The sequence below is a fragment of the Malania oleifera genome, chromosome 4 (genome assembly GCF_029873635.1).
Source record: "Malania oleifera isolate guangnan ecotype guangnan chromosome 4, ASM2987363v1, whole genome shotgun sequence".
NCBI classification, from domain to species: domain Eukaryota; kingdom Viridiplantae; phylum Streptophyta; class Magnoliopsida; order Santalales; family Ximeniaceae; genus Malania; species Malania oleifera.
The window spans coordinates 24,494,365-24,566,453 of record NC_080420.1 but is presented as its reverse complement, the minus strand read 5'-3'; the positions used below and the strand labels follow the sequence as shown (position 1 = coordinate 24,566,453).

The following is a 72,089-nucleotide window of genomic DNA, read 5'->3' as shown; positions in this document are numbered from 1 at the left end:
TCGCTCGGTACAATACACACCGTAATCCCTCCTTATAGGTGGAGATACCTCTCCAAGTAATGTACCCTCACTTGACATGGTTCAAAACCCGAACCGCAAATAAATGAATGAGAAATAAACATTTGCATACAATGAATACTCCTTGAATAGCTTATTTGTACTGTAACGTCCCTCTATTTCTTAACATAGAATATTACATAATAAATAAAATGGTCAACCCAAACCCGTAGGTAGCGGGGATACCTGTCAAACACAGTGAAAAACCTAGCAGCAGTAAACATAAAATCTCAAACATCCAATCATAAAACATAATACCAGAGCATTCTATACATCCTCACATACGTCAAAATATCTTTAGGGTCAAACACAAAATAACTCTGACACTATTACAAAATCTTACCCTTCTCACAGGGTAATCTCACTAGCTCAACGGCGGCCCTGACTCGCAGGTCTCTCAGGGGCTCCTGAAAAATTAATTAAGTTTGGGGGTGATACACTTCTCAGTAAGGGAAAATAAACTAAATACAGTTGTGTGGCAACATGAATATTTAATGCATTTGTACGTATACAGTTCATTTCATAATTCTATAAACATCATCATATCGTACTGGGTAAACATATATTTTCACATCTATTAATAAATCATAACATACATAAAATCATCTTTTATAACTGTAGTACTGAAAACAAACCTAAGATGAATAGCTAACTGGTGTCATGTATTACCCCCCATGACGGGTTGTGCAGCCCGAAGGCGGGACCCGACAATGGCTGGCTGACCACTACCAAATCAAATATGTCTGTAAGTACGATGAGCCCGCCACACCCTGGTCCGGACTACCAGGTGGACGTCCACACTTTACTGAAAGTCACATCGACTATCCATCTCCCATCCCCTCGTGGGATGGTTAGCACTAATCTGACGTAGATATCTGATCTACACATATAGCTACGGTACCGAGCCCCTGAACTAAACTAAACTAACATTCTGGTGGTGATAACATATAATACATGATCATACATAAAACATCATTACGGCCTCGTGCTAAAAATATAGTAATTACGGCCTCGTGCCGAAAACATAAATACGTGGCCTCGCGCCAATAACATAAATACGGCCTCGTGCCGATAATATAAATACATAGCCTCGTGCCAATAACATAAATACGGCCTCGTGCCGATAACATAAATACGGCCTCGTGCCGATAACATAAATACATGGCCTCGCGCCCATAACATAAATACAGCCTCGTGCCGATAACATAAATATATGGCCTCGCGCCAAAATTGTTTCAGGTATATATATTCTAAAAATACATCATTTATCACATAATCGTCAAAACCATCACAACAAAACTCATATTTTCATAATACCTGAAATCATGCTTTGTTCGTAAAATCTTTCACATCATAATACATTCACATAAAATAATATTCATGCCACACATATGCTGTTAAAAGTCATACTTCATATTCTAAAATCGTGAATTCCTTACATCTCATACATACATATATATTTTAGTCATCATAGCAGTATTTTCCCAATCGTACATTTCATTTGTAATACACAATATAACATATACTTTTCTGAAAATAAATTTACTCATAATCAATAATAATTTGTATGGAAAATTACTGTTTTAGTTTATTCCCTTACCAGAATACTGAGAAATTTGTTAGGACCCAAAATTTCATGCCCTTGGCGCCCAAAATTTAACTCCTGCAATTTACATTTTCCTCAGATTAATTAATTTATTTCTCCAAAATAATACTCATCTAACCTTCCCTAGGCTCCATATACCTCAAATTAATATTTAAACTATTATTTAACATCCCCACTTAATTTTCCAAATTTTGCCTGCAGGTCCTAAAATTACACCCGCGGCGCTCACCTGGGCCCTAAATTCCAAAAATCCTACTTCAGTCCTAGATGCTTAATATTTTAGCATTTTTAAATTAATGCTAATTAATTAAAAATAAGCCTCTTAATAATCGCCGCACCCCAAATTTGAGATTTTGGCTCGACACCCTCATGAGAATTCCGTCCTACTAGACTTGTAGAAAATCATCCCTAGATTCTCGTGGTGGTGTTCGTTCATCAATTGGGCTTATATTTTGTAAGAAATTAAAGAAAAAGGAAAAAATGGCTTACCCTAGGAAATACGCTTACGCCACTCCTACCACCGATCCGCTTTGGTAGAAATGACGGCAGCGACGAATGGAGTCCAGTGGTATCTTCAGATTTTCAATTGGGCGAAAATCCGTCACGAAATCGAGGAGAGAGGGAGAGAGAACGTGAGTTCAGTGCCGCGCAGGAAAGTGAAAGAAAAGAAAAGAAAAGAAAAGAAGATAAAGAAGAAGAAGAAAGGTGGTGGGGGGGGGGGGCGTGAAATCAAATTTCAGAATCCAAACAAGCTTCAGTTGGTTAACATATATAATAATAATAATAATAATAATAATAATAATAATAATAATAATAATAATAATAATAAATTTAATTAATATTAATAATAATATATTTTATAAATAAAATAAAAATAAATTTTAATTAATTAAATTTTTTTCTTTTTCTTTTTAAATTCATTTAATTAATTAATTAATTAATATTTTTTTAATTAATTTTTTTAAATTTTTATTTTTATTTTTATTTTTTATTTGATTATTTTTTTTGGAATCATTCTATTAATCTTTTATATCTCTTTTTGGGGTTTTTACATGTACAATGAAAAATATTTCTAAAATACACTCCCAAATGATTTGAAATATGAAACTCAATAGAGTTTGGTGGAAATGATTTTCTCAAAATGACATTGAAATATTAAATGTAAGAAGCCTTTGATGCAATGGATGTGAGTGTAAAAATATGTTCAAAGCTTTCAAGAATATCTCAAAATATTTTCTCCAAAAAAATTTTCAAAAGAAGAGTAAGGAGAAATTTGGATTTGATGCTCAAAATGAGTTTAAAAATGAACAAGAATCAATGAATATACAAGTAGGCTCTCAATATGTTTTTCTAACCTTCTCCAAGTGTTTAAGCTTGGTATATATAGGCAAAACCAAGATATATCCGTTGGGGCTTTAATGATGTGAGACAAAAACACTATAGTCGTTTAAAGCTCGTTTGTGTCAGTTTGCCCGCTATTAATCGTTGACGAATGGCTTCCAATCGTCAACGAGTTGCCTCCATTCGTCGACGAATCACCCTTTTTCGTCAACGAGTCACTTGGGCTGAAAACCATATTTAGCTACTAGAAAAATTTGACGACGACTCAAATTTGATTCATCGATGAGTCAGCCCCATTCGTCAACGATTCACCCTTATTCGTCGAAGCTTGGTCTGGGCAGAATATCAATAAGGCTACTGGTTTTATTAGAAGATGAATACACCCCAATAGTTGACTAATCCCCTATTTTTCATACTAATAAGTCTTCTAATGAGTTAACCCATGTTTAGACAAGTGTATATGAAATATATTGAGTCTAATGGTGATTAAAACTCGTCCTAGTGATTTTCCAAAATACCATAAGATATCTTGTTTATTAAAGTGCCTTTAAAACTCATTTTGATATTTTATGCACTAGTATGAGTTTTACTTTTTAAGTAAAAGGTTTTCCATGAAAAGTTTGAGTTCCTAGGGTCAATCTATAGTTGTTATTTAGATTTCCATCAAATCAAGTAAGACATGCACATACAATTTAATCTAAATGTATTAGAACTGAAACAATATATGTCTTCACTCTTTGCTTTTCAATTTTCCATGGAATAGGCCAGGTGACATGTGCTTTAAGTGCCTCATGGCTTCCATTTTGCATCGGTTATCTGTGCTTTCTAAAATTTAAACATGTTCATTTACTTAGCACACAAATGAGATGTTATGATTTTTCATTATCAAAACGCGATAGGACTCAAAAAGTCAACAAATTACAAGCACAAAGTTGTTTCATAACATTCGTACCCTAAACATGCACATTCATAGTACAAACAAAATTAAAAAAAATTAGTCTCCTCTGAAAATCCGATATGCCCAATTCTGTTTGAAACTATTAAAAAAGACAAAATTTATATTAGAACAAACACAAAACTATTTCAAAGCATTCATGCCCAGAACATGCACATTCATAGTACAAACAAATTCTATTAAAAAAAAAAAAAATCCAGCAGTCTCCTTTGAAAATTGGATATGCTCATTTCTGTTGCACATGTTAAAAGATAAAAAATTCATAGCAAAACAAGCACAAAGTTGTTTCAAAACATTCATACCCAAACATATGCACATTCATAGTACTTAGAAATTCTGTTCGAAAAATTCGGCAAAGTCTCCTCTGAAAATCAGATATGCCCATTTCTATTCACACTAATTAAAAGAGACAAAATTCATAGTAGAACAAGCACAAAGTTGTTTCGAAAGTTGCATACCCACATAGAAATACAAAATCAACTAGATTTATACTGCACAATGTCCACTTATTCACACATGTTCAACTGTATGACATTGTTCCAAACAAATCAACTAGAAATGCAATAGTAAAAAGAGTACTCCCATCAAAAGGAGTACTTCACAATCATAACATTCATAATATTAACAAAGTTATTTATAGTTCAACAATTGCATGTACATATCAGTAAACAAAAAATAAGCAAGACAATTATAAGAGTAATACAAGGAGATAGAAAGGTAATATATAAAAATAATATGATAGGTACAAGTACAAAAAATAAATATAACTATGGATACTCAAGTGTCGCATGGTGGTCGGTTCCTCTATCATGTTGGTAGATGTTTGTGTCCCCCCTCTCCACCAATTTCCATCACACCTTTTTTATGGTCATCCTATCGGCTCTCCTGCCTCGTCGTTGCTTTGTACCCCTATAGCGTCCAAGTTAAAATACTGTATCATTAGACATATGAAAGGGATAGGGAGATGGCTGAGGAAATTATGTAGCTCAGGACGTGTAGGAATAACCGGCATCCACATCCTCAAAATCTAAACTCAGATCAATAGTGAGAAAATGGGTGGTAGGAGACTCGTATGGGCTACTGGTGAAGGGGTCAATAGTGTGAAAAGGGGCATACAAGGTACTACTTGAGGGCTTACTATACTCTGGTTGTGAGGATGAAGGCATATGAAGAACATACCGTGTAGTGGTAGAAGGCTCACCCGAGTCAGGTATAATTGAAAAGGCGTAAGGTGCTGAAGGGTCAAAGAGGTCCTAACTCTCTACAAATGGAGGCTCCTCCATATTGGGCTAGTTGGGATGTGTCTACCACCATTCATATTCCAAGCACGCCCTCCACAAACTAGAACTCCTCTCCCTCCTCCTAGTTGTCATGTAGATGGAGGAGGTAGAGGAACATTTCCTCATCATCCATCCTCATGGATGACCATCAACTCATCACTCACCAAGCTAGCTCTGAACATATTTATTTGGAGAGACCAGCTCGACCTCATGTAATATGTTAGAAAGAAAAAATAGTTTGACATTTCAAAGAGAAATTTATACCAATACTAGAATTTGTGTTTTGATGCATTTTTACTAGGCTAATATATACAGTTGTTGTCTTGCCCATGAAGCATCAAATAATGGACTTATACCAAATGAAACATAAGTTATCTGAAGGTATAGAACCGCCCTCCAGCTCTATATCGATTTTATACTCCCTCTAATATTCCCATAAGTCTACATATTGACTGTGGAAGGATCTCCAATCTGTGACCCCTTAATTGTGATTGTTAATTTGATGCAAGTCACAACGCTGAACCTATATCCATGATGTGTCAAAATGGATACAAAATGCTCTATTGATAGTTGTATTTGATGCAAGATTGGATTAGGAAAGTGCCACTTTACTATGCGAAAATAGATTAGTGGCACCATAGCCATCCATAAGTTGGTCCCATTGGGACAATGGACAAGTAAGTCCTATACAATGTCATGGCCTCCGAAGGAAGTACACATAAGTTTGAAAAATGTTAGTTGACTATATAGCCTAACCAAAAAAAAAAAAATAAAGAATAAAAGGAAAAGAAGGATTATGTGTTACATAGTTAAACTTTGATTTAACATAATAATACCTCATGCTCGCAGCACATGTCTAGTTCAAACTTGAACCATGACAATGTATGCTAAGAGACAGAGGGAACCTTATATCATCCCTCCACCTATATAAGAAATGTGTACACTAATATTATAATGTGTGCGACATTAAGTAGCAACTAATATTATAAACAAAGTTGAATCTAAATGCAATTAAAACTAACTTGTACGCAAGCGGTAATCGATACACAGGATGATCATCTGCGTCCCTCTCAATATGGAGCACATCCAAGTGTGAGGGAGCAAGAGATGGGCATCTCTCCCATGCACAGATTTGAAGGAGACATAGAGGACTTCCAATCTCCTTCCTCGATGGATGTGCCATGTTACACATCTCTCTATTCAAACACACAAGAATGGTTGAACCCAATTGCATGAACACACCTGCATTAGATCCTCCAGTAGTGGTAGGAACATAAGATATATATAGCTTCCTGAGATTTCGTAAAAGAGAGTGCCATATCTCAATAGAAAAATGTGTGCACATGCGTAGAATATGATAGTATGGTCATTTGTAGAGTTAGGTAACTAACGAAAACGATCCTACAAGAACCTCATCCTGATGCATGAGTCATATATCTCACTATTAAGTGGGGTAACCCCTAATAGTTGTTGGCATATACAATGCAATGTTTGTTTGTCCCTTCTAATCTTGGTCCCCTTATGCTAATCCAAATGTATGGCTAGTGATGGGTCTTTCGTTAATAGGGAGGCTAAATAGAATCTTCACATCCTATAGTGTGATCGTGGCCTCGTCGTAGGGGAGATACAATATGTGTTTCTCCAGCATCCATCACTCCACGAATGCGATGGAAAGATGTCAATCCAACTTGATATGACCAATATGGTACAATTCGTGGAACCTAGAGATACGTATCCAATCAAGGATGCACTCATATACATCAAACAATTTCTTAATAAATTGTTTGTTGTTGTGACAATATAGTGCATCTGCATAGCCCTATACCCATGCTTGAGTAGAGCGATGTTAATCACCCAAAGTTAGCACTAAACAATCACTTGATCCCATATTGATGTTATAGAGAAGAAAAAATTAATATATATGACAAATTAATAAAGCAGTGAAACGTAAAAAAATAAGTTTAGTTACCAGGTTATTGATGTCAGTTATCGTCATCCTTGTCAGTAACATAACTGTCTAAGTGCCAAGTTAGATCGTTTAGTGGCATGCAATTCTTGAAAGCTCAAACTTCAGAAATCTCTTCTTGTTCATTTCTTCTCTTCTTTACTACTCATCCTCCTCACCTTAAGATCCCTAACACCTTTTGAGAGGTTTACAATCTCCTTCCCACTTCCCACTTGCTCCATAGCAACGTTACCAATTCCATATTACTAATTTTGAAGACTTAAGTCTCAAATGTAACAAGGATTCTAACCTCTCGGATCATATCTCTTGGATCTTAAGTTTGGGATCTTGGCCCTAAATAGCTTAGCAAATCACACATTTGGTTAAGAGTATTGGATAGAAAAGATGTTGTTTGGGACAAAAATATAAATTTGGGAAAAAAATTTACCATGCTGCTATCATGAAGGGTGGTATTGGGAAATCAAGATGTTTGATTTATGAGTTTATGTATTCTTTTCTAAATCTTAATTAGTGAGCCTTTTTCTTAATCCCACAATCTATAATAAAGATGACTTAAAACAATTGAAGTTGGCTGTCATGGGTTTTCCTAGAAATCTCTAGTTATGCCCCACAAAAGTAAAAGGATGTTTCTTAAGTGATAATTGATTGTGTTGACTCTATGAGTCCAATCCGGTTTTGATAATGAAAAATCACTTGGTATATGATCTATGCATTGAGATTGTGAACAGGAACAATATAAAGCATGCACAGAAGGATAACAAGCCATGGAAGCCGTACAGAACAAAGCATACATATCTTGGCAAGATCCATGGAACTAACAGAGTTGAAGAATGAAGATGCAAGCACCAAGTTTAAGATCGTCATAGGAATATGTACTTAGAACCAATGTATTTACATTGTCATATGATTTAATTTGATGCTCAACATATACACTAGAATGACCTTAGGACTCATGCATTTCATGAACATCATTAGAGGACATTCATGGACTTAGAAATATTTTTAAAAACCCCGAAAAATATTTTTATAAAAGAGCCAAGAAAGATAGCAAAGCAGTTTTTCAAAGTATAAAGAAAAAATTCAGGATTTGGGAACTTCAGTAGACCGAACTCAACGGTCAGGCGCCTGGAGTTGCCACACTTCAGAAGACCGAAGTTAACCTCAGTTGTCAAAAGAATTTCTTCAGAAGACCAAAGATTAAGTTCAATTGCCTGAAGAATTTATGGTGAAACACAAAACCTAGCAGAAGCACCTCAGACGACTGAACTCAGACTTCCGTCGTCTGAACTCGACACTTTAGTCGTCTGAACCCCAAACTTCAATCATATGACTCTGTGTCCAGATTATTTTTTTGAAACTCTGAGGAACTTCAGTCGTCTGGGTTTTTGACTTTAGTCACCTGAACTTGTGGGAAAACTTAAAAATCTAATTTTTAATAAGAGAACTCGCGATATATTTTTTTATCCAACGGTTAGGATTGATTCTGATGGCAAGGCACCTATATATTGAATATCTAAACCCTAATGCTAGATCAAAGATCAACAAGAACAAGAACAACGATAATACTTAACTACAAGAAGAAGAAAATCAAATCTTGGCAATACGATTAAGCATATTAGCATAGCTTGGGAAACCACACTACTAAGGTTGTGATTGAGATTTCAAATCTTACACTACACATTTGAGCTAAGGCCATGTTCATCCTCAAAAGGTTCTCTTGTGATTTTGGCAATACGATTAAGCATATTAGCACAGCTTGGGAAATCACACTACTGAGGTTGTGATTGGGATTTCAAATCTTACACTACACATCTGAGCTAAGGCCACGTTCATCCTCAAAAGGTTCTCTTGTGATTATTGTACAAGCTTTTTGATATTGAGGTTTGGTAAATCACACTACTTGTTAAGAGTTTGTTTCATAGAGTTCTTCATATATAAACTAATCTATTTGTTGATATTCATTTTTCAAAGAGCTTGACATTCCAAAATCCATTTTTGAATATTTGATAAGAGGTTGATCTTGAGTGTGCATATATATTAAATCATTTTGATAAGATTATCACTTGAGAAAAGCTTTCGTTATTGATTAAATACTTTTGATTCAAGTTAGTTTTCATTCAAAGACTTGATATTTTTAATATTACAAAACTACTTGTTTGAATATCCTTAGTGTTCATAAAGACACATTATTGAGAGATATTTTATGAAAATATTACATTAGGTTTTTGATCTTTGGAATACATATCGTATATATATTTACATATTACAAAGATCGCATTGTAGTTGAATATTTGGAAGTAAACTTCTTGATTTTGATCGTTATAATATTCAAGATAAAGCTTTTGATAAGTTCACATTAGATATTCATGCATTTTCGAAAAGTGAACTAGAACCCAAATTTTCTCCAAAGCTTTTAATTATATCATTACTTGGGAGTTTTGGTAAAAAGGGAAATTGTGTATTGAAGCATATTCTTTCATAAATGATTGTATCGTTTCATACATTCTGAGCTTCAAGTTTCATCATATGATTATGTATTAGGAATTTCAATTGTACTCACTAGCTTTGTTGGAAGCAACTTTGAGTGTTTTACAGATTTGATTGTAATCACGGTTCGGGTTGTGAACCGGGTTTGAGGAGAGAGTTGTATCTCTTGTAAGCAGCAGATTAGGAGGAAGTTGTACTTCTTGTAAGAAGCGGATTGTAAGGGAAGCTCTGTCCCAATTTAAGGAGTAGGGATTATAATGGAATCCTTGGGTGGGTTGCTCAAGGTGAGGACGTAGGCTGGGTTGGCTGAACTTCGTAAAATCGCGTTTGCCTTCTCTCTTCCCGTATCTTTTTAATTTTTGCAATGCACTTCATTACTTACATTGCATATATGTTTGTTGAATAGTCTCACACGAATTTGATAAGTAATTGGTTACATTTAGACAAAGGGACTAAGTGGTGAATAAGTTTCAAAGAATTTTTAAAATACCCAATTCACCCTCCCCCCCCCCCCCTCTTGGGATTACACCTAAAGCAAAATTTGGTATCAGAGCGGGTTTACATAGACTTAATAGTTCATTTGTAAAACGATCACGATGGATTGTTGTGGTGTATCCCCATTTGGTGTGGGACAAATCTCTACAAGAGCTCCAATGTTTTATGGTGAAAATTTTACCAAGTGGAAAATAAGAATGACTATTTTTATCAAATCAATGGATTGGAGAGCTTGGAGAGTAATTGCTCAAGGAAACCTAGTTCCTATGAAAACTATTGATAATGTTGAAATCCCTAAATCTGAATATGAGCTAAATGAGAATGACATAAAATTAATGCAAATAAATTTCGGTGCTATGAACATTCTATTGCTTGGTTTAGATACTAATGTTTTTCATGAAATCAAGTCATATCAAAGTACTAAGGAGATATGGGAATAACTTGATAGGAGATTTGGGGAGACCAAAGGAAAGAAGTCCTCTACTTGGGAAGATTCATGCTCAAATGATCAGGTAGTAGAAAAATGTGGTTTAGTTGCATTAGTTGATGAAGAGGTACACTCTACTTGTTCTACATCTTATTCAAATTCTCAAAATGATTCATGCAATGACTGTGATACATCTTGTGATAATTCTAGTAGTGAATATTATGATGAATCTGATAATGATAACATGTCATCTTATGAGGAATTACAAAAGGGATTTGCTAAGGCTTATAAAAGTTTAACAAAGATGTCCAAAAAGAAAATAATGTTGGAAAATGAAAATAAAGACTTAGCAAAACAGTTAGAAAAGTTTCGAGAGTCTCATACTTCTTGGGAAAAAGAAAAGATTGAAAAGGAATTAGAAACTAAGAAATTAGTAACCAAGAATGAGGCATCACTGAAAGATTTGGAATCAAAAATTAGTGTTGAAAAAGAAAAGGATTTGAAAATCATGAAATTAGAAAACAAGAATGATATGATGGCAAAAGAGCTGAAAGAGTTAAGATCCAAAATTTCGAGTGATAATGCAAAATATCTTAAAATTTCTGAACTTGAATGTAAAACAAACAAAATGACCGACGAATTGGTAAAGTTACAAGCTTTTTGCAAAGGCTTAAAGAATTAAAAAATTCAAGATCTAGAAAGAAAGATAGATGATCAAGCTAAGATCATCCACACATTTACTAAGGGAAAATAAAATTTTGATAAACTCTTAGGTTCCCAAAAGATGACCTTAGACAAAGAAGGTATAGGTTACAATTGGAATCAAAAATAGGAGAAGAAAGAACCTATACATGGGGTATTTTGTTAAAGAGTCAAAATTCTATGCTAGTACCTCCTTAGGTCCGTATGCTCACACCACCTGCGTATTATGTAAAAATAAAGGACACATTAAATTTGATTGTCCATTTAAAATGAAAAGTATGAAGCTCAAACAGGTTTGGCGAGTCAAAGAAAAATGAGTACCAAACAAACCCTGAAAACTCCTCTTTAGACTTTAGGATTGAGAAGTTAGTGAAATTAGCCACATAAACAAAAGTGGGTCGTGATGATTAATAGGCTTGGGGAATAGTATATGCTTAAAATGTAAAATCTCAGTATGTGTATTTACTACACTACTATTATACTAAGAATCCTCCAAGAAAGTTAAGTTAATGTCATTCCTTTAAGCAATATGTCCAATCTAACTACCTAATGCTTTTATATAGTAATGATTGGGTAAAATGTTAAAACATTGAATAGCAAGCAAATCTTGATTTATTCAAAGTGAAGGTTGAGAGATTAACTGTTAAAATATCAGGAACCCAATATCGTTGCAGTGAGTAACATAAATCATAACAATGAAGAATAAATCCACTTCTAAATGGATTAAAGCATTGCTATTTAACCAATAATTCTTATTGCTTAACCCATGCTTAAATATTAAAATCATAAGTTAAGCAAATCATGTCCATTGCAAAAGACTGAGCATTTAGGAATAAATCATATACTAAAAATCATCTAATCCTAAACTCATTCTTGGAGCCTCAAAAGGTTAAATCAGTCATCATTCTAGCCACAAGCACTGATAAACCATAAACTCTATATCTTTCAAGTGCGTATTAAAAGATATCCCGTTATAATCAAATTAGTGGAATTCTCTATGGGATCAAATTGTGTACAAAGACATTTTTAATAAATATTCTCGTTGTGCTTAAAACGTAAAAATCCCTAAGTTTGATATGTGCTTAAGCAATATCCTCCATAAGAAATCTTTACCATACCTTTTTCAAATCCGGTAAAGATTCAGCTATTATAGGGTCGTACCCTTGCTTAAAATTGAAAACATACTTATAAGGCACCATCCAATAATTGGAGAATTAGAAATAACTAAAAAGTAGTGTTCAAAAATTAATATTCTCCTGAAATTGCTTTTTGGCCTATGTAGTTGGATATATTCACTTCCACGAAAATATTTCAAATATTGTCCACTCATAATGAATATTCTTTTGAACTTAATGATAATTAAATTGTTAAGAGTATTTGCAAAATTTCACTTCACAAGATTTTAAACTTCAAGTGAAATCTATTGGAAGATCTTGAATATGTCAAATGGCTAAGTTACATGCGATAGGTTGCAATCTATGTAATAATGCAAATGACTAGGAGACCTATGCGTTGAGATCCATAAGAAAAGAAGCAATATAGGCTTGTGACCCTGAAGTAAAATTGTTTATGACTTTTTGGTCCTATAAGCTAAAGCAAGTAAAGTCAAGAATAAATCATTCAAAATCTGAGAACACTTGGCTAAACTGGTGAAGAATGATTACAAGGAAAGACATAAGAATATGATAAGTGTATAACTAAAAGGGAGCAAATTAACTTGGAAATACTATGGCTCGGAAACATAAGCATAATCACATTTAGTATCATATTTTGTATTTACATCTGGTATCAAATCATGAATGGTATGGGTAAATTCTTTTGTGCATATTTGATACAACATGTTAACCACATGATTTTCTTTAAACAATACTGAACTAAACTTATTGCATGCTTGAAAATATTTAGGAGAGGTGAGCTCCAATTCTAGAGAAAGAGCATAAAGAACTCATGTGCATCATAGTATCGCTATAGTTGGTCTACAATATTTTACAATGATTATTTATATGACTTTGAACTAGTAGTGAAATTAATCTTTGATAAGTAGAAGCATTTCATTTCATCTACGCAAGTATCCAAATTCATAGGGAAAACATCTCAAAGAATCCCATATTACATTCACGAACTAAGCATATAGAAATACGACATTATTTTCTTCGTGATCATGTGCAAAAAGGGGATGTGACACTTGAGTTTGTATGCACGTATGAACAATGGGTAGACATATTCACTAAACCACTTGTGGAGAATAGGTTTATCCAAATTAGACAAGAATTAGGTCTGATGCATAGTCGAGAGGTTGCCTAGAATTATATTAGATGACATAATTCAGGGGGAGCAACGTCACTTGATATTCACAATTCGTTAAAACATTTCACTTTCGACTCATTTGTTCTCATTTGATATCACATTAATCAACATTGGAATCCTCACATAATCTTTGACATTTGGCACACTATATATGTTCACAATGCAATTTACATTCCACAACACACTTTTATGCATTAGCAAGGGGGATGGTTGATGTCAAAAGGGGAAGAAGTAATTATTTTTGGGGTCAAATCTTATGGTTGAACAAGTTTCAAACTTTAAGATTTCAAATGGGAGAAGAACATAAGGTTATGTCCACTCATGTATGATTGTTATATACCTTTTTGTTGATGTCAAAAGGGGGAGAAAAATCAAGAGCAAAAATTGTGGCAAAACTAAGCAAAACTAATTGTGTAAAGGGAAAAGGATAATACAAAAAATTGTTGGAAAAATCATGAGCAAAAATTGTTGGTAAAATTAATTGTGTAAAGGGGCAGAAAAATCAGACTATAGGAGTGGAATCAGGCTAAACAACGTGTGTATGAACATGAGCATATTTCATTTGGCATGAGCATATTTCATTTACTGAATATTTGATGCATTATTTGAGGGGGAGCCTTGTTAGGCGTAACCCATTTTATTTTACATTTTTGCTCGTGTATTTGTCATCATCAAAAAGGGGGAGATTGTTGACTCTATGAGTCCAATCCGGTTTTGATAATGACAAATCACTTGGTATTTGATCTGTGCATTGAGATTGCGAACATAAACAATATAAAGCATGCACAGAAGGATAACAAATCATGGAAGCCATACAGAACAAAGCATACATATCTTGGCAAGATCCATGGAACTAAAAGAGTTGAAGAATGAAGATGCAAGCACCAAGTTCAAGATCGTTATAGGAATGGGTACTTAGAACCAATGTATTTACATTGTCATATGATTTAATTTGAGGCTCAACAAATACCTTAGAATGACCTTAGGACTTATGCATTTCATTAACATCATTAGGGTTCATTCATGGTCTTAGAAATATTTTTAAAAAACCCCGAAAAATATTTTTATAAGAGAGCCAAGAAAAAGAGTAAAGTAGTTTTTCAAAGTATAAAGAAAAAATTCAAGATTTGGGAACTTCAGTAAACTGAACTCAACGGTCAGGCGCCTGAAGTTGCCACTTCAGAAGACCGAAGTTAACCTCAATCGTCTGAAGAATTTCTTCAGAAGACCGAAGATTAAGTTCAGTCGCTTGAAGAATTTATGGTGAAACACAAAACCTGGTAGAAGCACCTCATAAGACTAAACTCAGACTTCAGTCATCTGAACCCGACATTTCAGTCGTCTAAACCCCAAACTTCAGTCGTCTGACCCTGTATCCAGGTTATTTTTTCGAAACTCTAAGGAACTTCAGTCGTCTGAGCTTTTGACCTCAGTCACCTAAACTTGCGGGAAAGTTTAAAACTCTAATTTTTAATAAGAGAACTCGCGAGATATTTTTTGATCCCACTGTTAAGATTGATTCTAAGGGTAAGACACCTATATATTGAACATCTAAACCCTAGTGCCAGAGCAAAGATCAATAAGAACAAGAACGATGATAAGACTCAACTACAAGAAGAAGAAAATTAAATCTTGGCAATACGATTGAGCATATTAGCACAGCTTGGGAAATCACACTACTGAGGTTGTGATTGGGATTTCAAATCTTACACTACACATCTGAGCTAAGGCCACGTTCATCCTCAAAAGGTTCTCTTGTGATTATTGTACAAGCTTTTTGATATTGAGGTTTAGCAAATCACACTACTTGTTAAGAGTTTGTTTCATAGAGTTCTTCATATATAAACTAATCTATTTGTTGATATTCATTTTTCAAAGAGCTTGGCATTGCAAAATCCATTTTTGAATATTTGATAAGAGGTTGATCTTGAGTGTGCATATATATTAAATCATTTTGATAAGAATATTGTCGCGACGTCCCGGGAGCGCGTGTGCCCCGGGCGGCGAAATTAAAATCAATTAATATTCAAGGAAAAATATTGGAATATCGGAGTCGCCACTAACCTTTAGTGTGGTTAGAACACATGATTACTACCCCGTTAGGGGTAGAATCGGTCTACATTACCGGAGTTCGGTTACGCGAGGGGAAGGTACGAGCACCCCCTACGCGCCCGTTCTTACGAACGGTACCTAATTAATTTAAAATTATCCCTAAGTTAATCTAATAATTCTTTAAATTATTCATTTTTATGAATTTATAAATACATGTAAAAAAATAAATAAATAAATAAATATATACATATATATATATATATATATATATATATTCCCTCAGAACTTAGGATACGTGAAGTCCAAAGGCTAATACCCCCCATAATTAAATCATAGGGATTATAAAAATCAAAAATATTTAATAATAAAATGTATATATATAAGAAAATAAAATAATAATAATCATTATAATAATGAACATAATAATAACAACAATAATAATAATAAATAACAATAGTAAAAATAATAATAATGGTACTAATGATAATAATAATAATAATATTAATGTTAATATTAGTAATCCCATAATGCACATATTAACAATAAATACATATTCTAAATATCATAATGGTAACATAATAATTTCACACACGATAATAATAATAATTCACTATAAACAAAAGGTAATAATCATAATCTTCCTAATGGTATACACCCCTAATATCCTATAAATACATTTACACCCATATGGAAATAATTGATAAAAAAGATAAACTAAGATTCAAATTAAAACATGGAAACCTATGCACAAGTAAAGAAATAATGTAATTATGGAAACAAGGTATTGCTGAAAATAATAAATACAAAATGGCTGCCAAAATTAATACACAACCCTAACTATACAAATATTAAATACAAAGTGAGTACAATAATGACCAAAAACCCTAAGTACATGATTTATATGGAAGCAATTTCAATCCTAAAAGTACATCAAGATACAATAAATCAAAATATGAGAATACAATAAATTAAAACATGATATACAATGTTAAGAATATATAGTAGTAATGCAGCAATTTTAAATATACCCTAATATACAATATAATAACATAATCTCAAAATACTAAGGTTACCAAGATAAATGATATTGTGTACATTAAAATACTACAAATATGATAGTAATAAATATATAATATGTAATATCCATTATAATATTGAACCTACCTTAAAACTAACATGCCAAATACACTAAAATACTAAACACAATATTACTAGATATATCAACACGCCAACCGTAACCAAAATATAAAATATGCAAGTCAACTATATAAACCTAAACATAATAATGAAACAATCTACATAATAAACCCAATAATAGCATATAACAATAATAAAACAATCCACATAATAATACCAACCATATGCAAACAATAGAATACTAATACTAATAAAATCAATATGATAATTAATATAATAATAACATCCAAACCATGCCGTAATTTTACTAATAGTAATATACAAACCAGTAACATAAGAATAACGCAATCATGTAATTAATGATAATATACAAACTACGTAATACTAATACTAATATAATTAATATAGTAACAATGCTAATACTAATAAACCAACTATGTAATAATATTACTAATAATGATATATAAATCATATAATACTAATAATAACAATACACCTATGATGTGATCAATATTGGAAATATTATACAAATCATACAATAATATTATTAATGGCAATATACGAACAATCTAACAACATTATTAATAATAACATACAAAACAACATAATAACATAATATATAAATAATAATGATATTACTGTCAATAATATACAAATAATAATGCTAATATAGTCAATATAGTATATACATATAGAGGCAAATATATGAAAAGTTTAAACTTTAAGTATTAAAACCCCAAACCAAAAAAAATATCAAATATCTAATATGTGCAAACAATGCAATTTGACCTTTTAAAAATTGAAATAATCCTCAATAAAAATCCTGCAACCATAATAGATCAGTTAGTATCCCATAAAAACTACACCCAAATATAACCGGGGGAGGGGTATACTTAAACAATTATTGCTATTTAAAATAAAACTTAATAAATGTAAAAAAAAAAAAAAAGGTCAGTATGTGTGTGCTTGTCTGGAGGTGTGGGTGCGTGTGTGTGTTCTGTGCATGTGTGGGTGTGTGCGTGTGTGCTCTGCCCATGTCCAGTGTGTGTGTGTGGGTGTGTGGGTGTGTGTGCAGTTAGAGTTGAGGGGGCAGGAAACTGGGTAAAGGACTTGCAGAGATGCTCACCGGAGGGTTGCTGGTGTTGCAGTAGTGGAGTCGCCACTGCTGGGAGTCTTGCCGGGAGCAGCAGTGGCCGGCGTTGCAGCGGTGGCCGGAGGCTGCGAGGATGATGGCTGGAGGTGCGGTTGCAGCTGTGCAGAGGGCTGCTCAAGATGAGGTGGAGGGGGCTAGAACTGGGGCTGTCTGCACAGGCTGTGCGTGAGGGAGAGGATGGCTGGAGGGCGTTTGCTCGGCTGTGGGCAGAGAACAGAGTGGCAGAGAAGGGTTTTTCTTTGCTTGGCTTGCTGCTGTGTTGTGTGTGAAGGAGACGGAGAGAAGAGTCCCGTCTTAGGTTTTTTTTTTCTTTTCTTGGTCCGTCTGTGCGCTGCCGGTGTGTGCGCTCCCTCTCCCCGGCTCCATTGTGCACCCTCCTCTGTTATATAAAAAAAAAAAAGTTTGAAAACCTAAGAAACTTTCCTTTTTCTTTTTTTTTTTTGATTTCATTTTATTTTATTTTTTAGGCTTTTGGTAATAATGAAATGGGAAATAATAATAATAGTAATTATCATAATAAGGTAATACTACTAAATAGTAAACAATAATAAATGATTATATATATAAAAAAATAATAATAATAATAATAATAAATAAAAATGAAGATACTATCAATAATAATAATAATAATTAAAATAAAGTAATAATAACAATAAATAATAATAATAATGATAAAATTACCAAATAAAAATAATAATAACCAAAATAAGATACTAATGCTAATAGTAATAAAAATAATAATAATAATAATAATAATAATAATAATAATAATAATAATAATAATAATAATAATAAGTATAGTAAAGTAAAAATAAAATAAAGATAATAAAAGTACTAGTAAAATAATAGTAAAGTACTAATAATATAGGAAAATAATAATAATAAAATAATAATAATAATAATAATAATAAGAAAATAAGAGGGGACCCCTTATTTTATTTGACTAGGGCAAAAATAGGGTGTCTACAGCTGCCCCTCTTTGTTGGCTTAGTTGCTTCAATGTGACAGTAGGAACTCTCCTACGTTTTTGTAGCAACAAGTCTGCAAAGATAAAAGACACCTATTTTAGCCAAGCCATTCAATTCTCTATTGCTTTTCAGGTTAATCAAGAGTTGTTTATTTCTGCCAACCAGAGACGATCTGCACTGAATGTAAGAATCCAAGTTGAGGTACACAGGGATGGCTTGCTGCGAATGTAAGAATCCGAACCGTAGGGATACGATGATCCAGCCATGGGACACAATGATGGCTTGCTTCGAATGTAAGAATCCAAGCCGTAGGGACACGATGATCCAGCCATGGGACACAATGATGGCTTGCTTCGAATGTAAGAATCCGAGCCGTAGGGACACGATGATCCAGCCATGGGACACAATGATGGCTTGCTTCGAATGTAAGAATCCGAGCCGTAGGGACACAATGATCCAGCCATGGGACACACTAATGGCTTGCTTCGAATGTAAGAATCCGAGCCGTAGGGACACGATGATCCAGCCATGAGACACAATGATGGCTTGCTTCGAATGTAAGAATCCGAGCCGTAGGGATACGATGATCCAGCCATGGGACACAATGATGGCTTGCTTCGAATGTAAGAATCCGAGCCGTAGGGACACGATGATCCAGCCATGGGACACAATGATGGCTTGCTTCGAATGTAAGAATCCGAGCCGTAGGGACACGATGATCCAGCCATGGGACAAAATGATGGCTTGCTTCGAATGTAAGAATCCGAGCCGTAGGGACACGATGATCCAGCCATGGGACAAAATAATGGCTTGCTTCGAATGTAAGAATCCGAGCCGTAGGGACACGATGATCCAGCCATGGGACACAATGATGGCTTGCTTCGAATGTAAGAATCCGAGCCGTAGGGACACGATGATCCAGCCATGGGACACAATGATGGCTTGCTTCGAATGTAAGAATCCGAGCCGTAGGGACACGATGATCCAGCCATGGGACACAATGATGGCTTGCTTCGAATGTAAGAATCCGAGCCGTAGGGACACGATGATCCAGCCATGGGACACAATGATGGCTTGCTTCGAATGTAAGAATCCGAGCCGTAGGGACACGATGATCCAGCCATGGGACAAAATGATGGCTTGTTTCGAATGTAAGAATCCGAGCCGTAGGGATACGATGATCCAGCCATCTCAACTAGTAACAAGATGTGAATGCAAAGTCGGGAAAGTTGTTACTCTATTTGGAAAATGCACTTGGGGTAAAAATCCGAATGTGAATGAATCCCCTATCTTTGGGATTTGTTGCCCCAGTTCAAAATAAATCAACGTGTGTCTGGGGTCAACTTGCCCTAGTTTTCCAAGTAAATCAATGTGTGCTTAGGGTCAGTTACCCCAATACAACTAAAATCTCTTCATCAAGGATGTCAAATAATCATTTGAAAGCTCAAGACAAGTGTGAAAGGTGCTCTATTATTGCTTATGATGCTAGAATGCGATGATATGTTACTATATGTATGCATGTGGCTAATGCAGTGATATGTTGCTATTGATATGCATGTTACTAACTTATGATTATATGTATGCATTTTTTATATTTTTTATATTTTTTGTGTAATGCATGAAGCGCACAATGGTGATGCATAAGATGTATGGTAACGCGTGAAATGCATGACAATGTATGGGATGCATGGTAATACATGAAATGCATGACAACGCATGTAATGCAGGGCGATGCATAAGACGTATGGTAATACATGAAATGTAGGTAATGCATGCAATGAATGACAATGCATGAAATGCAGGCAATGCATGAATTGCATGGCAACGCATGAAATTTAAGTGATGCATGAAATACATGGCAATACATGAGATGTATGGTAATGCATGAAATGTATGATAATGCGTGAAATGCATGACAATGCATGAGATGCATGGCATGAAATGCATGACAATGCATGAGATGTGTGGTAATGTGTGAAATATAGGTTAATGCATGGCAATGCATAAGATGTATGGTAATGCATGGAATGCATGGCAATATATGAAATCTAGGTAATGCATGAAATGTATGACAATGCATGAAATTTGGGGTAATACATGACAATGCATGAATCTTTTCTCCCAATGCTCTTGTGGTCAATGACCTCATCTTTGGTCTCCACATGAAACTCGCCATATTTGAATGGATCTGTAACTGATCTTGGCTTAATCTTCTTTATTCATCCAGTCATGAAAGTGATCGACTCAGCTCAAAAATCGCAAAATCTACCCCAGTTGAATGGACCTACAACTGATCTTGACTCTGATTTCCTATTCCAATCCGATAAGAAAGTGCTTGAATGGGACCTACTGAGACTCAACTCGGAATTTGCCCCAGTTAAATTCATCTGCCACCGATCTTGACTCTATTGTTGGATTCCTTTTGAACGTGACATAACATTTGCTGCTCTTTCTTCACAAGGATCTTCTTTATAGAAATTTCTGGTGATTCTGAAACTCTTTGACTATCCATCCTCTTTTAATGCTCTAAAGAATAAGAAGGGTTCCTCTTTTTTTTTTTTTTAAAGGAACGAGGAATGATTATGCAAATATGACATCAATTTGCTAAATCAAAAGGCCGTCTGCACTAAATAAATGTTTTACCATGTTTCAATGCTATCATAGGGACAAATTCATACCAGTATGTAACGTTAATTTCCCAACCTAGATAACTGTCCTTCTCGTCAACTGCCCCAGTTTCATCAACCCATGCTTTGATCTTAAGATGGTCTTTAAGACTCGGGACGAAACGTAGGCTTAGGGATGTAGGATTTCAGAATAAAAGGAAAACTAAGGCTCAATAGTACCACCCCAAATAATGTTTTATGCCCCCAGTTCGATTTGAGGCACTTTGTAAGATGTTGACCGAACTTGTTATTTAAACAAGCTGCCTACGTACTTTTTCAGGATCAGGTCATTACGTAGTTCAGACTCAACATTGAGTCTGACAAATCATTTAAGACAACAATGTATACCAATCTGGTCAGGACTTTCATTTGGACTGTAATGTAGGCTAAGGGTATGGGTTGAAGAAAGAAAGATTTAAATAAGGCTCAAAATTTATCGATTTCATCGAGGGTAATTTGGTCAAAGATCACATATGTAGTATGTCCCATATTTTTCTTTCTTCTCCCTTTTCATCTTCTTTTCCTTCTTGTACTGCAACTTTCACTTTTTCTTTTATAAAGGAATCTTGACTTCATTTTCATTTGAACTTCAATTGGGACCAATCTTTTTTTTTTCAAAAACTGCCCCAGTGTGGAGTGTGATCCTTTGACGGGTTAATCAAGAAATGAATCTTTCAGGCTCAAAAGGGGTTGGCAAGGGATTTATTCTTTGACTTTCTTTTGGGTAGCAGAATAATGGCCTGCCATCCTTTTGGTAATGACTATTGTCTCAAATGATTTGCCAAACGCTAAGGGACTCAAACCCAGGTTGGATTTTTGATGATCTGACTTTTAAGAAAAAGCTAGTTTAATATTCAGGCTCAATTTGGTTAACAAATGGTAAATCATTGTTTGGGTTCTTTTTAGGGATAACTGGTCGGCCAAAGAGGGCCATCCATCATTTGATCAAAACATGAGTGATTAATTGATAGGAAATTATCATAACAGTGCAGCCACTTCGTTGAATTCCTTGGAAAGTTAAAAAACTTCTTCATAACGTCTGAATTCAATGGTTGTTTCATCCTTTAACATCTCTTTCAAGCTCATGAACACTAGCAATATTACTTTCCCTATTCCGGCATGAAACATAAGCAAACAAAATTTGGCAACTACACTTATGATGCAAGTGAGATAATGAAATGCATAATTCATTTTATTGAATATCGAAAATATTCCGAGGCACTGGCGTCCACGGATTACAAAAAGCAAATAACAATGGAAAACAAAAGAACATTAACTGAAAAGGATTAGATAGTCAAAAGTTCGGTACTCCATCATTTTATCCTCAGTGGATAACAACTGAAACCATTGATTTGGGAACCTCCTGGATATGTTAACCACTTCCTTCCTCGTGTTTGGGCAAAGGATTCCCCTGGACTCCCGGTTGCTTGTCGTCGAATGCTAACCATCCAGCATCTCTTAATGATTGCACCTTATGCTTGAAGGCCCAACATCTGTCAATAGTATGGCCAGGAGAGTTAGCATGGTACTCACAACGAACCCCAGGATCATACCACTGTGGAGGAGGGTTCGCAACGGGCGTCCCAGGGATTGCAGATACCATCCCCCTTTCCCGCAGCTGAGGAAATAATTCGGCATATGTCATGGGAATGGGGTCCACCCTTCGGAAGTTTCTAGTCACATTCCTATCTTGTGCTTGCTGATTCGGTGGACCAGAGTGAACAATCTGGGGCCTTGTGCCTGTATGCGCCGTTTGATTTACCATGGGCTCAAAACCAAAGTTTCTCTTGGGCCATTGGTTCCCACCTCTGGTGTACTGATTCTTCCAATTAAACTGCCCCTGTATCATTTGTGCCTCTTCCTCCTTCTTCCTATTAGTCCACCTTTTGCCTAAACCAGTTTCCGAGCCATTATCCTTGACTAGGCCTGCCTTGATATCGCCTTCAATTCTTCCTCTCGCAGCCACAATATCCATAAAATCGTGGGGAGTTGCTCCCCGAAGGTGCGTGCGATAGGGGTCTTTTAATGTACTTACGAACAAGAAGATAGCCTCTCGGTCACTCACCGGGGGGTCCACTTGGATTGACATATCTGTCCACCTGTAAGCATATTCTCTGAATGTTTCGGTGGATTTCTTCTCCATTTCTTGTAGCATCATCCGATCAGGTGCCATTTCTGTCACATGGTGGTAGTGAGTAACAAAGGCATTGGCTAAGTCCTTCCAAGTGCGGACCCGAGCCTCATCTTGTTGAATGTACCAACGGATAGCAGACCCGGTCAAACTGCTTTGAAAGCAATGCATCATTAGTTTTTCATCGTCCGAGTAAGCGGCCATTGCTTGGCAGTACATCACTAAATGTGTTCGAGGGCACCGGGTCCCATCAAACTTTTCAAAGTCTGGCATTTTAAACTTTGGCGGCAGGGTGACTTTCAGCACCAGGCAAAGGTCATTTGGATTAACTGAATCGAAAGTATTAGAACCTTCCATTGCTTTTAAGCGCTCTTCTAATACGTCGCAGCGACGCTCAGCCTCAAATTTGCTTATTCCTATATCAGACGGTACTAACGGAGGAGTTCCTACCACTGGAAACCCCTGTGCTGGCATAGTAGGGATGAAAGGAGGCATATTTGGCGATGGACCCCCCATGACGCCAGGTGGCGGAATTGATGTTTGTCCATGATCTGGGGTGAACCCAGGGGGATGAGTGGGGTCCACATCTACTTCGGGATCAACATGCACTGCCTTTCCCTTGTTCATCAGTAACTCCAGAACCTTACTTATCTTGTCATTTATCTCTTCTTGTCCTTGTTCTAGACCCAGGACTCTATTTTCCAATTGTTCACTCATTTCTCTCGCTCTTCGCCTGGTATTGTACTGATGCGTGGTGGTCTCAATTATTGCTTTATATTACTCAAACGACCTCTTTGAACTGAAAACCAACAATTTCCTCTTTAGAATCATGAATGCACAATTATGTACTGAATATGTTTTGATGCATGATTAGGGTATGCAATAGGTGTTTATGCATGGATGCAACTAGTGCACTTATATATACAAACAAAGATATAAACATACATGCAGCCTATCGTGCATGACTATGTATGAAATGAAATGCATGAATATGATGTCCTAAATTACTACTTAGCTAGAATTCTAGAAAAATCCCACTAATAAAACGGGTCAAGATTAACATGACCATTGATGGGCCACGATTTCAATTCAATTTCTCCCTTACCTATTCATTTCCTTGATGATGGTCCATGTATCTCAGATTCTATAAAGGGTCAAATTATGTTCTGAGGTTGGAGTTGACCCAGGCTAGTCAACCCATTGGATTCATTCAATGTGGACTTGTGGACTTTAGTGTGCACTTGGGCCTCAAGTATTTTAAAATATGGGCTTCGAGCTATTTCATGATGGGTTAAGGCCCTAGTTGAAAAGGAATTGGGCTTGGATTACTTGAAAAAATGTTGGCCCAAATTTTTAGGCAATGGGGTTGAAGTCCTCTTTTGAAATCTGGGTTTGCCCCTTTTTGAAACTTAGGCATGGGCCGAGTTTTTGCTTAGGAAAAGGTCAGGCCCAAGATTTGTTTTTAAAGAATTGGGCCCGAGTTATTTGAAAAGGGTTGGGCCGACCCATATTTTTAAAATGTTTGGGCCAAGTGCTTCGTGTTTTTTTTTTTTTTTGAAATGATGGGCCATGGTCTCATTATTGGGCTTTTTTAGAATACTGGCTAAGTAGTATGTAAGTCTAAAATGGATGCAGCATGCATGGTATAATATCTCACAACATATATACAATAGACAGTATGGGGATAAGGATGTCCCAACCCAGGGTAGGTATGTATATACAGGATTCTTCATGGCTCTATCCTAGTTAGGGAAGACTATAGACAAGTATGTGTGGGTAGGCTCTAACCTTATTGACAAAAGGTTCCCAGTTTGCAATTTCATCCTCCCCCATAGGGGTCCGGATAAAACCCGCACTGAGTGGAGTGGTTCGCGGGTCCCATCAAGCTCTGCCATGAAGGGACTGACGCTATTACACTCCTATCTAGTCCTAGTAAGGAAAGCTCGGGTATAGAGCGTGAAAGTGTGTGAATTCAATTTTTTAACCCAATCCTGCTATCCCCACATTCATTCACATGTTATGAACAATATGGAAACAATATATCTACAATATATATTCATTCAAAAGATAAGGAAACACAATATATGCAATTAATATGTTCATTCAAAAAATTTGGAAACAAAAGAAAAAAGAAACAAAATATTTACGATTAGTATACAAAATATCTATAATTAATATACTTATTCAAAATATCTTACAATTAATATGCTTTTTCAAAATATTTGGAAACAAAATATCTACAATAAATATTCAAAAAATTAGGACACAAAATATTTTTAATTAATTAAGGTTATTTACAAATTATGGAAGTAAAATATCTACAATTAATCAAAGTTATTTATAAATTACAATATTCACAAAATAAGGAGTAATTAAAATATTTATTAAATTTGAACTTGGGATAATTTCTAATTAATTAATGGCTCGACTCTCTAAGTGATCCCCAGCGGAGTCGCCAAGCTGTCGCGACGTCCCGGGAGCGCGTGTGCCCCGGGCGACGAAATTAAAATCAATTAATATTCAAGGAAAAATATTGGAATATCGGAGTCGCCACTAACCTTTAGTGCTGTTAGAACACATGATTACTACCCCGTTAGGGGTAGAATCGGTCTACATTACCAGAGTTGGGGTCGGGAGTTCGGTTACGCGAAGGGAAGGTACGAGCACCCCCTACGCGCCCGTTCTTACGAACAGTACCTAATTAATTTGAAATTATCCCTAAGTTAATCTAATAATTCTTTAAATTATTCCTTTTTATGAATTTATAAATACATGTAAAAAAATAAATAAATAAATAAATATATACATATATATATATATATATATATATATATATATATATATATATTCCCTCAGAACTTAGGATACGTGAAGCCCAAAGGCTAATACCCCCCACAATTAAATCATAGGGATTATAAAAATCAAAAATATTTAATAATAAAATGTATATATATAAGAAAATAAAATAATAATAATCATTATAATAATGAACATAATAATAACAACAATAATAATAATAAATAACAATAGTAAAAATAATAATAATGGTACTAATGATAATAATAATAATAATATTAATGTTAATATTAGTAATCCCATAATGCACATATTAACAATAAATACATATTCTAAATATCATAATGGTAACATAATAATTTCACACACGATAATAATAATAATTCACTATAAACAAAAGGTAATAATCATAATCTTCCTAATGGTATACACCCCTAATATCCTATAAATACATTTACACCCATATGGAAATAATTGATAAAAAAGATAAACCAAGATTCAAATTAAAACATGGAAACCTATGCACAAGTAAAGAAATAATGTAATTATGGAAACAAGGTATTGCTGAAAATAATAAATACAAAATGGCTGCCAAAATTAATACACAACCCTAACTATACAAATATTAAATACAAAGTGAGTACAATAATGACCAAAAACCCTAAGTACATGATTTATATGGAAGCAATTTCAATCCTAAAAGTACATCAAGATACAATAAATCAAAATATGAGAATACAATAAATTAAAACATGATATACAATGTTAAGAATATATAGTAGTAATGCAGCAATTTTAAATATACCCTAATATACAATATAATAACATAATCTCAAAATACTAAGGTTACCAAGATAAATGATATTGTGTACATTAAAATACTACAAATATGATAGTAATAAATATATAATATGTAATATCCATTATAATATTGAACCTACCTTAAAACTAACATGCCAAATACACTAAAATACTAAACACAATATTACTAGATATATCAACACGCCAACCGTAACCAAAATATAAAATATGCAAGTCAACTATATAAACCTAAACATAATAATGAAACAATCTACATAATAAACCCAATAATAGCATATAACAATAATAAAACAATCCACATAATAATACCAACCATATGCAAACAATAGAATACTAATACTAATAAAATCAATATGATAATTAATATAATAATAACATCCAAACCATGCCGTAATTTTACTAATAGTAATATACAAACCAGTAACATAAGAATAACGCAATCATGTAATTAATGATAATATACAAACTACGTAATACTAATACTAATATAATTAATATAGTAACAATGCTAATACTAATAAACCAACTATGTAATAATATTACTAATAATGATATATAAATCATATAATACTAATAATAACAATACACCTATGATGTGATAACAATATTGGAAATATTATACAAATCATACAATAATATTATTAATGGCAATATACGAACAATCTAACAACATTATTAATAATAACATACAAAACAACATAATAACATAATATATAAATAATAATGATATTACTATCAATAATATACAAATAATAATGCTAATATAGTCAATATAGTATATACATATAGAGGCAAATATATGAAAAGTTTAAACTTTAAGTATTAAAACCCCAAACCAAAAAAAATATCAAATATCTAATATGTGCAAACAATGCAATTTGACCTTTTAAAAATTGAAATAATCCTCAATAAAAATCCTGCAACCATAATAGATCAGTTAGTATCCCATAAAAACTACACCCAAATATAACCGGGGGAGGGGTATACTTAAACAATTATTGCTATTTAAAATAAAACTTAATAAATGTAAAAAAAAAAAAAAAAAGGTCAGTATGTGTGTGCTTGTCTGGAGGTGTGGGTGCGTGTGTGTGTTCTGTGCATGTGTGGGTGTGTGCGTGTGTGCTCTGCCCATGTCCAGTGTGTGTGTGTGGGTGTGTGGGTGTGTGTGCAGTTAGAGTTGAGGGGGCAGGAAACTGGGTAAAGGACTTGCAGAGATGCTCACCGGAGGGTTGCTGGTGTTGCAGTAGTGGAGTCGCCGCTGCTGGGGGTCTTGCCGGGAGCAGGAGTGGCCGGCGTTGCAGCGGTGGCCGGAGGCTGCGAGGATGATGGCTGGAGGTGCGGTTGCAGCTGTGCAGAGGGCTGCTCGGGATGAGGTGGAGGGGGCTAGAACTGGGGCTGTCTGCACAGGCTGTGCGTGAGGGAGAGGATGGCTGGAGGGCGTTTGCTCGGCTGTGGGCAGAGAACAGAGTGGCAGAGAAGGGTTTTTCTTTGCTTGGCTTGCTGCTGTGTTGTGTGTGAAGGAGACGGAGAGAAGAGTCCCGTCTTAGGTTTTTTTTTTTCTTTTCTTGGTCCGTCTGTGCGCTGCCGGTGTGTGCGCTCCCTCTCCCCGGCTCCATTGTGCACCCTCCTCTGTTATATAAAAAAAAAAAAGTTTGAAAACCTAAGAAACTTTCCTTTTTCTTTTTTTTTTTGATTTCATTTTATTTTATTTTTTAGGCTTTTGGTAATAATGAAATGGGAAATAATAATAATAGTAATTATCATAATAAGGTAATACTACTAAATAGTAAACAATAATAAATGATTATATATATATAAAAAAAAAATAATAATAATAATAATAATAATAATAATAATAATTAAAATAAAGTAATAATAACAATAAATAATAATAATAATGATAAAATTACCAAATAAAAATAATAATAACCAAAATAAGATACTAATGCTAATAGTAATAATAATAATAATAATAATAATAATAATAATAATAATAATAATAATAATAATAATAAGTATAGGAAAGTAAAAATAAAATAAAGATAATAAAAGTACTAGTAAAATAATAGTAAAGTACTAATAATATAGGAAAATAATAATAATAATAATAATAATAATAATAATAATAATAATAATAATAATAAAATAAGAGGGGACCCCTTATTTTATTTGGTTAGGGCAAAAATAGGGTGTCTACAAATATCACTTAAGAAAAGCTTTCGTTATTGATTAAATACTTTTGATTCAAGTTAATTTTCATTCAAAGACTTGATATTTTTAATATTACAAAACTACTTGTTTGAATATCCTTAGTGTTCATAACGATACATTATTGAGAGTTATTTTCTGAAAATATTACATTAGGTTTTTGATCTTTGGAATACTCTTTTCTCTTTTTTTTTTTGGTAAAAGAGGGCGGCACCTCCTAAACTTTATTAGAAAACACCTCACTTATGGCGGAGGAAAACCGTGGTTACAATTTTGAGACTTTGGGACCAAAAAAATAAAACAAAATTCCAAGACCCTAAAACTAACTTAACCAACATAAACCAAACCAAAAAACCAAACACCAGCAACCAAAAAACTAAGAAACTAAACCACTAAAAGTGAATTAACACAAAACATCACGAGCTCAAAGAAGGAAAACCCTATAAGTCCAATCGAATCATTCCCCTGACTTGCTGAGGAAGATCATCTTGGCAACTATATGATCGAGAAATACTAGATTCACCCTGTTTGGCAAAGAAATCTGCACTTTTATTTGCCTCCCTGTAAACATGTTACTTCCTCAGCTTGATCTTCACCTAACAGTTCCACTAATAAATCAACATTCCACCCATCTCTATCCCAATAATCTCGAGTTCGAAGCTTATGGTTACTAATTTCCTGAACCTTAGCACAAAGGGGTTCGGAGGCTAACCAACGATCAAACCAAAAAGAAGCCAACCCTTCTTTAATTTGAACATGGACATGCTCTAAAACTTCAGGAATCACACGAACAATCGATCTCCAAAATCTAGTTCCTTTCTCTAGTTTCATTTCTCTCAAGTGGTGTTTCTTATACAAATACTTGGCTTTAAAGAATTGAGTCCACAGATTATCCATAGTTAACAATCTTCACACAAACTTCATATGTAATGATTTTTTACCTCCTCCAAATCCCTAACACCCAAACCACCCTCACAAATAGGCTTTCTAATATTAGACCAGGAACACCAATTCCTTTTCCTTTTATCATTTACTCCACTCCAAAAAAAATTTGATAACATAGAATTTATCTTTTTGAAGACATTAGTAGGAATGTCCAATACTGCCAATTGATGAACCGCCATTGATGATAATACATGCTTAATTAAAATTAGGCGGCCCCCTTGATCTTTGGAATACATATCATATATATATATTTACATATTATAAAGATCGCATTATGATTGAATATTTGGAAGTAAACTTCTTGATTTTGATCGTTATAATATTCAAGATAAAGCTTTTGATAAGGTCACATTAGATATTCATGCATTTTTACAAAGTGAACTAGAACCCAAATTTTCTCCAAAGCTTTTAATTATATCACTACTTGGGAGTTTTGGTAAAAAAGGAAATTGTGTATTGAAGCATATTCATTCATAAATGATTGTATCGTTTCATACATTCTGAACTTCAAGTTTCATCATATGATTATGTATTAGGAATTTCAATTGTACTCACTAACTTTGTTGGAAGCAACTTTGAGTGTTTTACAGATTTGATTGTAATTACGGTTCGGGTTGTGAATCAGGTTTGAGGAGAGAGTTGTATCTCTTATAAGCAATGGATTAGGAGGAAGTTGTACCTCTTGTAAGCAGCGGATTGTAAGGGAAGTTCCGTCCCAATTTAAGGAGCAGGGATTAGAGAGGAATCCTTGAGTGGGTTGCTCAATGCGAGGACGTAGGCCGAGTTGGCTGAACCTCATAAAATCGTGTTTGTCTTCTCTCTTCCCTTATCTTTTTAATTTTCGCAACGCACTTCATTACTTACATTGCATGTATGTTTGTTGAATAATCTCACACGAATTTGATAAGTAATTGGTTACATTTAGATAAAGGAACTAAGTGGTGAATAAGTTTCAAAGAATTTTTGAAATACTGAATTCACCCCCCTCTTGGGATTACACCTAAATCAGCAAATTGGACTATAATCGGTTCGATTTGGTTTTCATAGGACTCAATTGAAAAGCTTGGTTTGGTTTGAGTTTGATTTAAGGGAAATTTTCTATTTGGTTTTGTTCTTGGCCAATCCGAAAAAGTCATAATTTCATTGATATAAAAGAAGTATTTAAGGACTGACCCAAAATTTACAAGAGAATAACTACAAGTTTCGAGGATCAAGACAATAACTATAAAGCGCTAGATGGACCAACGATTTTTACTTAAAACATATCGTATAGACTAGTGACTTTTTAGACGCATAAATTTGGGGAACAAAGGGTTCAGTTTGAATTATTTTTAAATAATTTTCAATAAAAAATTAAAATTGGAGAAAAAATCTCGTAAATTTTAAAAAAAATTAGAATAAAATTATATTATGTTTCATCTAATTTATGTAAATTTAAATTTAAGTTCCAAAATACTTTATATTTCGATGTATTAGGGTGAATAAAGAATCCTCAAAATAATAAAAGAGAGAGTGAGTGGGAGAATAAAATTAAGTTAAAAGAACGAATCAATATCATTGCATTTTTTGCTATTTCTAAAAGTTCAAAATCTATTTCATAAATAAAATACTATTTTTTTAAAATAGGCTGAGTCAAGAGTTATTACTCTACACATCCCTCACATCTTCTAATAAAATTGAGTTTGGTTATGCATATTGAAGGAGGTTGTACTATATAGAGGTCACCCTTTATATAACTAATTATTAAAGAACTAATTAAATATACTTTTTCAAGATTAAAAAATTCATGTGCACTTTTTTCTTTTCTTTTTTTTTTATTATTATTTTTTGCTAAAGGAGGGCGGCACCTACAATTATTTATTAATAAACCCTCACTTTTGGCGGAAGAATACCGTGGTTATAAGTTAAAACCAACCAACCAAATTTGGACAAACAAAATTAAACATAACTAACAAAGGATATAAAAACAAAAAAACAACCAAAAACAAAACGAAATACACCAAACGAAACTCTAGAGATGAACTAACGACGAACGGAAATAAGACCCCACCTATCCATCCGAAGGATACCTTTCAGATAATTTGGTAAAAGATGTTTTTCTTAGTAAATTACATTTTTTCCTATTTCTCATTCTTTAGCAAGAAAATCAGCCGCACTATTGTCTTCCCTATACTGATGCATCATCATGACATTCACTCCTTCTAACTCTGCCACGAGCTACTCTCAAAATTCTCAAAGATACCACAAAGTACATCTACCTTTCCAAAGCTAATCAACTACAATTCGTGAGTCACTTTCAATAATCACATTAACATAATGCAAACATTTACACAAACGAATTCCTTCCCTGATTGCTTTTAATTCCACACTATTATTCGTATCATTGTCAAAATAACTTAAAAAAGCTGCTTTTACCATGTCATGGCAATCCCAAATAAATCCTCCACCTCCTGAAGTACCCGGATTGCCCCTACAACTCCCATCATAATTGAATTTTATCCACTCTACTGGAGGTTTAACCCATGAAATATTTTTTTTCAGACCCATCGCAAACTCCCTGATGCTTAATTTGAAACTCATTCAAAATCTTAATGTCCGATTTCTTCAATTTTTGAAAAGAAATGGTGCTCTCTGCAATAAAACTAACCCAGAATCGAACACTTCTCCACATTTGATCTGCATTTTGATAAATTCATGTGCACTTGCTGACTCACTAATAATAATAACTTTAACAACAAAAATAAAAATTATTGAATCGTAATAATTAAAATAAATGATATAATGCTAATAATTATAGCTTCAACAACAACAATAATAATTTTCAACAGTGATAATAATAAATTTATTATTATTAAATCATAACAATTTTTAAAAGATACTTTTACGATGTTAATCATGATAACACAATAAGTAGTACTAATAGTAGTTATAATGACACAACAATAATAAATTTTAATAATACTAATAATAAATATATTATATATTAAATATACAACAATTGTAATAATACATTTTTTTTACAAGATTAATTATGAATAAATAATGATAATAATATCTTTCTTTGCAACTAATGATATATCATAGATGTTTCTATGTCTCAACCGTCCATGAGGCAAAGGAACCTTTCATTAATTTTCAATCTCATGCAGATGAGTAGGTATAAGATTTAAACTTCTAACCAATAATAAATATTGTTTGTGTCTTTGCCCATGAGCCAACTCATGAGAAGCAAACAACAACAATAAAAGCATCTTGATTTCTTATAAAAGCCAAGTTGCATGCCACATAACATTCTCTACCTCTACAAGTATTCAAATGTGGGTGTCTAGCATCATAGACACTACATTCCCAAAAATATTTGAAGATAACACCCAATCCAAAAGCTCTCATATTAACAACCAAGTTTTCCCCCATATAGTGAAATGTGAGTACGTGCGATCCGAAGACAAGAGGACTACATGAACCAATTAAGTCTAAGGGTTTTGTTGTTCAACATTGCTACAAATTTTCAGTTTCAAAAAATATATGAAAATCTTTACTTGTAAATTTTGATACGCAAATTCTATTAAAAAATTTTTTTTTATAACGCCGAGGAAAGAAATCAAAAGAACCACTAACAAAAGCAACGTTAAATTTACTTGTTCAAAAGTTCAAATTCATCGAATGCAAAAACAAAATCCCTCATCAAATCCCCAATCTTGCTTTGCCATTTGATTGATATACTCAAAGTTGTCTTGTCCATATATACCCCATAAAAATGCAAAACTCTTTTTGCATCAATCTTTAACCTATTCTCCATTGGAAAGAGCATAAAATCTTTGCCACCAAAAATGTTCAACTAATTGTAGAAAATATATTCCCAATTTTGAACTCTTTCTAGTATGTCACATAGTAGAAGAATGCATGGAGAGAGATTTAACAAGTGGATTGTTGTGCCAATGCCTCACTCAAAATGATCATAGGAACTTAGCGTGTGATGCCATGCATCTCACTCTCATTACTAGCGTTGATTTTCCTTTTCTCTAAATCATTCCATTGAGGGGATTTTAGAGGTTTTTGATATGGATGATTTGATATTGTAGCATTTATAAAGTGGTCTTAAATATTGGCCGCCATTATGCTATGTCAACTTCAATATTCTTCTTATCTCTCTTTCCATATTTGCCCAAAATTGTTTACATGCATTTAATGCTCGAAAGAGTCATCAAGGTATAAGTCAATACAATGCACTACCAAGTGTTCTAACTTTTATGAAACTACCGACATCTAAATAAACCAAGTCTAAAACATTAGGCTTTCTAGATAAATAAAAAGAGATTACTTTTCTCTTTTTGCTTTTTGGCCAAACAATGTTCACAAGATTTTGAAGAGGGACCTTTCATTTTACGAAGAAGCTTTTTTTTTTTTGTTATTATTATTAGAATATTATGCCATGTTGTCTCATATGTACAAGCATTAACTCCATAACTAAGTTTTCTTGATAAGATTAACTATGCCTTTGGAGAGCTTCACCTACATCAAGTGCAGAATGCTTCTTTCTTCTTTGTACGACTATAGATCCTCTAAAGAGCTTTCAATACCCATCACTAAAAGTATCACATTATCCCTCGTCACCAAATTTCCTAGTAAAGATCAAAGACAGTCTAATATCCAATATATGCATAACATCTCTAAGAATTAACTTCTTGTCTTTATTTGTCCATTACAACTGTATATCCCTTCATAAGTTAGTAACAACCATAGATCCCTTAAGAGCAATAAGAAAATCTTTAAAAGTAGTAGCAACCTTGTCTTTCCTACCATCTTTATATTTTTCTTTGTTTTGCTCTTTTTTTCTACTTTTGGCAGTAATGCTTCTTTATATAACATTTCTTACAACAAAGCAATTTTTTGTCTTTTCTTAAATGGAACTTGCTTCTAAATCTACCACAATTTCTCATATCTCTACTTTTGCATCAAACCCTATTTTCTATAATGATTAATTGAAGACTAATAGGATGAAGAACTTGCTACTTTTCTCCTTATTTTTCAGTTCAACAAAGTATTTTTTTTATTGATCTCATATAAAGAACTTTGTTAGCCTTAGTGGCTACATAATCTTAATTGTCATATTTTGATGATAACAATTCATTAGTGATTCTAAGTTAAACTAATTTTTGCACATCAAGTTAGTATAGATACGACATGAAGGTACTGGATCAAATGCAAAGATCGAATGAACATTCAAGTAGAAAATATCAAAGCAGACACTCACTCAGAAGAACTCAAGCACAACCAAATAAAGAACATGTAGAAACATATGTAGAATGGGAAGTGTTTGAGGTAGGAATTAATAGTAACTCTTGTAGTTCTTATTCGCGCAAGTTTATTTAGCAAGAGTTGAGCAATTGCATATGCATGCTAGTAGATAGGATATCACCGAATTCTTAGATCAATACTTAATGAGTTTTCAAATACATTTCATAAAATTATCCTATAATCAAATGTATTTTCATAAGGGCAAGTTTTAAACAATATTAGTATTATAAACTTTCATATACTAGGTCTCGTTTGGGTTAAAACCTCATTCATGCACCTTAAAATCAAGTTAATAAAGAAATAGGGCAAATTGTCGACGGTTTGGCCCAGGTGCATTGATGGTTTCAGGCATAAAGTTAATTGGAATTTGCCCTAAACGAAACTGTCCATGGTTTGGGGAGTCTGTCGACGATTTGCGTCAGAATTTTGAACCCAACGGCTATAAACAACTAGGTTTCAAAGTATTTAATTATTTGATAAGCCCAGTGGTCATAAAACGGTTAGTTCTTCAATTTGCCTATAAATACAAGCTACTAGCAATAAATACATACCTTAGACAATTAGTGAATATCAAGTGCAAATATCTTGCATTTAGTACATCATTTATTGCTCAAATCTCTCTTGCTTTTTATACTTGTATAAGATTCATTACTAGAGAGATTAGTGAAAGGAATTGTTTTGTGTTGTAATCAGCTCATAGAAGGAGCATCACTTGTATCAACCACATCTTCTCTACTTCCTTTTGTTGTAAAAGGGTTCTTGGTGAACCAAATTTGAGGGGTTCTTGGTGAACCTTACTAATAGGCTCTTGGTGAGCATAAGGGGACTGGTTCCGTGATTGTGTAAAGGTTTCTTCACCCTTGAAAGAGATTGTTTAGTAGATTTTAGAATCCTTGAGTGTGTCTCAAGGCATGGACGTAGGCAAAGGGCCGAACCACGTTAACATTGGTGTTAAGTTTCTCTTCCTTACACTACTAATTTATTGTATGATTCATCTTACTTATATTGTGATATAGTTGCTTGTATCTTGTTAAGTCTTGTTATTTTGTAGAAAAGAACATAAATCCGCAAAAGAGTCCATTCACCCCCCCCCCCCCGCCCCCCTCCTCTAGACACGACTCTAGGGCCAACAAACTTCTTTAGGAACCAAGTTTGTAATTAAAACTCTAAATATCTTCTACTTTTCTAGTAAGTAACCAAGAAACCATAAAGCTTGCACTTTGTTATTAGAAGTAATTTTGCCAAGTAATTTATGATTTAAAACATATTATTCATATGACTAGTAACATGATTATTTCAAATTCATGAACTTCATCATGTAAAATTTATTTCCCTCCCCTCTCCATTTTTTTTGGCATAAAGTTTAGGTAACTAGTATAAGTTTCATCAACCACATAATTGCCAACATTGACTGACTCACAAATATAGACACATACTTGCCTATTAAATAGATTCTAGCTTTCCTCACTTTGTCATTAGGTTTCATTATACATCTAAAATAATAACATGATTTGCTTTTAGAATAAAAATGATCCTTTGTTTTCTTTTCGAACGTCATAGTTGCCACCACTATAACCAATCATTCTATTTGCTTTCACCATAGAGGCTACACACTAGCGTGAGTTAAAAACAGATCATGCCAAGGATAAATGGATTATGATCGACATAAAACGAAAACCAACCTAACAAAAACAATAAAAAACAATAAATAAAAAAAATAACCTCGCTCCTTTCTTATTTTCTAAAATAACATAGTTCTCTCTTATTGACTTGAACAAATGTCATTGAGAAAACGGTTGAAGAGCAATCATAAAATGGTCAAACAAGTTGCAAACTCAACCCCGATTTTAATTAGTTGCAGTTCAACCCTTGTTGGATTGTGAATGATTTAAGTTTATTACAAGTCACATAATATAAACTCGTCTTTAAGAGTTTGTAGGTAAACCCTTTTTAATGAATAAAATGCATATAACAAAATTATACTAAATTTTATGTAAATTTATGCAAATTCAAATTCATAACCTAAAATTAATACTCTCAAAACACAACTTAAACATTGTGAATTTTTTCTATTTTTCACTTTTAAAAAAAAAATTATAAAACGTGTGTACTTTAAATTGCAGTAGTAGGCCCAAAAACCACATCTACTACTCAGTAGTTCGTCATAGTTCTCATTAGGAGATATTAGTGCACCTTATGTAGACATGCATCTTGATTTTAAGTAACCTGATAAATTTTGTGTTGCCTGCTGGACCTCAATCCATTGTAAGTTACCACTTAAACTAGCCACAGGTTAAAACATTTGAGTGAAATGAAATCGACTAATATCAACTCACCTCACACTAAGTAAAATCATTCAATTTATTTTATTATCATTTTACCGTCAACTTAGATGTCAATATTAAAACAATTAAAAATAAAAATAATTGTTTCAATTAACCATGTCTCACAAATGTCAAATGTTCAGTTTTCAAAATAAAAGAAATTGAATTAATGATTAAGTAATAAATTTAATTCAATTCAGTCTGATTCCATTCTATTCTCATTTACCAAACATACAGCTAATACCTAACAATAGAGTAGAATCGCATTTTATATTTCATCACTTTCATTTAATTTTTCATTCCATCCATTTACATTCAATTTCATTTCCCAGAACAGGCAAAATGTAAGAACGTAAACAAACAAACAAACAAACAAACACGGGGGTCTTGACTGCACTGGAATTAGTACCTCAGGAAGTTTGAGCAGTTGGATTTTACCCTAAATTTAATCAACCATATGCCCTCAACTGAAACGCTTTAGATTCAAACTAATTGAAAGCTGGTACACAATCATAAACAAAGCATACAAAAAGAGAATACAGATTTTGGCACTCGGCACTTTTAATCCTTCTTTTCAAAATCTAATAAGTTTACAGAAACATAGCCATTCATTGAGAAAGACAGCCACATCCCAGTATATTTGAGAAACATGTCATTTTGCCGTCAGAATACACCCTGAACTTCATCAAAATTAAGCCGTCCTGAGGGGAGGAGAAACCAATATGACGCCATCTCCTCTAACAAAGAGAAAAGGAACTGTGCGCCTTGTTGTCTGAAAAAGGAAAAACATCAAATATGAAAGATGAATGAATGGAGCAGAAACCAGGAAGCCATCGAGCACTTGTCTGGAAAATAAATTCAAAAAAAATTAGAGAAGTTCGAGTTGACGCCACTTCTTTGAAATGCTAATTCAACCCTATATTGTGTGGCCTGAGGCCTCTAGCTAATTATTGTGCAGTGAGGCCTCATGATTGATTAGAATTCTAACATTCCATAGGATATTGTTCCTCTTCCTTTTCTCGGGGCAGCTCTGTTCATGGCATCTACGCAGTTCAAGCTTTTTCTTTCTGCTTTTGTTTTAATGGATGCACGTTTAGTTTTCTGAGGGGGCAGGGAGAGTACCCATTTTAATGGAGTGGATGTTCAACCTACTACCCCTGCTCAGTTGAACTTTCAACCATGCTTGATGACATTATTAGCATATATTGAGTTGGTCATCCTTAGGTAATGTTTCTGGGCAGACTGGCAAATTCCCTGGCAATTTGGTTCTTATTAGGCCCATTCATTATTTTTTTTATTTTTTTGGTTCTTATTATTAGCTGCATATTATGGCTCAGCATCTATTCAGACAAGAGTCAAGTTAAATTACTCAAATGAATCCGCCAACTCAATGGAAATGCTTGACATTTATATCCTGAAACTAAGCACCCAATTTTTCACATCTAAGCAATAAGGTGCTGAAGCATGGCAAGTGACTTGATCATGGCAAAACTCCGAAGTACTACAATTTTGATCATCATAATTCAAGGGGAAAAAGAAATAAAGCAAAGAGTTTGAAATCATACATACCCTGACTATCTCTTCATAAGTTTCATCATCGATTTCTACAGTAGTAACAATTTCTTCAACATCCCCAAGAATCATATTCAAATGCTGATCATATGCCTGCAAAGCCAGGAGTTAAATTGGTAATTAATATATAATTCAAGGAGATAAGACACAAACATAAAAACTTCACATTCCTCAAAACGTAAAAGAATATATTTTAATTTTCCTTTTTACTGTTCTTGTAAAAAACTAGAGTGAATTTTTTATTCCATCATGGAACCCCATAAAACCAACTTTTTTCCAGATAACTATGTTGGGCTGATGAGTCACTATAGGCTGCTCTTAAAAAGATGTCAATATCAGCAAAGAACCATGTTTCAATTTAAACATGGACTCAATTAACTGAACACCACCTAACCATGGTTCTAAACCCTGTGCAGGTGACCAACCCAGTAAAGCCACTAGGTCAGTGGACTGGGGGGTCAACCTGTGGTCAAATCAGTGATGGTCAATATCAGCATCACACACACACACTACAAGGATAATATCATACTGACTAGAGATAATACTACAAAGGCATCAATCATAATCACCTATTAGCTAATTACAGTAAAAAACAATACTGGCACCAGTTTAGATAAAATTTGTATGGTCCTTTACTTTTCCAAAATATTCTTGTTTCTTCTTCTTCTTCTTATTATTATTATTATGAGAAACAAATATTGAAAGGCAAAGAGAAGAGTATATTATTAGGCAAATAAATTTTAAGCCATGTTTAATCCATTTACATTGCCTAGAGCTAATTATTATTACTATTATTTTATCTTGTCATTAATGCTGCATTTGAGAGCATGGAGTTTAGACCTTAAATTTGGGTTGGGTGGATTTGGACAAATTTCAATACAATGTTATATTACATCTTATTCAAATCCTAAACCTGTAACAAACATAGGCATGCCAAATGGGCAGCCTAAGTGGTGGTAGCAGCCCTCTGTCGTAGTCCCTAGTAGAAAGAAACTCGACTAGAGAGTTTACTAAAAGGCCCACTCTGGACACACCGATAGCAATCTCACAAACATCATCCTTAGAAAGCCACATAGAACCAAAGCAGGTCTGCATCTCCACCGGATGAAATATTAAATGAAAACCACCGTGAGTCCTGAGGACATCTAGCAAACTCATCCATCCAGAATGGCATTGGCTGTATATCCTGTGGCAACCAAGAAATGGGCGGTGCACAGAACCTCCATAAGGACTAGAAGACGAGGCATGAAGCTCTAACGTGCCTCAGTATGGCATCAAATCCTTCAGTATGGAAACAGGGCCAGTGCTCATATGGTGAGGAAAATCAACTAATAAGTGTGCATTAGATCCAGTTTCCTAATAATTTGGAATGGACCAATCACACAAGCATGGACTTTCTTTAAAGAATTTCTGGGAAAGCATTCAGACTTCTGCAAACCACGACACTGTCAGCCACACTAAATTCTCTAGAGATGCACATCATTCTACCATGGCGTGGAAACTTCTAAAATGTTCAAATACTTGGTCCTTGGTCTTAAGAAAGTATACCCACGCCTTCTGTGAAGCATCGATAATGAAGCAACAAAATACCTATTACCACCCAGTGGTTCTTCCTCTATGGATCCGCATATATCAGAGTGTACCAAACTTAATAACTCTGATCTTCTTTTTGTGGATGTTTTGAATGAAACTCTATGTTGGTTGCCAAATAAGCAAAATGATCACAGGGGTTCAATGGAATACCTGATGAAATTTTGATGAATGACTTCTTTACTATTGTGAACAACCCCTTCTCTCCCATGTGTCCGAGTCTGGTGATGCCTCATTTTCTACAGCGTTGAGGCTATTGCAAATCTCCACCTGGGTTTTGTATAGCGTGTTGCATATATGTCCTCAAGCCACAATCATGGCACCTTTCGTCAATTTCTAGGTACCTTTTTCGAAGTAACTGTCGAATCACTGTCTGTCAAGAGCTGCCCCGGAAATAAGGTTGAGTCGAAGGTCAGGGACGTGTCTGACATCCTTTAATGTCATGGTGCAGCCAACATTTGTTTTGATTAACACATCTCCAATTCCCACGATCTAATAAAAACTAGTATTCCCTATCTTCACGATACCAAAGTCGCCAGATTTGTACGTGGTGAAGTAATCTCTACGGGGAGTGACATGGTAAGAAGCTGCAATGTCTACCACTCCCTCATAATCGTGGTTCTCCATATGGCAACATGTCTCTTCTTCTATCAAGACTATTGATATTTCTTGTGCAAGGATGACTAGGTTTGCACCCTCATCCTTCGTAGTAGGTTGACTACTCTAACCTTACTCACGTCGCAGTTTGCAACAGTCCTTCTTCATGTGGCCTTCAATGCCACAATGGTAACATTTGATCTTGCCTCTTTTCCAAATTTACCATCACTAGTTCAGCTACAATCCTGGGATCTACATCTGGATTTGCTTCTATATCTGTCTCTACCTCTACTTCCTCCTTGAAGTCGGCCTTTGGTTTCGATAACAAAGGCTTGTGACTAGTCTACGCCTGCCTCCTTCCTTCTAGTCTCCTCATAGAATAGGGCATCCTTTACCATCGCCGTGGTAACTGTGTCATCTAGAGCTGAATTGCTGAGAGTGACAACAAGTGTCTCCCAACTATCTAGCAAGGAATGAGAAGTAGAGCCTCTACTTCGTCGCCAATAGCCAGCTTGATAAATGCAAACTGGTTCAACAGGTTTTGGAACTTGCTAGTGTGTTCTGCTATAGAGGTCCCGCTCTTCAATTTTAGATTGACAAGCCACTTCTTTATGAGGACTTTGTTTCGAGCAATATTGGCTTGGTACATGTTTTTCAATTTTTCCCAGAGTTTGTAAGCATCAGTTTCTTGAGTAACGTGATGGAATACACTATGGTCGATCCATTGTCTGATCTGACCGATAGTCTTCTTGTGCATCTTTTTTTAATCAGCGTCTGTCATTAAGTTTGATGGTTTCTCGCCTTTGTTCTCTAAGGGATCAGCCAAATCTTTATAGTTTAGGAGATCAAGCATCTGGGATCTCCATTAAGAAGTGAGCTTGATCATAGCTCCTGATAATGAGTCCTCCATTGATTTAAAGTAATTCTATACTTTAAATGGTAATTACAGGATGTTTGGGGCAGAATTTTGCAAAAACAAGGCCACAGTTGCGTCTGGAACAGTCCAAAACCTTAGAAACAGCTCTGGCTCGGTCAAAAACGGGCCTGAAATGGGCTGACTCGGCCCAAAAAAGCTATTGTGGACTAAGTTGACTAAGTAACAGAATATTACCTAAATGACGGAATATTCCCTTGCTGTTATGATGCCGTTAATGCCAATGTGGCGCTGATGATGTGGCAAAGTAGGACCCATTGTTTATATGGCATGGTGGGACCCACGACTGATGTGGTGTTGATGGTGTGACACACGAGGCCCACTACTAATGTGGCACAGTGGAACCCGTGACTGATGTGGCACTGATGATGTGGCAATCTTCTTCAACCTTCCGCAAATTAAATTTTGCAGTACATTCAATCTGCAAAAAATAGGGGAAGAAATTGGGATATTGAAACGGCTCGTGTGACTTCGTTTGGGATCAGTTTTTGACGCCATTTTCACCGTTGTGACCATCTCAACACGAACTACGCGATGGTGTGACCAAATTAAAGTTTCAAGCCACTCGAAAAAAAATGGACCGAGAGCCATGTGCTCCTTTTTTGCCGGAAAAAACTTGCCTAAAACCCTTAACAATGCTCTAATACCACTTTGTTGGGCTTAATTGGTCCAAAAATTTGAAATAAACAAGCACACAATAGAAAAATATTGACATCAGAGTTACATCGTTCGGCAAATTTTTGCCTACGTCCACGAGAGAGAGAGATTCACAATTTCTTTAAAAACAGAGAAGGAAGAGTTACATGCTCAAATTCACTCAACTCTCAATCTTCTCTCTACCTACTCACTCATGGCACACACCCTCTTTATTTACATAAGATTTCTTCCAGTACTCTATCTATCCTTAGAATCAGAGCAAGGGTTTCCGGCAAATTTTACGATACTCTATCTATCCTTGGTATCTTCTCGGGAGAACCATTCCCGGCGTCACCCCATTGTTGAGGGTTTCCAGCAAATTTTTCGGGCAAAAAAGGAGAACATGGCTCTCGGTCCAGTTCTTTTGAGTTGCTAAAAACTTTTATTCGGTCACATCATCGCGAAGTTTGTGTCAAGATGGTCACATCAGTGAAAACGACGTCAAAAACCGACCCCCAACGAAGCCACACGGGCCGTCGCAATATCCCAATTTCTTCCCATATTTTTTGCAGATTTGAACGTATTGCAAAATTTAATCTGCTCAAGGTTGAAGAAGACTGCCACGTCATTAGTGCCACATCAGCAATTGGGTCTCACCTTGCCACATCATTAGTACCACATCAACCATGGGTCCCCCCTTGCCGCATCAACAATGGGCCCCGCTTTGCCATGGCATCAACACCACGTCAGCAATAACGGCATCATAAAGGCAAGGGAATATTACGCCAGTTAGGTAATATTCCGTTACTGAGTCAACTCAATCTAGAACAGTTTTTTTGGGTCGAGTCAACCTATTTCAAGCCTATATTTTAACCGGGTTAGACCTGTTCCTAAGGTTTTGGACTGTTTCGAACGCAATTGTGGCCTTGTTTTTGCAAAATTCTACCTCGAACATCCTGTAATTACCATTTAAAGTAATAATTACTTGAAATCAATAGAGGACTCAGCATCAGGAGCTATGATCAAGCTCACTGCCTCTAATTACACTTTATGGAGATCCCGGATGCTTAATCTCCTGAACTGTAAAGATCTGGCTGATCCTTTGGAGAACTAAGGCGAGAAACCATCAAACTTAATGACAGACGTTGATTCGAAAAAGATGCACAAGAAGACTATCGGTCAGATCAGACAATGGATCGACCATAGTGTATTCCATCACGTTGCTCAGGAGACTGATGCCTACAGGAGAAACTGGAGAACATGTACCAAGCCAAGACTACTCGAAATAAAGCCCTCCTAATGAAGCGGCTTGTCAATCTAAAACTAAAGAGCGGGACCTCTATAGCAAAACACACTAGCGAGTTCCAAAACTTGGTGAACCAGCTTGCATCTATCAAGCTGGCTATGACGACGAAGTAGAGGCTCTACTTCTTCTCAGTTCCTTGCCAGATAGTTGGAAGACACTTGTTGTCACTCTCAGCAATTCAGCTTCAAATGGCACACTTACCATGGCGATGGTAAAGGATGCCCTATTTAATGAGGAAACTAGAAGAAAGGAAGCAGGCGTAGACCAGTCACAAGCCTTCGTTACCAAAACCAGAGGCCGACTTCAAGGAGGAAGTAGAGGTAGAGGCAGATATAGAAGCAAATCCAGAGGTAGATCCCAAGATTGTGTCAAAACCAGTGACGGTAAAAATTGGCAAAGAGGCAAGATCAAATGTTACCAATGTGGCATTGAAGGCCACATGAAGAAAGACTGTCGCAAACTGCGACTTGAGCAAGATCAAGAGTAGTCAACCTACTACAAAGGATGAGGGTTCAAACCTGGTCCCCCTCGCACAAGAAATATCAGTAGTCTCGATAGAAGAAGAGACGTATTGCCATATGGAGAACCACGATTCTAAGTGGGTGGTAGACACTGAAGCTTCTTACCAAGTCACTCCCCACAGAGATTACTTCACCATGTACAAATCTGGCGACTTTGGCACTGTGAAGATGGGGAATACCAATTTTTCTCAGATCGCGGGAATTGGAGATGTGCAGATCAAGATAATTGTTGGCAGCACCATGACATTAAAGGATGTCAGACATGTCTCTGACCTTCGGGTCAACCTTATTTCTAAGGCAGCTCTTGACAAATAGGGATTCAACAATTACTTCGAAAAAGGTACCTTGAAATTGACAAAAGGTGCCATGCTTGTCGCTCGAGGATATATATGCACCACGCTATACAAAATCCAGGTGGAGATTTGCAATGATAATAACGCTGTGGAAAATGAGGCATCACCAAATTTGTGACACAAGAGACTCGAACACATGGGAGAGAAGGGGTTGTTCACATTAGTAAAAAAATCATCCATCAAAATTGCCTTAGGTATTCCATTGAACCCCTGTGATCATTGCTTAGTTGGCAAGCAACATAGAGTTTCATTCAGATCATCCACAAAAAGAAGATTAGAGCTATTAAGTTTGATACACTCTGATGTATGCGGACCCATAGAGGAAGAATCACTGGGTGGTAACAGGTATTCTGTCACCTTTATTGACGATGCTTCATAGAAGGTGTGGGTATTCTTTCTTAAGACCAAGGACCAAGTATTTGAACATTTTAGAAGTTTTCAAGCCATGGTGGAAAGACAGATAGGGAAAAGACTGAAGTGCCTCCATTCAGACCATGGAGGTGAATACACTTCCAAGGAGCTCAAAGCTTATTGTTTTGATCGCAGTATCAAACATGAGAAAACGGTCCCACGTACCCCACAACATAATGGTGTCACCGAGCGAATGAATCGAACCATTATGGAGAAAATCAGAAGTATGCTTAGTACGGCAAAGTTACCTAAGCCATACTAGAGCAAAGTTGTACGTACTGCATGTTACCTTATCAACAGATCACCGTCAGCACCACTGAATTTTGGAATTCCAGAGAAAGTATAGACCAAAAGAAAAGTTTCTTACACTCATCTAAAAGTGTTTGGGAGCAAAGCTTTGGAATATATATATCTAATGAGCAGAGACAAGCTCGACATTAAGTCCATTCCATGCATCTTCATTGGCATTGAAGATGATGAATTTGGCTACAGACTATGGGATCCAGAGATAAAGAGGGTCATACGATCCAAAGACGTGGTATTCCACGAGCATGAGTTATTCGAGGACTTTGAAAACCTCACAAAGTCCAAGCAGCCAAGTTCCAATGCTCCAGACATTGTATCATATCCAGCACCTGCACATTCTCCCACAAACAATGGAGAGCTACAGGATGATCCACTGGAAATGAATGCAAAGGGTGTTAAGCAGGGGGAGCAATAACCCCCTTCACCAGAAATTGCAAATTCATCACATCAATCAGATGATGAAGCACCTCCTCCTCCAGAAGTTGTTGAGCCTAGAATATCTGGAAGAGATTTATTCTGATTCCATCAAGGAGATATTCGGAATCAGAGTATCTTTTACACACTGATGAGGGAGAGCCAGAAAGTTTCCAAGAGGTCTAGTCTCATACTGATAATACCAAATTGATGGAAGCTATGAAAGAAAAGATGAATTCTTTACCTAAGAATCAGACGTATGAGCTAGTAAAACTTCCCAAAGGGAAAAGAGCACTAAGGAACAAATGGGTGTTCAAGCTGAAGAAAGATGGTTGCAGACAAATAATGACGCATAGAGGCAGATTGGTCGTCAAAGGTTTCGAACAGAAGAAACGCGTTGACTTTGATGAGATATTTTCACTAGTAGTGAAAGTGAAAACGACGACAATTTGAGTCACACTCGAATTGGTAGCCAAGTTAAATCTAGAGCTTGAACAAATGGATGTGAAGACAATTTTCCTACATGGAGACTTGGAGGAAGACATCAACATGGAGCAACCAGAATGATTTAAAGTTCCAGGGAAGGAGCACCTAGTTTGCAGGTTGAAGAAAAGTTTATACGGCCTCAAGCAAGCGTCAAAACAATGGTACAAAAAGTTTGACTCTTTCATGGATGCAAACAAGATCAATAAGTTGAAGATGGATTTGTCTAAGTAATTTGAAATGAAAGACTTAGGCTCAGCCCATCAAATCCTAGGCATGAGAATCGATCGTGACAGAAAAATCAAGAAATTATGGCTATCACAGGAGAAAGATGTTGAACGTACCATCAAAAAATTTCAACATGGAAAGTGCTAAGCCAGTCAGTACTCCACTGGCTAATCATTTCAAACTAAGCAAGAAGTTGTCTCACTCATCAAGGGAAGAAATGTCAATAGTCCCATACTCATCAGTAGTCGAAAGCTTGATGTACACGCAATAGTGTGTACGAGACTAGACATTACCCACGTTGTATGCGTTGTAAGCAGGTTTCTTTCCAATCTAGGGAACGACCATCGGGAAGCTGTGAAATGGATTCTCAGGTACTTGAAGGGTATCAGAACTATGCTCATGTTTTGGGGATACTAAACCAACCTTGGAGGGTCACACTGATGCAGACATGGCTAGTGATCTTGATGGGAGAAAACCCACGTCAGGTTTTTTGTTCACCTTTGCAGGGGGAGAGATGTATCATGGCAGTCATAATTGCAGGAGTGTGTTGTCCTATCCACAAAAGAAGCAGAGTATATTGCCGCAGCGGAAGTTGGGAAGGAAACGTTGTGGTTAAAGAGGTTTCTCCAAGAACTATCATATAGGAAGAATACAAGGTACATTGTGATAGTCAGAATGCTCTGAACTTGAGCAGGAACTCAATGTACCATTCCAGGACAAAACATATTAATATTCACTATCATTGGATAAGAGAAGTTGTTCCATGGAACAACAACTGTTAAAGCTCGTCAAGATTCATACTGAAGAGAATCCGACAAACATGTTGACAAAGGTGGTTACTTATGAGGAGCTCCAGCTATGTAGAGATATAGCTGGGATGGATGTCAACTGAAGAATGGTTGTAGCATTCTCCTTCTATGGGTATGGAGGGGGAGAATTGTTGGGTCCATACCCAATCACATTTTATATGGCAGGTTAGATAAGGAAGAAGAAGCCAAGAGCAGCCGGCTGCTGCTCCTTTAATTTTGTTGGTGCTGGCTATCCATTGTTAAAAAGCCGTCCAACAATTTTGATTATTTGATCCTCTCCTTCCCTATATATATATGTGTGTGTGCGAGAGGATAGATAGAGTACCGGAAGAAATCTTATGTAAATAAAAGCGTGTGCCGTGAGTGAGTAGGTAGAGAGAAGATTGAGAGTTGAGTGAATCTGAGTGTGTATCTCTTCCTCCTCTATATTTTTCTATTGTGTGCTTGTTTGTTATTTTGTCAAACCAATGGAAATGAAATATCTAGTAGAATGAATTAATTATGCCTTATATGCATATAGAAAGGAGAAGCAAAATTTCATCTTATTCAACCATATGCATAAATTAAGGGAGAGCTTAAAATTATATCTTGTGAGAACACCAATTATTTGCCATCATCAAAAAGGGGGGAGATTGTTAGCCTTAGTGACTACATAATCCTAATTTTCGTATTTTGATAATAACAACCCATTAGTGGTTCTAAGTTAACAAATCTATGAATATCTATGACAGGTATAAGGTACACATTTAAATACAAAGATCGAGTGAACACTTAATAGGTTTGACATCATCAAAAAGGGGGAGATTGTTAGCCTTAGTGGCTACATAATCCTAATTGTTAAATTTTGATGATATCAACCCATTTAGTGTTTCCAAGTTAACTAATCTTTGCATATCAAGTTAGTACAGGTACAAGTGACAAAAACATGAAGGTACAGGATTAAATGCAAAAAGATTGAGTGGACATTTAAATAAGCAAAGGTCAAGAGGACACTCACTCGGAAGATCTCAAGCACATCCAATGGAGCAAATGTAAACCATATGTAATGGGGAGTGTTTTGAGGTCGTATTTATTGTAACTCTTGCAGTGTTGTTTCACGCAAGCTTATTGAGCAAGATTTAAGCAACTACATATGCATATTAGTCCATAGAGTATATAGGATATCACTTAATGAAAAATAAGTTTTTCATAGTTTTATACTTAAGAGTTTTCAAAAACAAAACAATGAGTTTTATGAAAATATCTTATACTCAACTTTGTTTAATATGGGACAAAGGTTAAACGGCCTAAATATCGTACATCTTAATATACTTGGTCTCGGTTAGGTTAAAACCATTTTTATGTACCTAAAGATACAACAAAATCAAGTTTTTCCATAGGTACATCGACAGTTTCAGGCAGAAGCAAATTTGCTACAGTAGCTATAGTACTCTACAGTGGTCTACAGTGTCAAAGAGTCGCCTGCCAATTTTGATTATTTGATCCTCTCCTTCCAAATATATATGTGTGAGTGTGCGAAAGGATATATAGAGTACCGGAAAAAATCTTATATAAATAAGAGCATGTGAGCCGTGAGTGAGTAAGTAGAGAGAAGATTGAGAGTTGAGTGAATCTAAGTGCGTATCTCTTCCTCTTCTATTTTTAAAGAAATTGTGAATCTCTCTCTCCTGTAGACGTAGGAAAAAATTTGTTGAACCATGCAACTCCGGAGTCAATATTTTTCAATTGTGTGCTTGTTTATTTCTAGTTTGTGGACCAGCATCGAGAGGAGATATAGCTAGGATGGATGCTAACTGTGTAGAGATATAGTTGGGATGTTTGCTACAGCTATGTAACCGTCAACCATTACTGTTGGGGTTACAGTTTGCTACAATAACCGTCAACGGTTTTACCTATATACAACGACGGTTTTACGCAGAATTTGGCCTGGATGAAACCGTCGACGATTTGGGGGAAACCGTCCACGGTTTTGTGAATCCATCGACGGTTTGTGTTGGGATTCAAACCCCAACAGCCACAAACGGCTAGTTTTCAAAATATTAAATCATATTTTAAGCCCAACGGCCATAAAACGGATAGAACTCCAAATTGCCTATAAATATAAGGCCAAAGACTTGTTCTAGCATTGATCTTAGTGATTAACATCTATTGAATATCATTCACAAGCACTTCGCATTTAGTTCATCATCTCAAGTGCTCACTATCTCTCAAGCTCTCAAATCTTTGTTGTGATTCATTACTTTGAGAGATTAGTGTGAGGTCTTCATTGTACTAGATATCAACTCATTCAAGGAGCTTTATTTGTAAATCATCTTCATCTAGTAAGGGTTCTTTGTGAAACAAGTGTTAAGGGATTTGTTCCCTTGTAAAGTCTCTGTGTGAGCAAAAGGGATTTGTTCCCGTGTGAAGGCTCTAGGTGAGCATTAAGATATTTGTTCCCTTCGAAAGGCCATGTGTGAGCGTAAAGGGATTTGTTCCCTTGTGGCGTAAAGGCTTCTCTCCGTCCTTGAAGGAGATCATGATAGTGGATTGAGAATCCTTGAGTGTGTCTCAAGGTGTGGACATAGGCAAAGGGCTGAACCATGTTAATATTGTTTGTTGAGCTTTTCTTCCCTACTCTTTAATTTACATCTTGTACATGATTTACATTTTATATTCAGTGATATAATCATTTGTATCTTGCCAAGATTTTATATTTTGTAGAAGAAACCACAAATATGCAAAACAGTCTATTCACCTCCCTCTAGACTCAACTCTAGGGCCAACATATTCCATTCGCTCATAAAGCAATCCCAAAGGCCAAAGCTAGTGTTGCTGCCAAATCTACCATTCTCAATACCTTAATTAGTTGGTAGTGCGGCCTCTAGGCAAGTGGTGACATGTTGCCAAAATCTCAATTATCCAACACAATTTTATGAATCTTTTTTTCTCCTTTAGAGAGGCTACAAACCGAAGAGGTAAGCTTATTTGATGAAAGCATAGACATCAAAGTACCTTTATGCTTACCAAGATGAGGTAAAGCTAAATATGCAATTTAAAAGCACATCACAGCCCATCTAGTGAGATTACTCCATTAAGAAAATTTGGTCTTTAAAATAAGTAAGTGCATGTCACGAGCTAAGTTTGTTCAGGGCATTATGCTTGCCTGTGAACGCTTATTTCGTGTGCTTGGGATGGATTTCCATCATGTAAATACTAGTATAGGGTTATTTTCTGCTAGTAGTGTCTTTGTATGCCAAATAAGGCAGTATGACTCCTCGGTCACTTTGATGTTTCCTAGTGCTAGAATGGGAATGGCCTAGAAAGCTCTTTAGGGGAGGGTAAGTGTTCATCAATCATTGTAAAACTCACTAGCTTTTGTCAACGTGTTTAGCCTACTTGCCTCCCTCGCTAAGCACACGATGTCAACAGAGGTGTTGTTAATAAATTTCGTAGATTCAATGTTTACTACTTGCTTGCCACTGCTTTCATGAATGCTTACTGTTTCCACTGCCATTTGATTGAATGCTAATGAAAGTGTTTCATGGATGAATGTTGGTGAACGATTGGCTGGCTAGTTGAACAAAAGTGTTTTAGCTAGCGCTGCACGGCCCTTCACAAGGGTGTGAAAATAGTCGAACCGTGACACTTGGTATCAGAGCCCAAGGTTGAGTTACTACGTGAATTCGATTGCCTTCGTTGTGGGATTTGGAAAACTTTGGTAAGTGACCATGGCACCAAACAATGCTGAGAGGATCAGCATGCTTGAAGCACAGGTTGAGGCAACAACCAATACTGTGGCCGCGGAGGTGGCTCAGATGAGAGAACTTGTTGATGAAGTGATGGGATCACAAAAACATCAAGCAGGTTTGATAGGCAACATGTCAGAGGACTTTCGCCACATAGTTGAAACTTTGCAGTCGCGGATGACTAATCTGGATGCAAAGGTAAATCTGATGGTTCTTACTATGGGGAACTCCAACACTCCGGGAGTTAGCAAGACCAAGGTATCAAAACCCATGACGTATGGGGGTGCCCGTGATGCCAAGGAGTTAGAGAACTTCTTGTTAGATGTGGAGCAGTACTTTCGCGCTGTGAGGATTGCCTCAGAATAGGCAAAGGTGGATACTGCGACCATGTACTTAGTTGGTGATGCCAAACTGTGGTGGCGTACCAAGTACCAGGAGATTGAAAATGGAAGCTGTGTAATCAATAGTTGGGCAGACTTGAAGAGAGAGCTCAAGGCCCAATTGTTTCTTGAAAATGTTGAGTATAATGCAAGGAAAAAATTGAGAGATCTCAAGCATACGTATCTGAAACAATTTTCTGCTTTAATGTTGGATATTCAGGATATGTCGGTGAAGGACAAGTTATTCTATTTTCTACATGGGATGAAACTGTGGGCAAGAACTGAACTTCATACAAAGGGTTCAAGACTTGTCGACTACACAAATTGCTGCAGAACGCTTGACTAACTACACTGGTGATGATACCGCTTCGTCCAAATGGTTTGGCGGAGAGGGTAACAGTGGAAAGTCTTTCAAGAAAGGCAAACCCAATAGTGGGGGAGTTGACTCTAAATCATCAACCTCAAAGGAAACTTCGTTGTCTCAAGGGTTCAACACACCCAATGGAAAGGGGAAGAGTAAAATTTCATGCTACTTGTATGGTGGACCTCATAGAGTGAGTGCCAACACAAGGGATTACTCAATGCCTTACAAGCTTCCACTTCGGGAAAAGAGTTGGAAAGCGAGGAGGAAGAGGACCAAAAGTTACACGAGCATAAGGGTTAATGTTTGTGGACTTGAGGATCAATGGGAAGAGTACCCACGCTATGGTGGATACGGGGGCTACTCACAATTTTGTTTCGCAATTGGAAGTATGGAGACTCAACTTATCCTTAGAGAAGGATACAGGACGCATGAAAGTAGTTAATTCTATAGCCCAGCCTACTCTGGCAGTAGCCAAGCAAGTGACTGTGAAGTTTGGACAGTGGGAAGGGATGCGAATTTCACAGCGATACCATTGGATGACTTTCCAATCATTCTAGGAATGGACTTCGTAAGGGGGACGAGGGCAGTGTTGATGCCTTTGGCTGGTTCCTTGTATCTGATGGGAGATCACTCGTGCATGGAGCAAGTCGTTGCAACAAAAGGAGACAACAGGAAGTCCCTTTCAGCCATACAACTCAATGAAGGATTGGGTCAAGGTGAGCAGACACGTCTAGCCACGGTGGTGGTAGACAAAGAAGTAGGCCAAGAGCTGGAGCCTACGACCATCCAAGCAGCGTTGGATGAGGATAAGGAGGTGTTGCCGGATAAGCTGTCTCTCAATTTGCCTTCACGACAAACTGTGGAGCATGAGATCGAGTTGTTATCAGGAGTGAAACCACCTACTAAAGGGCTATGTCGGATTGTGCCTCCAGAGATAGTAGAGTTGGGGAAACAGCTTGATGAATTAGACGCGGGATGTGTTCGCCCTTCCAAAGCACCGTTGGGAGCATCGGTGTTGTTTCAGAGGAAACATGAAGAGCATCTACGGAAGGTGTTCAACAGGATGAGGGGAAACAGTCTGGATGTGAAGAGAGAGAAGTGCTCTTTCGCTCAGCGGAGCAACAAATTCCTTGGTCATGTGGTTGAACAAGGTCATATCCAAAGGAGTATGGAGAAGGTAAGGATGATTCAAGAACGGAAGATCCCCACGACAGTGAAGGAATTGCATTCCTTTCTTGGCCTTACTAAATACTGCAGGAAGTTCGTTGAGGGGTATTCGTGGAGAATGACTCCAATGACAGGACTACTGGGGAGGTATTGTTGGCCGCATGTGGTTGATTATACCAAAACTTGTCTCACTTGCCAACAAGACAGGGAGAAGCGGAAGAAGTATGGTACTTTCATGGCCGCACCAAAGTATTGTTCGGCAGAGGGGACAACACAATTGTTCCTTGTGACTATTGTGAGATATTGGGGTGTTCCCCAAGTTATTATTTGTGACCAAGACTTAATGTTGACTGAGAATTTTTCAAGATATCCGGGTTACATATTGACATCTCTTTGAGTTATCACCGACAGACAGACAAACAGATGAAGAGATTCAGAGAGCTACTAGAAGAGTACTTGCGCCATTTGGTCAACGACAACCAGGAGAATGGCGTGCAACTACTTGATGTGGCTCCGTTTTGTGCCAATGCCCAAAAGATCTTAACAACCAACAAGAGCCCTTTTGAGCTTGTTATAGGCCAGCTGCCGCTGTTACCTCACACAGTGGGCGAGCCGTACAGACGAAAGAGTCCTAGGGCATACATCTTCATCAGAGAATGGAGACAGAATGCAGAGTTTGCCAGAGCATATATAAAGAAAACTTCTAAGTAGATGAAGAAGTGGGTAGATCAAGGGAGAAGACCGCAGTTTCATGTCAGCTGCCTCAAGCCATTCATTGTCAACACCAATGACCTGAGCAGATGTCAGTCCAACAGAGCAGAGTTGAAGACAGTGCAACCCGACAGGCGTGAAGTTGAAGAAATCCTTGCAGACAGAAAGTTCATATCCTCAAGGAAGAAGCGGCAGAAGTTCCTAGTGAAGTGGAAATGCCTTGATGACAAAGAAATCAGCTGGATTTCTACAGAAGATCTTCAACCGTTTGTGGACAAACTTGAAGTGTACCTACCGCCAAAGTCTACGAGGAAGTCGACCGCATAAGTGGGGGAGAATGTCACAAGCTAAGCTTGTTCAGGGCATTATGCTTGCCTCTGACTGCTTATCTCGTGTGCTTGGGATGGGTTTCCATCATGTACATATTAGTGTAGGGTTATTTTCTGCTAGTAGTGTCTTTGTATGCCAAATAAGGCAGTATGACTCCTCGGTCACTTTGATGTTTCCTAGTACTAGAGTGGGAATGGCCTAGAAAGCTCTTTAGGGGAGGATGAGTGTTCATCAGTCATTGTAAAACTCACTAGCTTTTGTCAACATATTTAGCCTACTTGCCTCCCTCACTAAGCACACGATGTCAACAGAGGTGTTGTTAATGAATTTCGTAGATTCAATGTTTACTGCTTGCTTGCCACTACTTTCATGAATGCTTACTGTTTCCGCTACCATTTGATTGAATGCTAATGAAAGTGTTTCGTGGATGAATGTTGGTAAACGATTGGATGGCTAGTTGAACATGAGTGCTTTAGCTAGCGCCGCGCGGCCCTTCACAAGGGTGTGAAAATAGTCGGACCATGACACATGTGTATGTGCATTGTGAATCTACCTTTTGCAATAGTTGCACAACGGACGTGACACTTCAACTTAAAAGTCCCCCACTATCAAATCAATGCAATGGCTGGAAAAGGTGTCCAAACCAATGTTTTCCTTCTCTCCATCAACAATTCACTTCTAATTCCCAGTTTAAAGCATTACCCGTCACTACTTGGACAACTTTCTCGTTTCCAACTTTTTTCCACAACTTCAGACAGCATTTCAAAAACCTTTTTTGCCATCTCCTCAGAAAATATAATCCAATGTTGATTGATTTCTTTCTTGGTTTTTATAGGAAAGTATACAATCTACTACTCTGTATTTTTGTTGCAGTTGCATTCCTTCACAAGATCCATCATCGTTACCATGAATTGATCATTTTTTTTCCTTTGCAGATTCCTCTAATTGGGCTTACAATCAAAGGGTTTTATTCCTGACATTCTCTAGAACCTTGCTGTAAGGCCGACTATTTTTTCTAATCCAAGCAACATGATGTTTCAGCCAACATAAACCACAAAATCAAACAAATCCTTGATATCAACATTTCACCTGCTTTGAATTATTACCGGCTGAATTTTTCTTTTTGCTCTTCCCAAATCCACCAGAACCACTAGACATTACAAGCCCAAGTCCTAGAATCACATCAGAATAAAGAAAGCAATCAAACATAGAATCTGAAATTGAAGAACGAAAATTTATATTTTTCAAAAAAAAAATCTCCCTCTCACAGTGCTCTGCTGCTACCTAAGAGCTTTTTGCTCCAACAGCTTTGACACACACACACACACACACACACTAAATAAATAAATAAAGGATTACAAAGTGCTTTGCACTTTGCAGGGTGCAGACTATTGCTGGCTTGTTTATTCCATAACTTCGATTATTTAAAAATAAATAAATAAATAAATAAATAAAAAGCAGAAGAATGAAGAAAATGAAAAAAAAAAACTGAAACTTGAAAGTAAGAAGAATAGAGAGATCAAAAACAAAATAAAAAATAAAGCGGGGTAAAAGGGAAAGAAATGATAACTTTTCATTTTTTTTCTTTTTAAATGAGGATGCCTTATCCTCCTCCTGCAGTATTTTCTTTTATTCTTTCATTAATAAAATTTCTCTTGATAAGAGAGTTACAGACAAAGTGAACCATTTGTCTTCAAATCATATTTTACAGATCAGGAAAAAAAATGGACCACTGGTTCTTCAAAGCAGAACAAACAAACAGGTGAAGAGGGAAAAGAATAAGAAAAATAAGAGGTATTTGCTTGATCAAACAGAGCAAACATGTTTCTGCCTATCAAAGGAGAGATCTCTGCTTCCAAAATAACTAAATAAATAAATAAAAACAAGGGGAAGAACGAGGAGAGGAGAGGAGAAGAGAGGAGGAAGAAAGAAGACAACATAACGGGGTAAGGAGAAGAAACAGTGCACCAGCTACTGCTACACAATCTCTGCTCTCTCAAAGAAGCTCAGCAGCTCAACTCTTTGCTCTCTCAATTCTTACTTTGTCTTAATTTAGAAGAATTTGAATGAGTTGAGCCTATTCAGTGTATCTGACAGAATAAAAAGGAATTTTACGAGTTATTTTAAAACCCGGAGACAAAAAATCCTTGTTGGATCTCAATCTCATGAATCCTACCGATCCTGGTACCATCCCACTTCAATCCCGCCTGACTCCAATCCTGCATGGAATCTGGATTAACTAGGATTGCATCTCTATGATTAACCATGAAAATAACAATAATGATGGTAACGATGAGGGGCATGAGGAAGGCTTTAATGGTATTAATTAAGCAAATTATAGTTAAAATGAATACACTGGTGTGGAGAAGCCAGCTTGATAGTTTTATTTCTTTATTTTTAGGTTTTTGGACCTTCATCATAGGTTTTTAATGGAGTAAGAAATGCAAACAATTTGAACCTTGATCTCTTCATTCTGTGAGGGCTCAAGCTATTTTTGGTTGTGATTTTTTTAAGTTTTGGACACTAACTAGCCAAGTTTCTAGGTTTATACCATCAACAAATATGAAAAACTAAAATATAGATGCATTACATAGGATCCAGATTTTAAGCAGCTTCTCTAACACTTGAAGTAATCATCCATCTCATCTAGCCAATCTAAGAAGGTGCTAGGATCTAGCTCTCCCTCATATGTACATGTCATCCTTAACCCTGTTAGTGATATCTCCATAATCCTCATAAATCAAACCGAGGCAGGTTATGGGTCTGGGAGATGCTTAGATTACACAGATAATCAATGTGGCCAATCTCATCAAGAACACCCTCTTCAAACGTAGACTCCATATTGGCTCGAGGCTGACTAGCCTAAACAGGGCTACCAGATAGTTTAGAGGCTTGACTTGCCATTGGGACCTATATGAACTCCAAGAGTGTGGAGAATACCTCAGGTGAACCCCACAGAATATGGAGAGCTTGAGTTGCCCACAATTTGGTCTAGATAGTCTTAAAGAGTAATAGTTCAAGAGACAGAGCTTGGGCATCCATTTATGAGAGTTGGGCTGCACTCGTTGGTCTTGTAGTGACCATGGGAAAGCTACAATTCGTTAAAGTAATATGAAACCTAAACTTACTACGATGCAGACACAAATTAGTGAATTTAATGTAAATGACTTATCACAATTCCACATGATGCAATAACAAAATGGCTGAATGTTCTGGACACGACACAAGCAAGGGCAAAAAATAACAATCAATCAAAGCTATTGATGTGAAAAGAGAGCAGCAGCAACATCTTGTTTCTTTGTTCTTTTTTTTTTAAAGGCAATGAGAACATGAAACAAATCATCAACTACTTTCCTTTAATCATATATGCACCAATCAAGTTCACAGGATGAATATCTGACAATACCAAGGACCCAAAAGATTGCCTTGAAATCATTTTCCACTGTTCCTACAATTTTCCAGATATTGTATCCAATTTCTTGCACTTCAATCAAATTTCTTGCAGAAACTTTGAATTCTATGCAAAAATTCATCAATGTATCTCAGAAAAACCTCAAACTATCCAAACAGAATGTTAGTTTCACTTCAGGCAGAATCAATATCTGCTCAAAATTCTGAAATCTGCATTAACAGTCCAATTTCCTGAAATGATAGCAAAATATCCCAAGAAAATTCCATTTCTCATGGCTGTCGGCCAATATATCATGACTCAAGTCAAAATATCTTGAAACAGGGTGAAATTCTCATGCCTTGTCTAAATCTCACATTTTAGCAATAGAAAAAGAGAATGGTCAAGTTACACGTGCATGAGCTGGCACATGAGGCATGTGATATTAGTATTTTACAGCAAGAATGTTCTACTGACGATGTCTATTGTGATGCCAGATCAGAAGATGGGGAGTCTGGTGGAAGGGGTGGTGCAATGAGAAAAGGCTAGGAAACTAAGGAAAGAGAGGACTGATAGGTTTTCTGCCAGCCTGTGAGCTCACTCTTGACATTGAATGGTGATGGAAATTTGATTTTGATGGAAATTTGATTTTGGGCCAGTCAGCTACTTCTGAATTTGATGGTGGTGGCGAGGTCTATAGTGAGAGCCCTTGAAACGAGAGAAGAAACAAAGCAGCCCTCACAAATTCATTCCCATCTTTCTGGCCAGTTGCTTGCAGCAAAGACAAGACTGTTTTTTTTCTTGGCACCAGGACAGTTACAGTTGTTGCAGATGATCGTTAATGGACAAAGAATAGTGATCATTTATGACAACAACTTGCAAGCAGTTGGGATAGTTCAGATGCAGTATGATTCTTTGAAGGAGATAGCACTCCTGCATGGGTGATCAAACTTGTCTCTGACTCTCCAATACCAATTGATGTAGAACAGCAGAAAAGGAGGGGAGAAGAAGAGGAGGAGGAGGAAGAAGAATAAAGAAGAGGAATAAGGAAGACGAAGGTGAAGGAAGAAGGGGAATATAATAAGGAAAGGTTCTTTTATTCAATTGAACTAGCCCATCTGAACATAAAGCACACAAATAAGCAATACTTTGTATAAAACACATCTCTAGAAGAGTCCCTATATAACTAAAAATTACTAAACAAAGAAAGTTCTCAAATCTAACACCAAATCCATAACTTTGAATGCCCATGCTACAAATATGTGTCCGAAATGGGCAGACAATGTACTGCTGGCTGTACAACAACAACAAAACAATTAGGTTCCACTAAGTGGGGTCGGCAACAGGAATCCTTTTCTTCCAATTTAAATGATCATGGGCAATTTCCTCCACTAATTTATAACTTTTTATGGCCGCATTACAAATATGTTTCAAAATGAGCAGCCTAAGTAGTGACAACTTTCATCCATAAAAATTTGAAATAGTTTTAAGAATGTTACATGTCTCAATTGGGCTTACATATGCTTGTCAATTGGGTGCAATCTACTATGTACCATTAATCATATAAAGCTTTTATGCGTTATAGAAAAGATGTCCAGTTTTAAATTTTTCTTTGTTTCGATTTTAAGTTACAATATGGATATACTGAACTTTTTGTTAGTCACCAGCCAGCTCTTAGTGACATGGTGACAATTGCAAAAAATTATACATATATATATACAAATTATTTTATATCGCCAAAAATATAAAGCTTTTACGCATTATTGGGGAAAAACTGTCTAGTTAAGTTTTCTTTATTTACTTTTTAAGTGATACAATTTTGGATATACTGTATTTTGGTTAGACCCATTGTCAGCTCGTAGTATACACTCTCCAACATCTGCAATTGTTTAAAAACATTCACTAGACACAAGAAAAATATGCTTTATCTCACAAAAATGATGCATAATAATGATGCCTGGGTTGTATGTATATCAGGTCAGAGTGACCTTGGATATTTGCCAGTTTAAACATTAAATATTCTACAAGTTCCTGTTAAATACATATACAATAGATCTTTTTTTTTGCTGTTTTCAAATTTTATTAGAACTAAAGTTATTACTTGGTTATTTACAATTAGATGCATTTTCAACGCTTTTGAAAACTAGTCTTAAATGGGACTCACAACCCTCTAGATTTTTTTTATAGGCGCACAATCCTCTAAAATTATTCTTGATATAAATAAAAAAAACTGCATGTTTTTCTCTTCTAAAACACTGTCCATCTTATAACTACAGAGGTGGATGTAACATTACTAGAATTGTTGAAAAGAAACTGGATTGTTTAGATTCGCGGACTCTAGCTAGACTAACTGTAGAGGATTCATCTTCATATAAACAGTTATTGCTGACCTTGAATTTGAAGAGAATAATATTCACTTTGTTCGAAGCCCCAAAGATGTGATCAAGTCCCACTTTTCAATCTTCATTTTATTTTATTTTTAAGTTTAGCATCAATCAAGCGACTTTTTGATGTAGCATCAGGGATCAAAAAAATACAAAATAAAAAAAATAAAAAACAACAACAAGAAGAAAAAACTATGACAAGAAAGAACAACAAGAAGAAGAGACAACTGTGACATCAGTCACATCCCTAGGTTCCAGAATAAAATGCCTCACAGCTGAAAACCCCTAAATACAAACCAAGAGAAATGTGTATCTTAAACATGAACAGCCAGACCCACCTTGCATGCAAAGGGGAAATGTGACCCAGAAAGACCCAACACAAATAAAACCAAAATTTATGAGCAGTATCCCAAAGCAGCATAGAGGATATATATGAAACAATAAAACAAATCTAACCTACAAATCAAGAACACAATCAACACTATCTGTACAAGCGAGTGTAAAACATGCAAATAAACACATGTACAGGAATATGCATGAATTGTTTAGAAGAATTTTAACCGTCATACATGAAGTTTGCCTCGGAGCTCTCTGTCAGATCGGAGCTTAACATAGATTCGCTCATCAAGACTGAGTCTGATGAGATCCAAAGGCTCTTTCACAGCACTCTCTTCTTCACTTGCCATCTGTTCTGGGGTTCCTCGTCCAAGCACTTTGTTAAAAATACCCCTGAAGCAGAGTTGTTTTGCAATCTTTAAAGCATAAAACTTCAATTAAGCATCGTTTTCCATGTTGACCGAAAAAGAAAAAAAAAGCTAAAGTAGGATTTAATTTTCAAGATTGAAGAATTATAAGGGTCATTTAATGCCAAAACAATGCCTCAAAAACATAACTTTTCAACAACTCGGATATAATGCATAAGCATCAAACCATTCTAAACGCAAAAAATCCAACCCTAAATAAATAAATAAAAAGCCACTAGTTTTTCCCCAATTTTTTGCTTGCATGGCTCAAGAAATGTTCAAAATCATATCTTTATAATATAAAAATGAGAATAAAAACTACTTAACGACCATAAGAAGCAGGAGACTGCTATACACCAGTCAAGAAACAACTTAAGAGCAGTGCTTCATCAAATTTTCTTAAGATATCGTGCATTTTGCCAAGCAGTATATCCCTCCAGAGTACGAGTACAACACATAGTCCCAAAGGAAAGTATAACACAAATTACAGCCCTGAATAATGATGAAGAGGGGAAAATGTCCATAAAGAATGATGAAGAAACATAATCAAAAAAATTTTCTACACAAATTAGAACCCTAATACCCCAAGGGGGGGGGGGGGGGAATGTAGAGTGTTAAGGAATACGAAACAGAAAAATAAAAATTAAAACAAGAAAAATACGAAGAGCAAGATTACGCTAGAGTGACGAAGGGCAAGTGGGAACAACGACTACAACAACGAAGAAGAAGAAGAAGAAGAAGAAGAAGAAGAAGAAGAGACTATTAAGAGAAAAGAGCAACTCAGAAAGAAGTGTCTCACGTTCGACTCACCTGAAGGGCGTCTGGGCTCCCAATCGACGGCGAAGTGGTCGGGGACCGGCGTCAGCTCACCAGACAGCAGCTTCCTCGGACGCAGAAGAGAGATCAAGCCGATTGAAGCGAGGCGGGAGAGGACGACAGGAAATAAGACCGGACCGGACCGGACACTGCCCTCCGCTGGAGCGTATTATTTGTTTTTTTCTTTTCTTTTTTTTTTAATAACTGTAAACTAGATAGACTTATAGTGATGACATGATCATTTTTATGTTTTTATTGTTAATTTCATTAAAAATATAAATTAATTTTTTTTATTCTTCGTGATAACATGTTATTATTGTATTTCAATATTTAAAATTGACTTGAATTATTTATTTAAAGAATAAATATATAATTATATATATTTAAAATATTATTTAACTAAAGGTATCCCTGAAATTTATAAAAAATTTAAAATATATTTTTAGAATATTTATAATTCTATTTTATTATTATAATTTTATTTGCAATTATTTTATTTAAGAATAAAAATAGATGCTAGTTTAATTAGGTTTTTTATTTGTTTAATTTTGAAAATATAAAACCTTTGTGAGTTTTTAATTTTTATTTCATTTATAATTTGTTATTTTCATTTCTAACTTTTTCACAAATTTTTTAAATAATATACCCTTAAAAGCTCTTTATTAAAAGGGAATGTAGCTTTTTTTACTTCAAAATATTTAAATATAAAAAAATCTTTCATTAGTTTATCATTTCCAATAAAAAAAATCTAATAATGCATTGAGGTTGAGAAATGAATATTGTAACAAATATTTCGATGCGTTTTTTTTTTCACAAAAAATGTCTTTTTTAACATGTGAATATTTTAATAGGACCAACATTTTACATCATCTCTTTTTTTCCTTGAAAATAAAGTTATACGTCAGTCTTTATACTACTTAGTGTGATCTATTTTGTCTCTTTAATTTTAATAAATATAGTCAAGAACTTTATTAACTAATTTCATTCAGTTGACATAAAAAAAAAAATAGCCCTTGATTTTTTTGCGATTTGTGATAATTACCTACAACTAGGAAGAAAAAATGAAGCTTGGAAGACCCTCGGTGACCTCCAAAGGTCCCTTGATGCTCAACTCAAGTTTAAGAAATAAGAAACCACAATCATAGAGAATGCATAATTGAGGAGTTATGAGATTGTGAGATGCCTTACCTCTTCCTTAGGGTCTCTTTTTATAGTGGTGAACCCTAATTCAAATTAATATTCCAATACCCTAAATTAAGAGAAACCATAACGGATTCATGTACCTTTACTTCTGCATTTATTGAGGGTTATGGATCCGTCTTTAATTTATTGAGTTAATGTTCAAGGTGTCTTTGATCTTACAAAACTTTATTAGTGCTTCTTGATTTTGCTTATATTTTTGTATCTCATTATATTCAGATACATTTGTTATCCAAATTAAGTATGACAGTGTAAGTGAAACCTGTTCCACTTATTGAACAGGGTTCTATGGTCGGTCCGTGACCCCTGGATGCCGAAGGCGTCCTTGGGGCGATCTCGCAGTTCCTACGGGGTGGAGACAATGGGGTCGGTCCATGGATTTTCCTTCCTTTTGCCGCATTTCGCTCAAAGGGTTGAAGGGAGATAGTGCATCAAGCCGTTCGCAAGGGCCAACTTGATCCTCTTCCCCAGGGATCCCAGATGAGGGAACCCTAGGAGAGCCGCCGACTCCAACTACCGTCCATGTACGATCCATACTAGATCTGACCAACTGCCCATCCTACCTCCTCTACGTTCTTGACAGCCCATCTTTGTCTCAGTAGAGTCTTTCGGTGGCATGTTTCGGTCCTCTTTCCCATTACTTAGAAAAAGTGAGCCACCGGTTCAGGTACAAAATACTATCATTACCGCCTGGACAATTAGACATCCAACCCGTAATCGCAACGACCCAATTGCAAGAGCGGAGCTCTACCAACTAAGCTAGATTGAGTTGGCATTACAGGTCATAACCATTCTTAGATAAATAATGTGAGTAGTTATAATTTGTTTATTCCTTATTATGGATTCACAAAAGTTTGAGCTTTTTATTTGTTTTATGATAGCAACATTTTTTTTTTTTTTGTATAACTAATTGTAACTAACTTATTATAATTAATATATTCCTAAGAATAGATATCTTATTAACCAAATGTAATCTTAACATTCAACAAATTCATAAAACAAATTCATAGGCATCTTAACTTTTTTTTTTTATGATAAATTTAATTGTATAAAATTAATAAGTTTTAATGCACTAACAAAAAACATATATACTAAAGTAAATTTCACTTAATAATATAGAAACTAGAGAATGTATTTGATAATTTTATTCTCTTCTGAAGATAAAATAATGAATACTTTAGCTAACAAAAATAAAGAAGGCAAAAAAAGAACACACGATCGGTCTCCCTCCAAATAACTACTTGCCAACAATAGTTCAACAACTAAATAAAATACTTTTATGATTCTATTCACTATATATATAACATGATATAATTATTCTAGTTTCTTGTTTAATTAAATCAATTTTTCTCCTTCAAACAAAAGTAAAGCCATGGAACTTTTGGTGTCTAATTACTTTGCATTGTTTTTGCTTTGCTTGCTTATTAGTTATTATGGTTGCATATGATTTGAGGATGATATATTAATTTATTAACAATCTTTTTATCTTTCATTTTGATGTATGTAAGACATGGTGCACTATTTGTTGAACTAATGGATTGTTATTGATCATTTAAATTTAATTTGTAGGATCTAAATGTCAATTGCATTTCAAAGGAGAGGGATCTCTTTGCTACAACTTTGAGTTAAGAGGAATGTCTCTTTGTTGTCTATGTGTTAAATGACATTATAACCCAAATGTTATTAAACTTAAAACTTACCTCGCTTGATCTTAGAGCTAGTTGGTAATTTGATGTGAATTAATGGGTAGTTTTAATAGAGTTTTTTTCTGTACGAGTCTCATATTGTTTTTTCTTATGTAATTTTTTGTGTTTGGTTGCTAGTTGCAATAAGTATCTTATTTTCATTAATTTGTTGGACCCCTAGTTGTCAATAACATTTTAGAGGAGAGGGATCTCTTCACAACAACTTTGACTTAAAGATATGTGTCTTTGTTGTCTCTATGTTAAGTGGCGCTGTAATCCAAATGTTACTTAATTGAGAACTTTTGTCACTTGTCCTTAGAGCTAATGGGTAATATGATGTGAATTAGTGGAAAGTTTTAATAGTGTTTTCTCCCTACAAGTCCCAATTTATTATTTCTTATATGTTTTTGTGAGCTTGGCTGTTAGCTGTAATGATTATCTTATTTTCATTCACAATATTTTGCTAACTTTGCTACACAACTTATACATGTGTCTAAATAATTGTTTTCAAGGCAGATCTTATTCTCTTGCTCTTCCCTAAAAAACTTAAGAAGCCTATACATCTTACAAATTGACATGCCTAAGGAGCCTACACATCTTTCCTAATGATCTTATGTGTAAGGAGCATACACAACTTACATATCTCGTTATAACCTCTTTCTCTTATTTGTTGACTATTATTTCAATTTTTAGTTAATACTCATGGACAATTATAAGTGCAAGAGATAGATGGATTATTGTAGAGTGAGTAAAGAATGCTTAAAAGGGGTGGAAATTTTTCTTAACTTCCCATTTATTAATCAGGTACATGATAATAAAATTTTATGTCCTTGCAAAAGTGTGTGCTTCACTGTCAAAGTGATAACATTCATGATCCAATGCAAAAATAGAGAGAGAAAGAGAGAGGAAGAGATTCAATTGCCGAGAGAGAGAGAGAGAGAGAGAGAGAGAGTTGCCGCAAAACAAGTAAGCCAAAATTACATGATTGAATACAATTAGACCTAATTAACAAACCTAACCCTAATAATGATACAAATACGAAAGTGTCCCTGCTTAAATATATGAGATATTATATATTATCTAACATTCCCCCTCAAACTCATGATGGCGCACCAAGAAGCATCAAAAGTTTGCCAAGTAGAAACTAGAAATGATTAATAGTGTGAGACTTTGTGAAGAAGTCAGTCAACTGCATGGTGGAGGAAATGAACAGGAGAGAGATGGTACCAAGGCGAAGATGATAATGTGTGAGATGACAATAAATTTCAATATTCTTAGTGTATTCATGAAAGACAGAGTTATAAGCCATCTGAATAGCACTGGTGTTGTCAAAATACATAGAAGTTGGTTCAGCAAGTAAGACACCTATGATAGCAAGTAACCAACGCAACCAAAATATTTCAGTAGTAGTTGAAGCCATAACACGATACTCAGTCTCAGTAAAAGCACGAGAAACTACAAATTGCTTCTTGCTTTTTCAGGAAATGAGAGAGTCGCCAATAAAAATACATAAACTAGTTATGGACTTGCGGTCTGTAGGATCTCCAGCCCAATCAACATCAGAATAAGCACGAAGTTCTAAAGTAGATGTAGAAGAGAGTAATATACTCTAATACAATGTCCCTTTGATATAACGTAAGACATGGAGAGCAGCAGCCCAATGGATCGTAGTGGGAGAGGAGACAATCTGACTCACAATATGAATCGCATATGTAATATCAGGTCGAGTGATGGAGAGATAAACCAAACTGTCAACAATGGTACGATATAGAGTTGGATCCACCAATGAAACCCCATTAGAAGAGGTATAACGAATACTGAGTTCAAGAGGAGTTTTTACAGTTCGATTATCAATAAGATAGGCTTTTTGAAAGACATATGCTACATATTTATACTGAGAGAGGAGATAACATTTAGGAGAATAGGCTACCTCAATGCCAAGAAAGTATCTCAGGGGTCCCAAATCTTTCATTTCAAAGTGGCGGTGCAGCTCTAATTTCAACTTTGTAATCCTATGTTTATCATCTCTAGTTAAAATCATATCATCTACATAAAAGAGAATAATATGCCCAGCAGATGTAAAATGAGTAAACAAGGCAAAATCATGATCACTTGAGCATAAGCCAAAAGAACAAAGTATGTTTGCTTTACCGTGATCTCAAGAGGTGGGGTGCATTGGTATTTATAAATTTAATCCTTAGGTAAATATTCTAACACTAGTATGTTCACGATCCTAGGGTCAATCTAGTGCAAGAATGTAAATGTATACAAGAAAGTCAACAAACCAACTTAATCAAACACATATGCACCAGAAAGCTGTAAAGTAAAGTCGACACACAAAAATGTTATCGAGGTTTGGCCAATTGCCTATGTTCCCGCCTTGGCTAACAAGTGCAAGGATTACCACTATAACTTGCTCACTTAAACGGGTGGAGTGACACCTATACAAACTAGGTCAATTCAAGGGGCTGACCTCAACTGTTACAACAATCCTCACTAAGCTGGATTACCGCCCCCTCAGGCCACGCCTGGAAACACTCAAATTTTACAATCAAATGGTACAACAGAAAAGTGCTTTCACGTAAAGCAGATGTGTACCCAAATGCACACAATCACATACACATCAATAGCATGGATATAGTGTAAGCTCAGTGATACTAGTTTTGTTCAATCAATACTTAACACAATATATTCAATATGAAGCTCAAGAGTATTCAACACATTATAATTAGTATGATGCACAATTGTATTCAACACAAGCAGAGTCTTGGAATCTAAACAAGATATTTCAGTAGCACATCAATATTCCAAGTACTAAACTGATGATCAAACTAGTTCTAAAAGGATTTTCCTCAATGAAAGATGCACAACACCAGTTTGAATAACACTTGATTGTTTGAAAAATCTTTGCATACCAAAAACAAAGTTATTTGACACTTGCAATGGAATGCAAATATCCTAAGCTTTCTCGATTTAATCCCACAAAAGATTTATAATAGAGAAATTTGTGGGATAAACCTAAGCTAAGCTCCCAGAGAAATAGTCTCAAGCACACACACTGATGAGAGTATTAGCAATGGATAATTAATAATCACATAAACACAAGAGAAGCTTTTACAAACTTCGATTTTATCAAGTGGATGTAAGCTTGAAGGTATTTGGGCAAAGAGTGATTTTTCAAAAGAGAGAATTTTGGTTTAATCACTTTTTTATAATCTTCCTCTAATTATGCGAATGAATGCATATTGATAGTCAGGTGAAAAAATATAATCATTCCGGACAAAATGGGTATTAATAAAAAGGTCCCAATTAATTAAAATCCAATTAACCCTATTTAACCCAGTTTTACCCTGGTTAAATTAATTTTAACCGGCTGGGGTTTGGGTGGTTGAACCTAGGTTCGGTCGCCCAATAAGACGCAACTTAAAAAGTTTTTCAAATAAGTTTGGTCAGCTGGCTACAGGTTCAACAGCCCGAATCGAAGTCAGTAGCTTAGCTATGTAACTTCGAGTGCCTGAACAATTGTTCGGTGGCCCAAACAGAGGTGTTCGGTCACCCGGGGGTATATTTGAACTAAAACCATCTGACGCCCGAAGTTGGTTAACAGTCCCTTTCGAGGGGTTCGGGCGCCCGAGGAAGATGTGTGTATTTAGGGTTCGGTCACCCGATGGCTGGTCAACATTTTGACTTTCAAAGTTCAGGCGCCCAAGGAGTTTTGTACTCCAAAGGTTCAGTTGCCCGAGACCTCTTAACTTGTTTAGATTTGTTCAATTTTAAGCACAATTATAACACACTCATATATTTAATGCTAAGTGTGTGAATGTTGGGGCCTAGGGTCTTGCTATGGTCTAATTGAGCTTACACAACATCCTGTATGCATGATGTGCAGGTGATAAACATACAACCACAACTTAGGTTACATGATGTGCAGGTGATAAACATACAACCACAACTTAGGTTACTATTACAGACTCATATAAATTATTACAGACCGATATGAGTTACAATTACAAATTACAAGTCTTCGCGGTCTTCTTGTTGTTTCTTCAAGTGTCCTTCCTTGGGATATTAATTTGAACCTGCACAAGCACTTGACAATCATCAAATATCAAAATTTGTCATTATCAAAACCGGGTGTGACCTATAAGGTCAACAAAGTACTTTAGAGAACTTCTTAAACCAAGCCCTTGTAGCTTGTTTAAGACTATACAAAGATTTTCTCTCAGTCTACAGACCTCCCCTGGATGATAAGGAACACCATGAGGTGGAGACATATAAACTTCCTCTTTAAGATCCCCATTTAGGAATGCATTTTTTACATATAATTGTGAGAGGTTCCACTAGTAAATAGAAGCTACTGCAATCAAAGTACATACAGATGTCATCTTAGCAACTGGTACAAATGTCTCCTCATAATCAAAACCAACTTTTTGAGTAAACCATTTTGCAACCAAGTAGGCCTTATATCTTTCAGTAGAGCCATCAGACTTAATTTTGATCTTGTAGACCCAGCGACATCCCACTACCATTTTACTAGGAGGAAAAGGTACTAACTCCAATGTGTAGGTCTTATACAGAGCAACAAGTTCTTCATTCATAGCATGTTGCCAAAAAGGGTCAAGAGCTGCCTCATTATAGGAAACGAGCTCACAATGGGAATGAAGATAAACTTAAAAAACTAGCAAAACTAGAATAATACCAAGAATTAGATGTAAGAACATATAAATCAAGATGAGAAGGGGGCTTACAAAGTTGCGTTGGATAACAAGAAGATGCAAGGTCCACATGATCAGAAGATGAATAGTGTAGACACTCCAATTTTAACCAGGCCATTTTGGGAAGACCCGGTGTAATTGGAGTTGACTTTTATCCCGTAAATTGGAGGATCCTTTCAAAAAAAATCCAATCGAGTCATTATTAAAATTAAAACTCTTTATTTGAGTCACAGTGTTTTTAAAAATGAGTCACGAGTCTTCAAAATTGAGTGAGTTTCGATTATTTTCAAAAATAATTCTTGGTTTTTTTTTTTAAATTGAGTCTTTTAATTTTTTCAAATTGAGTCGTTTAATTTCAAAATTGAACCGTTTGAATTAAGCATTTTATCGAGTCGTTTTTACTAAATGAGTTTGGGTCCGTCCGTTGCCGGGAATCAAGCTTTATTTTTAAAAGCCGAGTCTCTTTTTTCAGGAGAATAAGATTGGACAATAAAAATACAAAAGAAAAAAAGGGAAAATGCATAAGAAAACAAAAATTAAATTAGACTGCGGGGATTTGATCATATTTGTAATAACCCAAAGAATTAGAAGGGTTATCGTCGACAAATACAAGAGATTCGTCGACGAGGATATAAAAGGAGCTCGTCGATGAGGATAGGTTTTGTCAACGAGAAGATACCGAGAAAGGGTTTTTGGAAGTCTGAAATTCATCGACGAGGGTGCAGGTTCGTTGACGAACTTTCTACAGGACTCGTTGACGAGGTGACGTGTCTCGTCGATGAATTCGGCTCTATAAACAGTGAAAACTCATATTTTTAACAGAATTCCAACACAAATTACTCTCTCTCTCTCTCTCTCTCTCTCTCTCTCTCTCTCTCTCTCTCTCTCTCTCTCTCTATAAAACACACTCCTCCCCTTCTCTCTTCAATCCCGGCTCCGTTTCTCGCCAGATTGACGATCTGAAGTCACCACGACGCTCTTGGGGAAGTTTTCTGCAAGTCTTCCGGAGCAGATTGTCGGTGGAAGTGCTTCATCCGAAATTTAGGGTAAGGTGTTTTATTCAGAATATGCTTTCCCTGTAGTTATAGGAAATGTTGTATGTAGAAAAATACTGATGTTTTGTTCTGGCGGATGTCATTTTCTTGAGGGATTTTAGCAGGGTCTCGTCGATGAGTGAAGAGGTGCTCGTCGACAAGCAGGATTCTTGGACTTTGTTAGCCTTACAAGGCTTAATATCCTATTTTGATGCTAACAAAAAAGTAGAACTTAACATGTTTTGTTTAAGTGATATATTTTCAGGACTCAAGGATAGAGCGTTAAAGAATTGATGAAAGCTTGTACTTCAAAGAATGAATTTAATATGAAGCTTAAAGCATGGATTCAAAAATGGATTTAAAGTTTAAAGTCTGAAGATCATAAGAGCATTGATATTAAAGAAAAATCTTCAAGAATAAAAGCCCAAGTGATCAACATGGAAAGCTCAAAGAAAGATGAAGCAAGCATAAAGACCTCAAGAAATTCAAGGATTGAAAATTTGAAAGAGTCTAGGAAATTTCATATAAGTACTTCAAATAATTTCAATATGAATACATGAAACTCTTAGGTTAATGTCTTGGACCTAGATACCCTTGAACATATTTGGAAAATATTTTTATAAGGTCAAAAACTATTTCAAAAAAGTTAGAATCATTTTTGGAATGAAAGCATCAAAAAGAGGATTTTCAAAATGCTGTTAATTTTTATACATCTGCATTAAGATGTATTTTTCTCTATAAAAAACTCTTTATTTTAAAATGTATTCAACATGAAAGTTGTAAGATTTTTTCTTATATTTCATTTGACACCAAGATCATCAAATTCAGAGTTATACAAAAAAAGTTATTATCAAACAACAGAAGAGTGCTTGAAGCTGACAGCAGCATGTGTGCATGCCAGGCAACTGCCTAAACATGCCAGGCACCTGAGTGAACATGCCAGGCAACTACCTTAGTTCTGGCTAGTGACTGCTAGGCTACTGCCCCTACTGTTCCTTTAAAAATAACATGGCAGGCGACTGGAGGATTGGGCAGGCGACTGCCATGCAGCTGTTTTGATTTTTCTCACAATGGTCAAATTTTTAAATGGGGTTGTTTGTGGCTCGAAATTTATGGAAACTTGGGGGATATTTCAACACACTTGGGGACCAAGTTACTTAC

At 35.7% G+C, this 72,089-nt stretch overlaps 1 protein-coding gene across 3 annotated transcripts; it reads right to left on the bottom strand.

Moving 5' to 3' along the window:
- Positions 1–38,581: 38,581 nt before the first annotated feature.
- On the bottom strand, positions 38,582–62,493 carry LOC131153122 (sm-like protein LSM3B). 3 transcript variants are annotated; one of them, XM_058105195.1, is made up of 4 exons: positions 62,278–62,493; positions 61,305–61,464; positions 39,693–39,788; positions 38,582–38,895 (listed from the first exon to the last, which is right to left on the bottom strand). In XM_058105195.1, exons 2-4 carry the CDS (start codon positions 61,419–61,421, stop codon positions 38,815–38,817), a joined length of 294 nt encoding a protein of 97 aa, XP_057961178.1. In that variant the 5' UTR covers positions 61,422–61,464; positions 62,278–62,493; the 3' UTR covers positions 38,582–38,814. The 3 variants fall into 3 exon arrangements, with proteins under 3 accessions (XP_057961178.1, XP_057961176.1, XP_057961177.1); XM_058105193.1 differs by having other exon boundaries at positions 62,289–62,493; XM_058105194.1 differs by having other exon boundaries at positions 61,305–61,487; positions 62,289–62,483.
- Between the last annotated feature and the right edge of the window lie 9,596 nt (positions 62,494–72,089).

What these genes read in the sequence shown, in the direction of transcription:
- LOC131153122 (XM_058105195.1), bottom strand. Translation starts at nt 61,421, where the DNA reads ATGGCAAGTGAAGAAGAGAGTGCTGTGAAAGAGCCTTTGGATCTCATC. An exon ending in AGCTCCGAGGCAAACTTCAT is followed by an intron (nt 39,789 to 61,304) that starts GTATGACGGTTA and finishes CTGGCTTTGCAG; the next exon opens with GCATATGATCAGCATTTGAA. An exon ending in CTTATGAAGAGATAGTCAGG is followed by an intron (nt 38,896 to 39,692) that starts GTATGTATGATT and finishes TTCCTTTTTCAG; the next exon opens with ACAACAAGGCGCACAGTTCC.